This window comes from Sphaerodactylus townsendi, linkage group LG02, assembly GCF_021028975.2.
Source record: "Sphaerodactylus townsendi isolate TG3544 linkage group LG02, MPM_Stown_v2.3, whole genome shotgun sequence".
Lineage (NCBI taxonomy): Eukaryota > Metazoa > Chordata > Lepidosauria > Squamata > Sphaerodactylidae > Sphaerodactylus > Sphaerodactylus townsendi.
The window spans coordinates 8945375-9016576 of record NC_059426.1 but is presented as its reverse complement, the minus strand read 5'-3'; the positions used below and the strand labels follow the sequence as shown (position 1 = coordinate 9016576).

The window sequence follows — 71202 nt, the reverse complement described above, 5'->3', positions numbered from 1 at the left end:
CCCCCCCCCACCCCCCCCCCCCCCCACCCCCCCCCCCCCCCACCCCCCCCCCCCCCCACCCCCCCCCCCCCCCACCCCCCCCCCCCCCCACCCCCCCCCCCCCCCACCCCCCCCCCCCCCCACCCCCCCCCCCCCCCACCCCCCCCCCCCCCCACCCCCCCCCCCCCCCACCCCCCCCCCCCCCCACCCCCCCCCCCCCCCACCCCCCCCCCCCCCCACCCCCCCCCCCCCCCACCCCCCCCCCCCCCCACCCCCCCCCCCCCCCACCCCCCCCCCCCCCCACCCCCCCCCCCCCCCACCCCCCCCCCCCCCCACCCCCCCCCCCCCCCACCCCCCCCCCCCCCCACCCCCCCCCCCCCCCACCCCCCCCCCCCCCCACCCCCCCCCCCCCCCACCCCCCCCCCCCCCCACCCCCCCCCCCCCCCACCCCCCCCCCCCCCCACCCCCCCCCCCCCCCACCCCCCCCCCCCCCCACCCCCCCCCCCCCCCACCCCCCCCCCCCCCCACCCCCCCCCCCCCCCACCCCCCCCCCCCCCCACCCCCCCCCCCCCCCACCCCCCCCCCCCCCCACCCCCCCCCCCCCCCACCCCCCCCCCCCCCCACCCCCCCCCCCCCCCACCCCCCCCCCCCCCCACCCCCCCCCCCCCCCACCCCCCCCCCCCCCCACCCCCCCCCCCCCCCACCCCCCCCCCCCCCCACCCCCCCCCCCCCCCACCCCCCCCCCCCCCCACCCCCCCCCCCCCCCACCCCCCCCCCCCCCCACCCCCCCCCCCCCCCACCCCCCCCCCCCCCCACCCCCCCCCCCCCCCACCCCCCCCCCCCCCCACCCCCCCCCCCCCCCACCCCCCCCCCCCCCCACCCCCCCCCCCCCCCACCCCCCCCCCCCCCCACCCCCCCCCCCCCCCACCCCCCCCCCCCCCCACCCCCCCCCCCCCCCACCCCCCCCCCCCCCCACCCCCCCCCCCCCCCACCCCCCCCCCCCCCCACCCCCCCCCCCCCCCACCCCCCCCCCCCCCCACCCCCCCCCCCCCCCACCCCCCCCCCCCCCCACCCCCCCCCCCCCCCACCCCCCCCCCCCCCCACCCCCCCCCCCCCCCACCCCCCCCCCCCCCCACCCCCCCCCCCCCCCACCCCCCCCCCCCCCCACCCCCCCCCCCCCCCACCCCCCCCCCCCCCCACCCCCCCCCCCCCCCACCCCCCCCCCCCCCCACCCCCCCCCCCCCCCACCCCCCCCCCCCCCCACCCCCCCCCCCCCCCACCCCCCCCCCCCCCCACCCCCCCCCCCCCCCACCCCCCCCCCCCCCCACCCCCCCCCCCCCCCACCCCCCCCCCCCCCCACCCCCCCCCCCCCCCACCCCCCCCCCCCCCCACCCCCCCCCCCCCCCACCCCCCCCCCCCCCCACCCCCCCCCCCCCCCACCCCCCCCCCCCCCCACCCCCCCCCCCCCCCACCCCCCCCCCCCCCCACCCCCCCCCCCCCCCACCCCCCCCCCCCCCCACCCCCCCCCCCCCCCACCCCCCCCCCCCCCCACCCCCCCCCCCCCCCACCCCCCCCCCCCCCCACCCCCCCCCCCCCCCACCCCCCCCCCCCCCCACCCCCCCCCCCCCCCACCCCCCCCCCCCCCCACCCCCCCCCCCCCCCACCCCCCCCCCCCCCCACCCCCCCCCCCCCCCACCCCCCCCCCCCCCCACCCCCCCCCCCCCCCACCCCCCCCCCCCCCCACCCCCCCCCCCCCCCACCCCCCCCCCCCCCCACCCCCCCCCCCCCCCACCCCCCCCCCCCCCCACCCCCCCCCCCCCCCACCCCCCCCCCCCCCCACCCCCCCCCCCCCCCACCCCCCCCCCCCCCCACCCCCCCCCCCCCCCACCCCCCCCCCCCCCCACCCCCCCCCCCCCCCACCCCCCCCCCCCCCCACCCCCCCCCCCCCCCACCCCCCCCCCCCCCCACCCCCCCCCCCCCCCACCCCCCCCCCCCCCCACCCCCCCCCCCCCCCACCCCCCCCCCCCCCCACCCCCCCCCCCCCCCACCCCCCCCCCCCCCCACCCCCCCCCCCCCCCACCCCCCCCCCCCCCCACCCCCCCCCCCCCCCACCCCCCCCCCCCCCCACCCCCCCCCCCCCCCACCCCCCCCCCCCCCCACCCCCCCCCCCCCCCACCCCCCCCCCCCCCCACCCCCCCCCCCCCCCACCCCCCCCCCCCCCCACCCCCCCCCCCCCCCACCCCCCCCCCCCCCCACCCCCCCCCCCCCCCACCCCCCCCCCCCCCCACCCCCCCCCCCCCCCACCCCCCCCCCCCCCCACCCCCCCCCCCCCCCACCCCCCCCCCCCCCCACCCCCCCCCCCCCCCACCCCCCCCCCCCCCCACCCCCCCCCCCCCCCACCCCCCCCCCCCCCCACCCCCCCCCCCCCCCACCCCCCCCCCCCCCCACCCCCCCCCCCCCCCACCCCCCCCCCCCCCCACCCCCCCCCCCCCCCACCCCCCCCCCCCCCCACCCCCCCCCCCCCCCACCCCCCCCCCCCCCCACCCCCCCCCCCCCCCACCCCCCCCCCCCCCCACCCCCCCCCCCCCCCACCCCCCCCCCCCCCCACCCCCCCCCCCCCCCACCCCCCCCCCCCCCCACCCCCCCCCCCCCCCACCCCCCCCCCCCCCCACCCCCCCCCCCCCCCACCCCCCCCCCCCCCCACCCCCCCCCCCCCCCACCCCCCCCCCCCCCCACCCCCCCCCCCCCCCACCCCCCCCCCCCCCCACCCCCCCCCCCCCCCACCCCCCCCCCCCCCCACCCCCCCCCCCCCCCACCCCCCCCCCCCCCCACCCCCCCCCCCCCCCACCCCCCCCCCCCCCCACCCCCCCCCCCCCCCACCCCCCCCCCCCCCCACCCCCCCCCCCCCCCACCCCCCCCCCCCCCCACCCCCCCCCCCCCCCACCCCCCCCCCCCCCCACCCCCCCCCCCCCCCACCCCCCCCCCCCCCCACCCCCCCCCCCCCCCACCCCCCCCCCCCCCCACCCCCCCCCCCCCCCACCCCCCCCCCCCCCCACCCCCCCCCCCCCCCACCCCCCCCCCCCCCCACCCCCCCCCCCCCCCACCCCCCCCCCCCCCCACCCCCCCCCCCCCCCACCCCCCCCCCCCCCCACCCCCCCCCCCCCCCACCCCCCCCCCCCCCCACCCCCCCCCCCCCCCACCCCCCCCCCCCCCCACCCCCCCCCCCCCCCACCCCCCCCCCCCCCCACCCCCCCCCCCCCCCACCCCCCCCCCCCCCCACCCCCCCCCCCCCCCACCCCCCCCCCCCCCCACCCCCCCCCCCCCCCACCCCCCCCCCCCCCCACCCCCCCCCCCCCCCACCCCCCCCCCCCCCCACCCCCCCCCCCCCCCACCCCCCCCCCCCCCCACCCCCCCCCCCCCCCACCCCCCCCCCCCCCCACCCCCCCCCCCCCCCACCCCCCCCCCCCCCCACCCCCCCCCCCCCCCACCCCCCCCCCCCCCCACCCCCCCCCCCCCCCACCCCCCCCCCCCCCCACCCCCCCCCCCCCCCACCCCCCCCCCCCCCCACCCCCCCCCCCCCCCACCCCCCCCCCCCCCCACCCCCCCCCCCCCCCACCCCCCCCCCCCCCCACCCCCCCCCCCCCCCACCCCCCCCCCCCCCCACCCCCCCCCCCCCCCACCCCCCCCCCCCCCCACCCCCCCCCCCCCCCACCCCCCCCCCCCCCCACCCCCCCCCCCCCCCACCCCCCCCCCCCCCCACCCCCCCCCCCCCCCACCCCCCCCCCCCCCCACCCCCCCCCCCCCCCACCCCCCCCCCCCCCCACCCCCCCCCCCCCCCACCCCCCCCCCCCCCCACCCCCCCCCCCCCCCACCCCCCCCCCCCCCCACCCCCCCCCCCCCCCACCCCCCCCCCCCCCCACCCCCCCCCCCCCCCACCCCCCCCCCCCCCCACCCCCCCCCCCCCCCACCCCCCCCCCCCCCCACCCCCCCCCCCCCCCACCCCCCCCCCCCCCCACCCCCCCCCCCCCCCACCCCCCCCCCCCCCCACCCCCCCCCCCCCCCACCCCCCCCCCCCCCCACCCCCCCCCCCCCCCACCCCCCCCCCCCCCCACCCCCCCCCCCCCCCACCCCCCCCCCCCCCCACCCCCCCCCCCCCCCACCCCCCCCCCCCCCCACCCCCCCCCCCCCCCACCCCCCCCCCCCCCCACCCCCCCCCCCCCCCACCCCCCCCCCCCCCCACCCCCCCCCCCCCCCACCCCCCCCCCCCCCCACCCCCCCCCCCCCCCACCCCCCCCCCCCCCCACCCCCCCCCCCCCCCACCCCCCCCCCCCCCCACCCCCCCCCCCCCCCACCCCCCCCCCCCCCCACCCCCCCCCCCCCCCACCCCCCCCCCCCCCCACCCCCCCCCCCCCCCACCCCCCCCCCCCCCCACCCCCCCCCCCCCCCACCCCCCCCCCCCCCCACCCCCCCCCCCCCCCACCCCCCCCCCCCCCCACCCCCCCCCCCCCCCACCCCCCCCCCCCCCCACCCCCCCCCCCCCCCACCCCCCCCCCCCCCCACCCCCCCCCCCCCCCACCCCCCCCCCCCCCCACCCCCCCCCCCCCCCACCCCCCCCCCCCCCCACCCCCCCCCCCCCCCACCCCCCCCCCCCCCCACCCCCCCCCCCCCCCACCCCCCCCCCCCCCCACCCCCCCCCCCCCCCACCCCCCCCCCCCCCCACCCCCCCCCCCCCCCACCCCCCCCCCCCCCCACCCCCCCCCCCCCCCACCCCCCCCCCCCCCCACCCCCCCCCCCCCCCACCCCCCCCCCCCCCCACCCCCCCCCCCCCCCACCCCCCCCCCCCCCCACCCCCCCCCCCCCCCACCCCCCCCCCCCCCCACCCCCCCCCCCCCCCACCCCCCCCCCCCCCCACCCCCCCCCCCCCCCACCCCCCCCCCCCCCCACCCCCCCCCCCCCCCACCCCCCCCCCCCCCCACCCCCCCCCCCCCCCACCCCCCCCCCCCCCCACCCCCCCCCCCCCCCACCCCCCCCCCCCCCCACCCCCCCCCCCCCCCACCCCCCCCCCCCCCCACCCCCCCCCCCCCCCACCCCCCCCCCCCCCCACCCCCCCCCCCCCCCACCCCCCCCCCCCCCCACCCCCCCCCCCCCCCACCCCCCCCCCCCCCCACCCCCCCCCCCCCCCACCCCCCCCCCCCCCCACCCCCCCCCCCCCCCACCCCCCCCCCCCCCCACCCCCCCCCCCCCCCACCCCCCCCCCCCCCCACCCCCCCCCCCCCCCACCCCCCCCCCCCCCCACCCCCCCCCCCCCCCACCCCCCCCCCCCCCCACCCCCCCCCCCCCCCACCCCCCCCCCCCCCCACCCCCCCCCCCCCCCACCCCCCCCCCCCCCCACCCCCCCCCCCCCCCACCCCCCCCCCCCCCCACCCCCCCCCCCCCCCACCCCCCCCCCCCCCCACCCCCCCCCCCCCCCACCCCCCCCCCCCCCCACCCCCCCCCCCCCCCACCCCCCCCCCCCCCCACCCCCCCCCCCCCCCACCCCCCCCCCCCCCCACCCCCCCCCCCCCCCACCCCCCCCCCCCCCCACCCCCCCCCCCCCCCACCCCCCCCCCCCCCCACCCCCCCCCCCCCCCACCCCCCCCCCCCCCCACCCCCCCCCCCCCCCACCCCCCCCCCCCCCCACCCCCCCCCCCCCCCACCCCCCCCCCCCCCCACCCCCCCCCCCCCCCACCCCCCCCCCCCCCCACCCCCCCCCCCCCCCACCCCCCCCCCCCCCCACCCCCCCCCCCCCCCACCCCCCCCCCCCCCCACCCCCCCCCCCCCCCACCCCCCCCCCCCCCCACCCCCCCCCCCCCCCACCCCCCCCCCCCCCCACCCCCCCCCCCCCCCACCCCCCCCCCCCCCCACCCCCCCCCCCCCCCACCCCCCCCCCCCCCCACCCCCCCCCCCCCCCACCCCCCCCCCCCCCCACCCCCCCCCCCCCCCACCCCCCCCCCCCCCCACCCCCCCCCCCCCCCACCCCCCCCCCCCCCCACCCCCCCCCCCCCCCACCCCCCCCCCCCCCCACCCCCCCCCCCCCCCACCCCCCCCCCCCCCCACCCCCCCCCCCCCCCACCCCCCCCCCCCCCCACCCCCCCCCCCCCCCACCCCCCCCCCCCCCCACCCCCCCCCCCCCCCACCCCCCCCCCCCCCCACCCCCCCCCCCCCCCACCCCCCCCCCCCCCCACCCCCCCCCCCCCCCACCCCCCCCCCCCCCCACCCCCCCCCCCCCCCACCCCCCCCCCCCCCCACCCCCCCCCCCCCCCACCCCCCCCCCCCCCCACCCCCCCCCCCCCCCACCCCCCCCCCCCCCCACCCCCCCCCCCCCCCACCCCCCCCCCCCCCCACCCCCCCCCCCCCCCACCCCCCCCCCCCCCCACCCCCCCCCCCCCCCACCCCCCCCCCCCCCCACCCCCCCCCCCCCCCACCCCCCCCCCCCCCCACCCCCCCCCCCCCCCACCCCCCCCCCCCCCCACCCCCCCCCCCCCCCACCCCCCCCCCCCCCCACCCCCCCCCCCCCCCACCCCCCCCCCCCCCCACCCCCCCCCCCCCCCACCCCCCCCCCCCCCCACCCCCCCCCCCCCCCACCCCCCCCCCCCCCCACCCCCCCCCCCCCCCACCCCCCCCCCCCCCCACCCCCCCCCCCCCCCACCCCCCCCCCCCCCCACCCCCCCCCCCCCCCACCCCCCCCCCCCCCCCCCCCCCCTCCCCCCCTCCCCCCCCCCCCCCCACCCCCAGCCCCCCCCCCCCCCCCCCCCCCCCCCCCCCCCCCCCCCCCCCCCCCCCCCCCCCCCCCCCCCCCCCCCCCCCACCACCCCCCCCCCCCCCCCCCCCCCCCCCCCCCCCCCCCCCCCCCCCCCCCCCCCCCCCCACCACCCCCACCCCCCCCCCCACCCCCCCCCCCCCCCACCCCATTCCCCCCCCCCCCCCCCCCCCCCAAGAGAGCGAGAGTGGGAGGGAGGGAGAGAGGGAGTGAGAGAGAGGGAGGAAGGAAGGAAGGAAGGGAGGGAGGGGGAGAGAGAGAGAGAGAGAGTGTTTCTGTACAGCCAATTACAACATTGTGGCGTTGGTGTTATTGGCAACGCTGCAGCAATGGAGCACTCACATGGCCGGCCACTCTGTGGACAGGTAGCACATCAGCTGAATCGTGGCACTTCACATGGCCACACTTCGCAAACGGCATTCTTTTTTCCCCAGGGGTAGATGTCACGGGCGTTCGGTGTTGGGATTCGCCAGTGTGGGCCACCATTGTGGGGGTGGGCTTTGCAGCACCAATTCCTGGCCGGCACTTTACACGATGCTGGCTGTGGAGCGTCGTCATTGAAAAGACTTGCCACTTCAGCGATTTTCGAATACACTGTTGTGGGGCCACTGGAGCGTTGCTGCATCGCTGCGGTGTCATTTCTGTAGTGGCGGCCATGTGAATTCTCCGCCCATAACACTGTTTTTACTGTTGTTTTACTGGCTTTTTTTGCCAGTGCAGAAATGGCCAGAGAGAGAGAGACAGAGAGACAGAGAGACAGAGAGACAGAGAGACAGAGAGACAGGGAGAGAGAGCACAACCTGAGACCAGCAGTTGGCATGCAGCCAAGACACCAGGACTACATTTCTCTAGCACCAACCCAGATACTAGGTAGCCTTTTCCATCTGCTCTAAGTCACTCATGTATCCAGCAATCTGAAACAAAAGAGAGGGAGAGAGAGAGGGGGAGGGAGGGAGGGAGGGAGAGGGGGGAGAGGGAGACAGAGAGAGGGAGGGAGGGAGGGAGGGAGGGAGGGAGAGAGAGAGAGAGACGGAGAGAGAGAGAAGGAGGGAGGGAGGGAGAGAGAGAGGGAGAGAGGGAGGGAGAGAGACGGAGAGAGAGAGGGAGGGAGGGAGAGAGAGAGGGAGGGAGGGAGGGAGGGAGGGGGAGAGAGAGAGGGAGGGAGAGAGGGAGAGAGGGAGGGAGAGAGGGAGGGAGGGAGGGAGAGAGAGAGGGAGGGAGAGAGAGAGGGAGGGAGGGAGAGAGAGAGGGAGGGAGGGAGAGAGAGAGAGAGAGAGAGAGAGCAGCAGACACACTTGGGACCAAACCAGACAAGAGCCAACAAGCCATCTGTCGCAAGAACCTGAGATTTCTCAATCCTTTTCATTGTCCTTGAAAACAGCTACAGGTGTGTCTAAGTCTGGGTCCATCTATGCACTTCTGGCCTGTTTCGCATGGAACATATATTCCCTTCAGGTTGGATTACGTTCTTATGATTCTCTGCAGTGTACATGTTTTTCCCCCTCCCAAACTCACCATGCTGCAAATCTCCACGGTTTCTGAAATCTCTGAAAGTGCAACTTTTTCTCTCCCTTCATAGGGAAAGCAAAGGGAGGCAGCATGATTTGGCTTGCTGAGGGGTTTCTTGCTTCTCCCCACCTTCCCCCACCCACCCAATAGCAGTTCTTCCTGCTCTTCGGGGCAGCAATTCAGAGCAGTCAGAAAACCTTCCTTCCTTCCACTGCTGGTCAATCATTGGAGCAGTAGACGATGATGAAGAAGAGTTGGATTTATATCCCCCCTTTCTCCCCTGCAGGAGACTCAAAGGGGCTGACAATCTCCTTGCCCTTCCCCCCTCCTTGCCATGGATGGGGCTGAGAGAGCTCAGAAGAACTGTGACTAGCCCAAGATCACCCAGCTGGCGTGTGTGTTGAGTGCACAGGCTAATCTGAATTCCCCAAATAAGCCTCTACAGCTCAAGCGTCAGAGCGGGGAATCAAACCCAGTTCCTCCAGATTACAATGCACCTGCTCTTAACCACTATGCCACTGCTGCTCTTATCAATGAAATCTACATGAAATTTACATGACACCCAAGACCACACACACACGCGTGCGCGCGCGTGCACACACACACACACACACACAAAGGCAACTTCCTCAATTGAAGGCTGCATGGAGAGAATGGGTGGGTAAAATGGTGGATCGGATCAGCAGTGTGAGAATCCCACTGTTTAAACAAAAAAAAAAAAACTGGGGAAAACCCACTGTGAAGCTGACAGTTGAGGAGTAAGCACTGCAGACTTAAAGAGCCTGGATTGGGACCACAGTGTTAGGGCAAAAGGGCAGATTCAGCATGTTGTGTTGCCCGAAGGAAGATAGACTCTTCGCCTCCTGGACAAGATTCCGCCCCACCAAGTCCAAAACATGGCTTTGGAGATGACACCTGTCTCTTCCACAAAAGTGTAGTCTCTGGCTCATTCCACACATGCAGAATAATGCACTTTCAAACTGCTTTCAATGCTCTTTGAAGCTGTGCGGAATAGCAAAATTCACTTGCAAACAGTTGTGAAAGTGGTTTGAAAATGCATTATTCTGCGTGTGCAGAAGGGGCCTCTGCCAGTGGTGGTTTGATTTATCATCTATGTCATTTTTTTTCAGAAAACAACCTATGAAGAACTTAACTGTACGTAGGCTTTTATAATCAATACAACAAGCTTAGCTGTTGAATAAATACCTGTTGAATGAACTCACTTTACTATATAAATTATTTTCAAAACCATACAATATACATCCAAGGGGACACAGAAAGCACAGAAAAGTATACAGTGGAACCTCGGTTTTCGTTGGTAATCCGTCCGAAAAGAACCGATGAAAACCGAGGCAAACTTTTCCATAGGAATCAATGTAAATCCAATTAATCTAGGCACTCCCAAAAACATACCAAAAACACACTTTTTGATGAATAATAGTGTTTCATGCTGAAAACAGTAACAAACAATAACACTAGGACCAGCTTCAGAGCCAGTGGACCAATGTCGCCCCAGAAAGCTGTCCCAAGAGGTCTGTTTCTGATGCCTCTTTAAGATTTGTCTGAAATAGGGCAAGACATTGTCATTAAACAAGTTGCAGACGCGGCCTGCAACAGCTTTGTCCGGGGGAGTTTTCTCCACAAACCCCTGCACCTTACTGCAAACCGATGAAAACCGAGACAAATTTTTCGCTCGAAAAATCGATGAAAACCGAAATTGATGAAAACCAAAGTCAACGAAAACCGAGGTTCCACTGCATTCTCAACTTTCAGCAACACACAGGCCCCTTCCGCACATGCAGAATAATGCACTTTCAATCCACTTTCCATGCCCTTTGCAGCTGTGCGGAATAGCAAAATCCACTTGCAAACAATTGTGAAAGTGGATTGAAAGTGCATTATTCAGCCACAGTTCATGAAGCTTGAACAGCTGCAAATACTTCATGGCATTCCAGTCCATTCCGTAGTCATGCAGCAGCGGAGAAGTGGTTGTATTGTAACAACAGCCGCTGGCAACAGAAAAATATTAGCACTGGTGGCAACAGAATAAAGTGTTCAAAAAAGTACTCTGTCTTGCACACACATTTCAGAATATTGTCTATAGTTGTCCTGTGTTTGGGTCTATAGCAAGCAATAGCAAGCAAGGAAACAAACACCAGGATACTTCTATTCAGAGGCATTCACCTATTGACCTTGCTATCTTCATTGTTACTCCCAGGCTACTGTCTTGATTCTAGAGTTTTTCAACACTGGCAGCCAAATTCTGTTCATTTTCCTGGTTTCTTCCTTCCTGTTGAGAAACCATGAAAATGAACAGAATTTGAACAGAATTTGGCTGCCAGTGTTGAAAAACTCTAGAATCAAGACAGTGACCAATCAGCTCCACCCAAACATAGGACAACTATGGACAATAGCAAGCAAGGAAACAAACACCAGGATACTTCTATTCAGAGGCATTCACCTATTGACCTTGCTATCTTCATTGTTACTCCCAGGCTACAGACTTCTTTGTGACTCACATACCAGGCTACTCTATTCAGAGGGCCTCACCTTTTGACCTCACAGTATATATACTCCACTTGCTTTCCATTCCTACTATCAGATCCTCTGAAGATGCCAGCCACAGATGCAGGCGAAACGTCAGGAGAGAATAGAACACGGCCATACAGCCTGGAAACCACACAGCACCCCAGAGACAGAGTTGTTGTGTATACTTTGCGATGGATCCATTTTTGACTCCAGCTTACAGGAGAAGCAGCGGGTTCCGATCAACGTTAGGCCACAATCCCCAAGAAGCTGGTAGATCGGTTGAGTTCAAAGCAATTGACATCAAACTCGTGGGATGATTAAATTCCCAGATTTTTTTTTAAAAAATAACCTGGCCAGCTCTTAATCATTTAATATGCTATTGTGATGCTGCTCCGTGTTCGATGAGGCGCCGTCGAGGGGGCGGCACTGTTTAAATTCACAAAGCGAGAAACCCTCAGGCTGGTTCTGATTAGGGATCCTTCAGTTCACCGTTTTTGACAGTGCTTTAATGATCATCGCGCTCCAAATGACAAAACTTAATGTTCTGGTGCTTCCTGGGAGGGGAAGAGCTTTGCCTGGGGATTTTCAGCCTGAACGCGTGTGTCCCTTCCCACTCTCCTGAAGGGTGGTTCGCATCAGGGATGAAAGCCCCGTGTGCGGATGACTGTAATGATATTTCACAACTATAATTATCATTACTGTTGCGCCTGGGGGTAGGTGCGGAAACATTCCAACTGGGAGGAGAGCAGGCAGGCTTGTGAAGATAGCTGCAGCTTCACAGGGCAGCAAAGCACCACATTTTCTCATGGGAATGGAACACTGTTCTGGGGGGGGGGGATGATTACACTTTCCAGGATGTTTTTTGGATTCCTTAGGAGCAAGACCTGACAAGTGGGATGTTCTGCCCCCCCCCCCCAAGTGAATCTGTTTGAGGCGCCCCGCACTTGGCTAGGACAGAGTGGGGGAGACGCAAGCCAGGTTCAACAGTTCTTTCTTTTTTCCAGGATAACTCTTTTTAAAAAATGCTTTATTTAGATTCCATAAACATATAATAAATATGACATTACAATATTTTTCATTCGTAGATCTTCACTGAAAAAAGAAAAAGAAAGAAAGAGAGAGAGAAAAGAGATAGTAAAAAAAAAGAAATCATCATCATGGAAGAAAAAGAAAAAGAAAAAAAACAAGAATAATATGACAATTTGCCAACTTCTACTTTACATTTTTCAAAAAATCTAATATAATCTTTTACATCTTTATATCTCAGATTCATCAGCTTCCGTCTGTATATACTTTATTGTTTTTCAAATAAAATTATTAAACAAAATGAATGTTTTGGGCCCCTTCCGCACAGGCAAAATAATGCGTTTTCAAACCACTTTCACAACTGTTTGCAAGTGGATTTTGCTATTCCGCACAGCTTCAAAGAGCGCTGAAAGCAGTTTGAAAGTGCATTATTCTGCATGTGCGGAATGAGCCTTGGACAGTATATTTTTGTTCTAGATATTTAATCCATTGATCCCACTGTTTTTTTTGTATTATAAGTATTTTCCAATTCTTCATTCCCCTGTAATTGGGCAATCTTTACTAACTCTAGCATTTTCATATGCCAGTCAAATATAGTTGGAATATTGGAGGTTTTCCAGTTCTTTCAATGGGTTTATTACTGGAGAGAAACAAGACCCTAACTCCTCCCTTGGGTCTATTTAAGTCAGAGTGCTTGCTTGTCTTGACCAGGTTTGAAGCTGTAGACTGTGTCTTCTCTTGGTTGCTTTCAAGAAAGTCCACTGTGTCTTGCTCCCTTTCAGTTCTTGCAGTCTTTTTCTAGTTCTAATTATTGTTAAACTTAACTTGTGCTCTATGGACCACCATATAATAATATGGACATCACGAATATTCCGGTTTCCAACTACCCTTAGCACCTCACTTTGACTGACTGACTAAAACTAAAACAGGGGATTGCTGGGTAAAGAAAGGAAACTGCCTATTGGGAAATGTCTTAAAGGGACCGGGGCTAACTAAAATACCCTCCCTTAGAAGACTTAACAAAGAACTAAAACCATGCTAACTATGGGGAAACTAAAGCTTAATGGGGAAATGACAAAAGCCTCTGTGGGGGGCATGACAGGGCATAATAGCCTACTGCCATATTAAGATTTCCAAACATGGGCCACTGCTGTTTCCATCAGAAATCACTAGTGTCACAATAGCAGGGACAACTGTCATTTTGTGAACAATTTTGTAGAACTGGTGTGTGATCCCTCCGTGGCCTTTGATATAGATTATCATTCTCCGCTGCACACCTCCTGTAACACTGTAGAACTCCAGATTCCCTCTCTTTCTGCTTGCCTCATTCACCTTCAGTGTTTCCACCACAAGAAGAGTTTTCTCTGCTTGCATTCCATTCACTGGCATCTACCAAGAACATGTCCTTGACTCTCTTCGACTCTCTTTGTACAGACTATCCTTGAGTGACCTTGTCAAATCTCATTGTCCCATAAATATTGATGACGTGTCTCCTTACCAAGATGGAGTGGCTGACTATGGTCGATTTATGGAGAAGTCGATTTATGGCTACCAATCTTGATCCTCCTTGATCTGAGATTGCAAATGCCTTAACAGACCAGGTGATCGGGAGCAACAGCCGCAGAAGGCCATTGCTTTCACATCCTACATGTGAGCTCCCAAAGGCACCTGGTGGGCCACTGCGAGTAGCAGAGAGCTGGACTAGATGGACTTTGGTTTGATCCAGCTGGCTTGTTCTTATGGTCCTTTCTACCCAAACCTTTTAAAACGTTTTGAGGCAGGAAATAAAACGTTTCCTCCATGGAGCTCCGCATTGTTTTTACCCCAAAGTGTTTTATTTCCAGCCTCAAAATGTTTTAAATGAATCCCCTTTTAAAACTATTCTCCGGCTGAAACGTTTTGAAAACGCCTCAGGCTACTGTGCGATCTACTGACTACGGCTGTTTTTGCATGGTCGAAAAACAGCGCCCTAGGGATGGTAAAAACACCGTCCCTGGGGTGCTGTTTGCACAGCTGGCACTGCTATGCTTGCACACACACCCCGGCGAAAAACGCCGCTTTTGAAACTCGCTCCCTGAGCGAGTTTTTCAAAAGCGGCATCTTTCCGCCGGCACGGTGTGAAGTGCACCAGCATGGCGCGTTCACCAACCTCTCCTCCCTGCGTAGCTCAGGACGGCTGGAGGGACATGACCACACTGCCCTCCAACCCCCGAAGGTCGGAGGGCAGCATGGGCGTATCCCTCCAATCCAATCCAAAAACCTTTATTAGGCATAAACCAGAAGTACCATACATTCCAAGTACAAAAACAGGATCATTGTTATATATCATGTAGAACATGGATTAAAAATGTAGCAACTGCTTCCGAAATTTCTACATTAGGGCTGTTCAATAGCTTAGACATTTTTAGTTTGTCTGAGAGTGATCCCAAAATATAGAGGGGAACAGGAGCTTTGTGCAGCACTCAGGAGAGATTGGTATTCCTGGTTGTACAGTCTGATCTTTAGATGATGGTAAATTTCCGTGGCGGTCAGCATATGAAGAGACTCCCATGAGAAACCCAAGGAGAAGATTTTTTTTTTCCCCAATATGGAGCCACCACTTCGAAAGCTGAAGCTCCCTCATTTCTAGCAAAGATAAACTTTTCGGATCTGTGCAGAAGCAGAGACGCAGCCCAAACTTAAATGTTATAGCCCATGCCCTAGTTTCGAATAAATGTTGCCCTGATTCCAGACAGAGCACACTGTAAGGGACACAATGTGAGGTGCCAAATATCTCACATAGGAAGTTTGATTGGATACGCCCCAGGTTCTTGTGCCAAGCTTGGATCCAGACAGGGATACCATACAATAGGTACGGGACCACCTTGGCATTAAACACCTTCAGTGCTGCTGAAATAAACTTTCCACCATGGATGTTAAAAATTTTCAGAACTGCAGTGGACAGATTCTTGCAACCTTTAATAGTATTGTTCCTATGAGTGGCCCAGAGCTGCGCAGGGAGGAGAGGCAGGTGAGCAGGATGACCCGCAGGTGGGACACAGCAGCCTCGGCACTGCCCGCACGAGACCGTGTGAACGGTCTTGTCAGTCTATCGGCATTAATTATGCCGGTGGAGAGCTGTCTCTGCCGCTGTGCAGAAACGGCCTACGTAGAGAACATAAGAACATAAGAACTAGCCTGCTGGATCAGACCAGAGTCCATCTAGTCCAGCATTCTGCTACTCGCAGTGGCCCACCAGGTGCCTTTGGGAGCTCACATGCAGGAGGTGAAAGCAAGGGCCTTCTGCTGCTGCTGCTGCTCCTGAGCACCTGGTCTGCTAAGGCATTTGCAATCTGAGATCAAGGAGGATCAAGATTGGTAGCCATAGATTGACTTCTCCTCCATAAATCTGTCCAAGCCCTTTTTAAAGCTATCCAGGTTAGTGGCCATCACCACCTCCTGTGGCAGCATATTCCAAACACCAATCACACGTTGCGTGAAGAAGTGTTTCCTTTTATTAGTCCTAATTCTCCCCCCCCCCCAACATTTTCAATGAATGCCCCCTGGTTCTGGTATTGTGAGAAAGAGAGAAACATTTCTCTCTGTCAACATTTTCTACCCCATGCATAATTTTATAGACTTCAATCATATCCCCCCTCAGACGTCTCCTCTCCAAACTAAAGAGCCCCAAACGCAGTAGCTCTCCTCATAGGGAAGGTGCTCCAGTCCCTCAATCATCCTCGTTGCCCTTCTCTGCACTTTTTCTATCTCTTCGATATCCTTTTTGAGATGTGGCGACCAGAACTGAACACAATAGTCCAAGTGCGGTCACACCACTGCTTTATATAAGGGCATGACAATCCTTGCAGTTTTATTATCAACTCCTTTCCTAATGATCCCCAGCATAGAGTTTGCCTTTTTCACAGCTGCCATGCATTGAGTTGACATTCCCATGGAACTACAAACTAAGACGCCCAAATCGCTTTCCTGGTCTGTGACTGATAGCACTGAGAAAGCAGAATGAAACATTGAAGCATCGATTCAAGACAGAACTAAAAAAGGCGGGGAGGGAATTGTGTAATGCCAGTCAGGAATCATTTCAAAGGGGTGAGTGCAGACATAATTGTAAAGGGGGGGGGGGTGTTGAAATGTTTTAGAAACGTTTTAGAGGATTTGTGCGAAAAGGCCCTACTGTGGACAGTGCCTTTTCAGTCGTGCTGTGTAACATTTGAAATGCTCCCCCCCTTCCCATGCTTGCTTGGTACCTTTACCCCTTAAGTGCCAAACATCGCCTTACACAAATAAAAAGAGGGGGGAACAAACCTAACCCTACAAACTAGAATTAAGTACCTGAAAGGCCAAGAAGTAATTAAAAGGGCCACTAAATAGAAAACTGCTAAGCATAAAAAAATGCATGTATTTATTATAAATTAAAATCATCAAAATATTATAGAAGGCCCATAGTAGCCTGCCTTACATACACAATACCACAATGGTAATACATATTAGTGTGTGCCGAGAGGGGGTTACTCATTGGTGATTTTGCCGCGTGATTTTTGCCTTAGTTACGCCCCTCCTCTCAGCAGTAGCGCGCAGAACTTGAAGCAGGAGGTGCACCGGCGTGCGTGGCAGCCTGCGCCCGCGTGGATTCGTTTCCTGCCCAAGGACCGGCGCAGCGGCTGCATCCTTGCCACAGCCCCACCCAGGAATGCCCCGCCCCCAGAATGCCAGGCCACACCCCCGTTGTGCCCCGCCCACGCCACAGTTTGAATCCCACCACCATGGGAACCTGTTACTAAATGTTTTGGATCCCACCACTGACTGTCAATGTTCCTCCCCATCCATGTAATGTGGCAAAGGAAGGTGTGGGAAACAGCTTATAAAAGACCAAGCTGTTCTGTAACCAGTTGACACTCAGGGAACCTGGGACTGTCTGCGTTGAGGCACAAGCCGGAGCCACAGCACAGATGCCAGCACAGATGTGAGTTTTGCAGTGAGTTTTGCCGAGCTGCAGCTTCGGGGGTTGGATTTAAGAAACAGCACGCCATGGGCCTGGGTGGAACGACAGCCATCTGCGTGGAAACCCTACAAAGGAAACAGACGGTGGGAATTTATTTTTTCAAAAATCAGGGGTTTCCTATTCAGTCCCAAGAATAATACCAGCCCTTTAGACAAAAGAAATCAAAGCAGCGCAGGAGGAAGAAACACGACCGTTGTGACGTTATGTGTGTTACATTCCATCAAATAGCTTCTGAGCTACAGTGACCCTATAAATTCACAACTTTCAGAACATCCTACCCTGAACATCCTTGCTCAGATATTGCACACGGAGAGTCACGGCTTCCTTGACTGAGGCAATCCATCACTTATTGGCTCTTCCTCTTTTTCTGCTGCCTTCAGCTATTCCAAGCATTATTGTTTTTTTCCAGAGAGTCTTGCCTTCTTATAATGCAACCAAAGTATGGGGCCAGAAACAGCATCCTTGCACCGATTCCTCACTCTCGCTTGTAACAGGGATGCTAAGAACATTGACAGGGATTAAATTGTCATTTAAACTGTGAGGCCAGAACTCAAGTCCGGCCTGCTCAGCTGTTTTGAGAAAGATAGGTTAGAAATAAAAGCATCAGACATCCGACATCAGAAACAAACAGACAGTTTTTACTTAACAGAATATAGAAAGTTACAGAAGGCGAATCCCTCTGGGTGCTCTCGAAAGAGAGGCACCCCCCTTCTGGGTGTTCTTGAAAGAGAGACACACCCACCATACAAAAGACCTTAGTCTTTATAGATACAAAGAATACATACGTCACAGTTCATCCCCATAACCACGTACATGATCAATAACTTTCACGTGCTATAAGCATGAACCTTAAAAATCCCATTGGATAGTTTCTGTCTCCTTGTCACATTAAGACAGCCTCTATTCTACGTGTCACATTCCTTCTGTTATTCAAACGCTGCATGCTGTTTCTCACGTCCCTCTGCTCATATGCAAACGGCTGCAATAAAACTAACCTGTTGTCTTGCTTTTCCGGTTTTTCTAAGTTTGCTCCTTCAGAGAGATATTTCCTCAGGGTATGCAGGTTTGACATTCTTTAAGATCATAAAACTTCCCTTTTCCCAGTTTGAAATGATTTTAACTTTTAACAGATTATACAAACATGATTCTAACAATTATTCCCTTCGATTCCAATACAATAGAATTATAGTAAAATACCCATAAATATGAATCTCTCATTATCATTTCTGTGTTCCTTTAACAATATATAGAAAAACACTTTTTCCTATTTAACTAATCACATTCATTTCTAACCTCTGATTTGTTTTATGATTTTGTTATTCAAATAGCTAGTTCTAACCCAAAGTTATAAATGTATATTTCTGCTGTCACGTTGGCCTTTAGTGACAAGATCTTAAAGATGTTTATCTTTGCTTGCCTGCATAATCACTGACAAGCTTCTAACATGCCTTTTGACCTGCTGCTAACAAGCAGTCCTGCTGGTCACTTATACAGAAACCCCATTTTGATTCTTAGCAATCTTTGGTTCATACAACTTAATCAAATACAAATTTATAGACATTCTGGTCCATCTCCACAGAACTTTCTGTGATCTGTTTTCTACCTCCGGTGCAGGATAAAGCTGACAGGGGATTTGTGAATCCATCCGCCATTTTCTGGACCATCTTTGTTCTAGAATGCTTCATTTGGCTCCTGATGCCTACCTAGTTCTGGCCAACCAGGCACTAGAACCCAAGCCGACCATCCTAGAACAGTGACGGTCCAGGCAATGGTGGATGAATTCTCCAATCTCCTGTCAGTTTTATCCTGAACAGGGTATAACATTAGTCAAACCCGTCGTGGATCGCCTGGAGGTTTTTCTTCGAGGTTCCACTCAAAATTCAGGCCAGGGAGCACTGGGCACGGGCAGTTGGTCTGGTTGAGCTCCAAGATTATGGCTGAGTTCCAGCTCTATGATTCTATGAATAGGGATGGGTAAAGGTCAATTTGAAATCTTGTTAGCTGAAGCTGTTATATTATTTGACGTGTGTGTGAAGTGCCATCATGGTGACTCTACAAATGAATGACCTTCAAAACATCCTATTGTGGCGCAGGCCTTGCAAACTTGTTCCATGGTTTCCTTGATTGAGTCAGTTCATCTTCTGTTTAGTCCTCCTCTCTGCCTGCTGCCTTCACCTTTCCCTATTGCTTTTGCCAGTGACTCTGAGGCCCCTTCCGCACACGCAAAATAATACGTTTTCAAACCACTTTCACAACTGTTTGCAAGTGGATTTTGCTATTCTGCACAGCTTCAAAGAGCACTGAAAGCAGTTTGAAAGTGCATTATTCTGCATGTGCGGAATGAGCCTTATTTTCTTGTACTGTGCCTGAAGCATTATAGTTTCAGTTTAGCATCTAGGGAGAGTTCAGATTTGATTTGATTTAGAACCCACTGATTCGTCTTTTTGGCAATCCATGGTATGTATGTATGTCAGGGGTGGGCAATTATTTTTTCCATGGGGCCGCATAAGAAACAGAAAATATTGTGGAGGGCCGGGCCAAAAGGCAGGGGGGCGAGGCGCTTTTGAAAGCCCCTCAGAAGCCGGCAGCCAAGGCAACCTGCTTCTGCGGGGCTGTCAAAGGCGCCTCGCTCCCCAGCATGGCAGGGGGGCCAGTCAGGGTCATCCGGCAGGCCGGATGTGGCCCGCGGGCCATATAATGCCCAGGTCTGATGTACGTGGCTGCTATGTTGTTGTATTTTGACGTACCACCAAAAAGGGTTCTTGGCCCTCTCCTTTTATTGCTAATTTTTATTAGATTTTTATTAGATTTTTGATTGTCTAAAATGTTCAAAATGTTGTTAGGTGCCCCCACTGGGGCAACCCAGCTGGGTGGAAAGGCAGCCTAAAAATATTGTAAATAAAAATAATTAAGAAATAATGATGAAAATATGGCTAGTTTTACATAAATATTGATTGAGGGGGAGGGGGGAATCATACATTGGTTCCAGGCAGGTTAGAAAATATGTGTGAAATTGACTTCCAGGATCATTTCAATTCCTTTGGGGTTTATTGGCCACAGCAAGTAGTGACGGAGCATGTACTGCTGGCCTCTGCAATTGATTTGCTGCTACTGTTCCTTTCCCATTTCACCACAATAAGCCACAGCAACGCGTGGCCGGGCCACGCTAGTATATATATAAATCTATCAGTGCATTTTTCTGCTGACAGGTAATCTCCCAAACTACTGGACCGATTGCTTTGAAATTTTCACACAACGTCACATTCACGTGCGGCCAGGTTTCCATACTGTTTCCACACCTCCTGTTGTGTACATGTCACAACTGTGCCAGTTATTGTGTACATGCCACACCTGTGACAGTTGGAACCACAGTTCTGTTCCGCAACAGTGCCATCTGCTGGCCGTCAAAGCACCCTCTGATACAAGGGAACCAACCATGCCTTCCTTGAAAACTGCTGCCATCTGGAGTGAAAGGGATGGGGTCCGCCATCTGGACATGGCCCACCCACCCTAGCGAAGCAAGGGGAAGGTGAGGGAGGGACAGGGCGGGGGTTTGTTTTAAGCTAGGTAATTTGCCTACAAGGGAAGGGAGTGAAAGAAACAGGGTCCGCCACCTGGACATGGCCCACCCACCCTAGCAGAGGAAGGGGAACATTAGGGAGGGACAGGGTGGGGTGTCATGCAAGGGAATGGGAGAGAGGGAGGGGAGCGAGGGGCCCCTTGCCCCTCCCTTGCAAGCATTGTGCAATGACACATGTTCGAACCGTTCGCTTCCCCTTTTCTTTCTTTTCCACTTCACCAGACTGAGCCACAGCAATGCGTGGCCGGGCCCACTAGTGGTATAATAACCAGGGCAGGGTTCCCCAACATGGTCCCTGTGTGTTAGGTCTCAGACCTTACGCCAATAAGCAGACTCTGGATTCTTGATCAGTAGTGCTTATTGAAAGGCAGCAAGTACCTAGCTTGAGAAAGCCAGTTCTGTTTGACGTGCCTTTCCTGGATCTCTTTATCTTAGCCCAGGGGTCTGCAACCTGTGGCTCTTTCGTCCTTGTACTGCGGCTCCGCGTGGCTTGGGTCCTCTCAGCCTCCTTTGGGGAGTTGCCCTAAGGGTTAATGGGAAAGAGTCCCCGTTCCTAGACAGGCACAGTCCAAGACAGCTATCCCAAGCCACTTCCAGCTCCCTGTCCCAGCTGTCTGATTGGCTGATGCCGGTGATGCCGGTGCGGGTTGGGGGCGGAGCCCCGCTGGTGGATCCTCTTGGACAGGTGAGCGACGAAGGGCAGGAAACGGGAGGGAGTTGCAGGAGTGCAGATTTTCAGCGCAATCCTAACCTCAGTCCACCCCCCTTGAATGGGGGGTCAGGGGTCAACCCTGCTTTGGGTGGCCTCATTTCCCCCTCCCCCAGGTCCTTCTTAGGGGCGGGACCACATGGGGGACCCCAGCAGCGGCACCTTGGGTTGCAGACCCCCCCAGCAGCCCTGCTGAGCTCCAGGGGCTTTCCTGGCGGATGGCAGCCTGGCTGAGTCCTGGCTGAGAAAGACGATGTCAGGTTTTAAAGGAGTTATTACCTGCAGCCCTGCAAGGTTGCACTCGTCAGGGCTGTTTGGTGGGGAGGCGGGGGTGGGTGGGAATTGTTTGCTTCTGCATTGCCAAGGAGGGTAGGAGCGCATGGGGAAAGCCTTATACGTGGATCTTGGAAGGTTTACTTCAGAGTAAGCCAGTGGAGGGTAAGCTTGTGGATCGTGGACAGGAGGAAGGCCGGGATCATCCTCAGCCATGGTTGTCGTGGGTTGCCAACTCCCGGCGGGCAAATCCCAGGACATTTGGGGGATACATATAATTATATATTAAATATAGATATAATTGTTTATACAAAGCGTAAAGGTAAATATATATATATACCCTGTTTCCCCGAATATAAGACATCCCCTAAAAATAAGACGTAGTAGAGGTTTTGCTGAAGTGCGAAATATAAGGCATCCCCCGAAAGTAAGACGTAGCAAAGTTTTTGTTTGGAAACATGCCCGACGAACAGAACACAGAAAAATAAGACATCCCCTGAAAATAAGACATAGGGCATCTTTGGGAGCAAAAATTAATATAAGACACTGTCTTATATTCGGGGAAACACGGTATATATATACACAGTGTTATCTTCATTTTAAATGTCAAAAAGTATTTGCGGCTCCAAGTGTATTCTTTTCCGTGGAAAACGGGTCCAAATGGCTCTTTGGGTATTAAAGGTTGCCAACCCCTGTCTTAGCCCAATTCCCCTCCTGCTTTTACCAGAGAAAGTGTGAAAAGAGTTGTTTGGCTAGGCACCTCAAGGTCGCAATAGGGATAGATGCAACCACCCCCCCCCCCCCCCGCCTCAGGCCAACAGGCACATCCTGTTTCTCTGAAGATGAGACTCCTCAGCACAGTAGAGTAGCGCCGAGGAGGGGGGTGCGCACGACACACCGGGCACGCACCTCTGCGGGGGCGGGACGGGGGCACATGCGTACCCTGGGTGCAGTTCCCCCTTGCTCCCCCCCTGCCTCAGGGTCACTAGTCTAGTTATCTACAATCGGTTTCAAAGCTATAAACATCAGAGGAGGAAAGGAGGGAAGAGAAAGGCCCTGTACATATCAATCAGGTTGATTATCAAGCAGGTTACATCAGAGTGTCCTTTGATCACCATGCTTCATTCCTGCCACCGTGGGTGCCATGGCACCTGCCAACACCTTTTTGGCACCCACAAGTGTTTCAAGAAATGGGAAGGGCTAAATAGGGCTCCTGCCCGCTTGGCTATTGGAGATCTGTCTGCATAGATTAAAATAATCACACTGTTGGTTGTGTTCTCTCACTGTTTCCCAGGGTATTTTTTCAAATCTGTTTTCTTATTCTGGCACATGGGTTTGCTCTATGCCTTTGTGCGTATGTGTGAATGGGTGCACCTCCAGTCGTGGCAATTTTGTGGTTACACCCAGTGGTGGGATCCAAACATTTTAGTAACAGGTTCCCATGGTGGTGGGATTCAAACTGTGGCGTACCGTCAATAGGGCTGGGCGGGGCACAACGGGGACGTGGCCGGGCATTCCGGGGGCGGGGCATTCCTGGGCGGGAAATGAATGCACGCAGGCGCAGGCTGCCACGCACGCCGGTGCACCTCCTGCTAGACTGCTTCAAGTTCTGCGCGCTACTGCTGAGAGGAGGGGCGTAACTAAGGCAAAAATCACGTGGCAAAATCACCAATTAGTAACCCCCTCTCGGCACACACAAATAATTAGTAACCGACTCTCGGGAACCTGTGAGAACCTGCTGGATCCCACCTCTGGTTACACCTACCAGCCTGTCTCAGAATTCCAAAGGGGCCCACAGGATTAAAAAAGGTTGGAGGCGCTTGGGGTACGGTGTCAGATTAGGGTCTTGAGAGACCTGGGTTCAAATTCCATCATCACCTTGAAACTGTCCTCGGATTACCTCAGATGACCAGATTCTCTCTACCTAACCAACCTTGAAAGGTTGTCTGGAGGTAGGGAGGACTATGTATGCCACGCCAAGAGGCGGGATAAAACGTGCTCCACACAGAGAAAGGTGTGTGGTATCAGTTTCAAGCGAACAAGTGTATCTCTAGTATCCAGAAGAATCCTTTCGTCCTTCAAAATAAGCGGTCTTCGCCTGAAGTTATCAACCTTTGAAAAAAAGTTCTCCAGTGATGCGTGGTGTGAGTGTGTGTGTTCAATCACACAATCACAATAGACCTTTATTGGCATAAGGTATACAAGCGTGAATATAGACCGTCATTAAATTTAAAAGAGTTGTCTATGAGTAATTTTACATTCTAAGATCACACTTCATTTATAAAAATATAATATAGATTAAAAAATTTTTGACCATTCCGTTGTACACGGAATTGTGACCAGATATAGTACAACTACACTTAAAAGGCAGGATTAAGATATTTCTAGCCATTCGTTATTCACAGCCTATATACTAAAAAGGTATAACCTTCCCCAGGATCTATAAATGGTATATACTAATTAATGCTATAAATTAATTAAATTTCCATTAAAATGCAATAAATAGCAATGAGCTCCTTGTATACACCTTCTATAATAACCCCGGAGTACCAGAGGTATAGAGTATTTCACATTTAAATATAATTTTATACTTGCGTATTTTACATACCTCTTAAGGACATGACTTGCAGCAAATCATTGGCTATTCTCCCAAGTGTAAAAGGATCATTACTGTGTAGCAATTTTGGGATTGATATTTTGGAAGGCACATTTCCCATTATCGGCAGTAATCAAGCTTCCCTCTGTGGGTTATATTTTGGGCAATAACATAAAATGTGTGTGTTCAAATACAGATTTGGGGAATTATTTGATACGGGGTTCTTTTCCCATCAGGAGAAAAAGAGATAAGAGGGCAATCTAAACAGAACAACAAGAGGAAAGAGGGTGTTACAAATCCTCTGTCTGTCCCAGTAGTAAAAATCCTGAAATCATTTTTATTGGGTGCTGTGTGGTTTCCGGGCTGTATGGCCGTGTTCTAGCAGCATTCTCTCCTGACGTTTCGCCTGCATCTGTGGCTGGCATCTTCAGAGGATTTGATGTTGGAAAAGCAAGTGGAGTATATATCTGTCCAGGGTGTGTGGGGAGTGTCCAGGGTGGGTGGGGAAACCTTGTCTACTTAGCGGGCTGACAACCAGGTCAATAGTTGAGGGCATCTGAATAGAAGTATGAGTAAAGGTCACTGGTGGGGAAGCATCTGAATAGAGAGGTTCCTGAGCCTTTGTTTTTTTGTTCATGGTTCATCCTACAGGAGTTGAGCCAGTCTTTAGTATTTTTTCAACACTGGCAGCCAAATGAACAGAACTTGGCTGCCAGTGTTGAAAAATACTAGGAGTCAAGACTGTGTCAAACCAGCTCCAATAATAAACACAGGATGACCACAGACAAAAGAGAACAAAGGCCAGGATATACTTCAAGTTCAGGATGCCCCACCAGTGACCCTATATTCCATTGACACTCCTAGGCTATAGTCTTCATTGTTACTCATAATTTCTATTCAGATGCCCTCAACTGGACCTGGTTGCCTTTGTTACCACAGACAAGGCCTCACCCACCCTGACACTCCAACAGATATACTCACTTGCTTTCCCAACATCAGATCCTCTGAAGATGCCAGCCGCAGATGCAGGCTTAAATGTCAGAGAGAATTGCCAGAACAACCATGCAGCCCTCGAAACCACACAGCACCCCAGTGATTCCGGCCGTGAAAGCCTGCGACAATCATTTTTATTGTTTATTTGTGTATGGGTACACGCTGTCAAATCACAGCTGACAGATGGCCATCTTGTAGGATTTTCTAGGCAACAGATGTTAGTGGGTAATTTCCCATTGACTGCCTCCGCGTCACAACACTGATCATTCCTGCAGGTCGCCCCTCCAAACTCTGACCAGGGCTACCAGTCAGGGGGCACCCCGTTTTAGGGATTTCTCCTGCCCTTCCCTCAAGGGATCCAGAGACGATCTACCTCATTAAAATGCATTAAATTAATGCGTTAAAATGCATTGATGCATTAAAATGCATTAAAATTAGAAGAATGTGTTATTAAAGAGAATTATTGAGCATGTTGAGGACGGAGGACGGAGCAAAGCCTGCTGAGGGAAAATCAGCATGGCTTTTGCAAAAAGTAGTCCTACCCTAATAAAAGGAAACACTTCTTCACGCCACGTGGGATTGGTGTTTGGAATCTGCTGCCACAGGAGGTGGTGAGGGCCACTCACCTGGATAGCTTTAAAAGGGGCTTGGGCAGATTGAGGGAGGAGAAGTCGATTTATGGCTACCAATCTTGATCCTCTTTGATCTGAGATTGCAAATGCCTTAGCAGACCAGGGGCTCAGGAGCAGCAGCCGCAGAAGGCCGTTGCTTTCACCTCCTGCATGTGAGCTCCCAAAGGCACCTGGTGGGCCACTGCGAGTAGCAGAGAGCTGGACTAGATGGACTCTGGTCTGATCCAGCAGGCTAGTTCTTATGTTCTTAAGGCCATTGCTTTCACCTCCTGCAGGTGAGCTCCCAAGGGCACCTGGTGGGCCACTGCGAGTAGCAGAGAGCTGGACTAGATGGACTCTGGTCTGATCCAGCAGGCTAGTTCTTATGTTCTTAAGGCCATTGCTTTCACCTCCTGCATGTGAGCTCCCAAAGGCACCTGGTGGGCCACTGCGAGTAGCAGAGAGCTGGACTAGATGGACTCTGGTCTGATCCAGCAGGCTAGTTCTTATGTTCTTAAGGCCATTGCTTTCACCTCCTGCAGGTGAGCTCCCAAGGGCACCTGGTGGGCCACTGCGAGTAGCAGAGAGCTGGACTAGATGGACTCTGGTCTGATCCAGCTGGCTTGTTCTTATGTTCTTATGTTCTCATCTTGCGCTCCCCCGTTTTCTCCTCACAACAACCCCCTGAAGTAGTTCAAGCAGAGAAAGAACAACCGCTGAAAGCTACGTGGTAGAACAGATGTTTGAATGTGAGACTCCCAGGTCTTAGTTGGACACACCATGCTGGTTTAATTAATTAATAATATTAAATTATGGGGAGAGGTGTGGCATGGTGGAGCCCAGTGGTGGCGAACCTATGGCACGGGTGCCAGAGGTGGCACTCAGAGCCCTCTCTGTGGGCACACGTACACAGAGTTCGTCATGTGATAATAATGTTATTATTTCAGAGAGATTATTAGCATTAAACCTAAGACCTAGCTTTGGGGTAGCAGTGTAGGTAACCCTCTTAAGCGCTACTAAACCCTACTGATTTTCATGGGAAGAACGAAAGCGTGATCCTTTACCTGGGAGTAAGCTCGGTTGCTGGCAATAGGGTTTGCTTCTGAGTGAACCCTCCTAGGGTCGTGATTCACCCGTTTGAAGCATTGCATAGTTGCTTCAAAGGCTTTTCAACACTACCACCAAACTTACTCCCTTGTGCAATGCACTCAGCTGCCAACCATTTTTCTAAACTAAAACCTCAGTATTCAGGTTAAATTGCCATGTTGGCACTTTGCAGTAAACAAGTGGGTTTGGGGTTGCAGTTTGGGCACTCGGTCTCAAAAGGGTTCACCATCACTGGTGTAGCCTGATCTTGTCAGATCTTAAAAGCTAAGCAGAGTTAGAGGGACCAGGAAAAAATGACCACACGGAAAAATGCCCACACAGTTGCGAGAAAGCTTGTATGACTGCAGTTAAGATTGCTTTTCCACACGCAGAGGTCAAAGGGTGTTATTTTCATCTGGGCCAGAGTCTCATCAGGAAAATCAAACATCTTGGCTTGGGGACTGAAAATGAAACCAATACCCTGCTGGTAGGGGCTGATGGGAATTGTAGTTCATGAACATCTGGAGAGCCGCAGGTGGCAGGCCAGATGCTTGCCAGGGAACCATGGACCAGACACACACTCTCCCAATTGGCCATGCTGGCAGGGGCTGATGGGAATTGTAGTCCATAACATCTGGAGTGCCAAAGGTTCGCCACCACTGGTGTAGCCTACCCCACAGTCGTTGTGAAGATAAAACGAAGGGGAGGAGAATGACGCACGGCGCTCTGGGTCCCCAAAAAGGCAGGGTATAAAATTAAGCAAACAAAATAGGTAATCAGGTCTGTTATTCTCACTCGGAAGTATAACACATTTCAATTAACTCTCACGGCTGAGCATGCAGGTCGGAGCCTGCACCAGAAGCTATCTCGTGCCAGCATGTGCGCCTCACGGCTACTGTCCAATACACACCTCTCTGGGAGAAAGGCACAGTGAACCGGGGGGATGCCATGACGTCTGAGCAGCTGTCTCAGCATAACACCGGAGCCTACAAGGGATAAGTCGGTTTACATGCAAGTCGAGCAGCTTTACGGCATGGCGAAACACAGCGGGTCGCATCGTTCCTTGGGGAGGAAACAGCCCTACCTTGGGCAGGATTTTTAAAAATGCATTATTCACATGAAGTAGGCTGCCCAGCGCACATGTTACTCATTCAAAAAAATCAACACTTTCTTTTGTATTTACTTGGGGAGGGGCTACCGGAGTCTGCTTAACTGAGCGGGACAGCATCTCCTCTGCAGCCTTTCCTAGATCCGCGTTTGCTTTTGCCGGGGGAAAAAGAAACTTTCCCAGATCTGTGTCTGCTCTCGTTGCAGAAACTTTCTCAGCAGGGGTCCAAAAGGGAAGGGATTCAGGAATCGGGCCCAAGAGGGACGCTGGCGAGAAAGCCCACCTGCAAAAAGAGAAAGGGGGCTGGGAAGACAAATGAACCAGACAACCCGCAAAAGTCAACTCCCGCTGTTAGCCAAAGTATCCCGGCTGGCGCTTCTGGGATGTTTTACGCACGGCCCTAAACACTCGAGGTCTCATGTTGGCACATGTTGCGATGTTTGTAGATCTCGATGCATGTTTCCTGTGGAGGTTTTCAAAAAACGTACAGGGTGTTTTGTTTTGGGTTTTTTTTTTTTTGCAATGGGCAAGAGTTAAGCACAGGGTGACAAAACGTCTTCCAACTTACTCCAGCTACTTTTTTAATATAATTTTTTACTGTCTCATTTGAATATGACATTATATATCAATGCTTTTCCTCATTCGTTTTCAAACAATACATTTCCCCCCCCCTTCCCCCTCCCCCCTATATTTTTTTTCATAGTTTTATCAAACAGCAGTAAGTTCATTCTTTGTCATCTTAAAGGGCCCCTTCCGCACCGGCAAAAGAATGCGTTTTCAAACCACTTTCACAACTGTTTGCAAGTGGATTTTGCCATTCCGCACAGCTTCAAAGAGCACTGAAGGCAGTTTGAAAGTGCATTATTCTGCATGTGCGGAATGAGCCCTTTTTCTCCCCTAGCTCCTCATTGACTCCAGCTTCTTTCATCCAGTCCGCGTACATTTACTCCAGCTACTGCGTTCGGCGAAGGGGGGGGGGGGGGCAGAGGCCCTCTCGGTGCGCTTCCTCGGGAGTAAGCGAGGAGGGAAGCGCGGTGCAAGGAAACGCTGGGCCAGATTCCAGGTTCGTTTGACCAGGTACGCGGCGGCACCTGGCGGAGCTCTCGGCCTCCGGAGGGCTGGGCTCCGCCAGGGCTCCTCGGGAGCCGGGCGGGGGCGGGCGGGCGGGAGGGCAGCGGGCCAAGCCGCAGCGGCCTCCGGCCTGAGCCACCCCCGCCAGGCTGTGCGTCACGCGGGCTCGGGATCTCCCCATGTGACGGCGCGGGAGGAGGCCCTGGATGTGCGGCGGAGGAGCGGGGAGGAGAGGGGAAGGGAAAGGAAGGAGGCGGCGGCGGCGGAGGAGGAGGAGGAGGAGGAAGAAGAAGAAGCGCCCGCCCCCCCGCCCCCTGCTGCTGCTGCCGCCGCTGCCGCTGCCCAGTGGCGCCCTCGGGGGCGGACGGGCCACGGAGAGGTGCAGCCCGGCCGGCAGCCGCCGCGCCAAAGCCGCGCAAGTAAGTCAGGCGCCCCCCCCCCCCATCTCCCTCCCTCCCGCGCCGGCCCTGCTCCGTCGTCACTTGGGGGCTCCTCCGGAGGAAGCCAGCCCCGGCCGGAGGGGCTGGACCCGGGGGTGGGGCGCGCTCCGGACAAGCTCTCCGCGCGCGCCCCGGGGGGGGCTTCCTCTCGAGGAAGCCCCCGACTGCTCGGTTGCCGGGGGCGTGCAGAAGGGCGGCGCGGAGTCCGGAGCCGGAAAGTTTGCTCCTCTCCCGAGGGCTCCGCGGCGCGCCCCCTTGGGGGGAGCGGGGTCGCTCCAGCGGGGCTTTGGAACCCACTGGCGGGGTTTTTTTGGGGGGGTGGGGGCGCATTCCGACGTGCGGCGGCTGCGGAGGACCCGTGTCGAGAGAAACTCGTGCGACGCTTGGAGCGGCGGGGGGGTGGGCAGTGCAGCGCGTGGGGAAAGGGCGAGGCGCGCGCCCGTGCGCCCCCCCCCCCACCCCCTGCCCGGTTTGGAGAGGGGCTCGCCGGCTGGGCTCGGAGCGCGCCGCGGGTCGAGGGCCGGGAGGGGCGGCTGCTGGGAGCGGAGATCGCCGGAAGGCGCGGGCGGGCGGCTGCGGGGGTGTGCCCCGGAGGGATCCGGCGCGCAAAAACAGGGGTTGGGAAGCGCGCGGGAGGCGAGGATCGCGGCTCCCTTGCATGGGGTGGGGCCAGAGGGGTTGGGGTGTTGGGATGCCAGCCTCCAGGTGGGACCTGGGGAGCCGCAGCTCACCCCCAGACTGCACAGAGCAGTTTCCCTGGAGGAAATGGATGCTTTTGGAGGAAGGGGGGGGGGCACTGTGCCATTGCCCCCCCCCCCCAGGCGCCATCCCCAAATCTCCAGGAGTTTCGAAAGCTGGATCTGTCAATCCTACCCCACCCCCACCCACCTGCCACACCCACGTCTATTGATAGGAATAGAATCAAAGCTTTCCTGAGGTTTGAATTAATTTATCAGTTTTCACCAGCATGGCCAATTGGCCATGCTGACAGAGGCTGATGGGAATTGTAGTTCCTGAACATCTGGAGAGCCGCAGGTTCCCTACCCCTGACATAGAACCATAGAGCCTATGCAAGAAATTCTGGGGAGGACATGAGTTCGAATCTTCCAAGAAGGACAGATATGGGCTGCAGCTGCTCTGGTTTGACTCTCTCAAGGCAGCCCACCAACTTCTCTAAGTTATAGCACAGCGGTGGCGAACCTATGGCACGGGTGCCAGAGGTGACACTCAGAGCCCTTTCTGTGGGCACGCGTGCACAGAGTTCATCATGTGGGTGGGGGGTGGAAAATCACCCCCCACACACACATATAGGCTAGCCTGGGTACGATCCTTTACCTGGGAGTAAGCTCGGTTGCTGGCAATGGGGCTTGCTTCTGAGTAAACCCTTCTAGGGTCATGATTCACCTATTGGAAGCATTGCACGGTCGCTTCACCAAGCTTACTCCTGAGTAACGTGGACCTCGGAGCCAACTGTTTTTTCTAAACGAAAACCTCAGTATTCAGGTTCAATGGCCATGTTGGCACTTTGCGATAAATAAGTGGGTTTGGGGTTGCAGTTTGGGCACTTGGCCTCGAAAAGGTTCGCCATCACTGTTATAGCATCCTAGAGTTGGAAAAGGCCATACAGGCCATCAAGTCCGTCCAACCTCCCGGGCTAAGCCCCACCTGGCTGTGGAAGCGTGCTGGGCCGGTTGTGTGTTTTTAGCCTAAACTACCTCGCTGGGTCATTGTGGAGAGGAAAGTGAAACCACGTCAGTCGCTTTGGTTCCAACTGTGGAGGAGGGCTGGGTGGGAATAAAGTATCCGCACGAGAAATGTAGCTGAAGATGGCGGGCAGATGAAAGCTTGGGCAGTAGCTGGCTCGGAAGGAGAGAATGAAGCAGGGGAAAGGGAGATGGTATGGGGACTGTCAGGAGAAAGGAAAGAGGAAATAGTGTGGGAAGGGGAACGGGAGGGGCCCTCCCCCATGAGTCCTTCCCCTCGAGTGGGCTGCGATTTCCATGCAGTCGCTGATCTACTGGATCCACCAGTGAGAGCTGCTGATCTCTAAAAAAAAAAAGATGTTGGGGAGCTGAACTTGATTTATTGGTATTAATTCATTTGCACCCTGCCTTTTCCCCTCAGCAGCAGTGGCGTAGGAGGTTAAGAGCTTGTGTATCTAATCTGGAGGAACTGGGTTTGATTCCCAGCTCTGCCTCCTGAGCTGTGGAGGCTTCTCTGGGGAATTCAGATTAGCCTGTGCACTCCCACACACGCCAGCTGGGTGACCTTGGGCTAGTCACAGCTTCTTGGAGCTTCCCCTTCAGCCCCACCTACCTCACAGGGTGTTTGTTGTGAGGGAGGAAGGGAAAGGAGATTGTAAGCCCTTTTGAGTCTCCTACAGGAGAGAAAGGGGGGATATAAATCCAAACTCCTCTTCCTCTTCTTCTTCTTCTTCTTCTTCTTCTTCATGGGGACCCAGTGTTTGCCTCCTGTTATCCTCACAACAGCCGTGTGGGGTAGGTCGAGCTGAGAGACTGTGCCCGTCTCGCCAAGCGAGCTTCTGTGGCACACTGAGGATTCGAATCCAGGTCTCTCAGACAGTAGCGTGACATTCGGAACCACTACACCACACTGGATAACCCATGTTTCTTGAGAGTGGTGTGCACGGCCACAATTATGTTGTTTGAACAAATTGAAAGATGGTTTTTAAAGACTTTTGGGGGCTTTATTTCCAGCATATACGGTTGTGTGCGGCAGAGTATGCTCTGCATACTTTGAAGTCACGCCCTTACTGGAACCGTAGCTGGCTCAATATTTTGGGAGGACACCCCCCCCCCCCCAGTTAAAAAACCGGCGATGGTGGTTTTCGGATTGTAAAAGGGAAAGAGTTCTTATTTATAAGATTGCACCGCAACCGTGGTGGCGCTTTCCTTACCCATTTCAGCCGGCCGGAAGAGGAGGAATTCTCCGGAAGAGGAGGAAGGAGAGGCCAGTGCCTGTCATTAGACAGTAGCTGATCAGTCAGCTGCCCTAAATATTTTTTAAATGTCAAGAGGAGAATCTTTACTTAGATCGGATCGTAGCGCATGATAGCGCAGATAGCATCAAAAGGTGGTTCCTCCTCTGCCAGGTGCTCAAGGGGCGCTATCAAAATATAAAGTGTGTCGGAGGAAGGCACGGAGCCGTACCTGCTGGCAGCAGAGGAGGGGATTCTCAGTAATGGGCTGAAATTACGGCTGGAGAAGTTCAGCAGAGGCGTATTGGGGGTGGGGGAATGGTGTCCCAGCCCCAAGCGCCCGTGCCCCATTCTGCTGTAGACCCGGCTCCTGCTGTCCCCAGGGCCTGGGGAGGGCAAAAGCCGGCCTGCACGGAGGCCGGGGGCACTCGGGGGGGCAGGGCTCAGTGGCCGTGGTTGACCTAGGCGGGCACCACGGCCACCTGCCACCGAACCTTGCCCCTGCCTCCCTGCAGGTTGGCTCCTGAGCTGGCCTGCAGGGAGGCGGTGGATTGCAATAGCTCATGGGCGGCTGCAGAATAATGTGCTGTCACCCCACGTAACTTTAACCTAGTATGTATACTGAGGGACATGGGTTACCCCATGTCCCTATAGCCGTGGTGGCGAACCTTTGGCACTCCAGATGTTATGGACTACAATTCCCATCAGCCCCTGCCAGCATGGCCAATTGACCATGCTGGCAGGGGCTGATGGGAATTGTAGTCCATAACATCTGGAGTGCCAAAGGTTCGTGAGCTCCCCTTTACTGGCAGTCTTTAAGCCGGGTCTAGACAAACACTTCCCTGGGATGCTCTAGGCTGCTTCTGCATTGAGCAGGGGGTTGGACTAGATGACCTTGACGGCCCCTTCCAACTCTGTGATGCCATAATTTAGAGGAGTTGGCGGGTTGCCTTGATAAATTCGAATTGGAGCATCTGCAATCCATACCTGTCATTCTTTGAAGATCCAAACTCATTTCCTCCCCGGAATTTATTTCGCAGTTTGCAAAAAAAATAAATTAAAAATTGCTGCATCTTGCTCTGCAAACCTTTTAGAAAACAGACCTGCTTTTGTGTGTGTGTGTGTGTGTGTGTGTGTGTGTGTGTGTGTGTGTGTGTGTGTGTGAGTGGTTGTTGTTGTTGTTGTTGTGTTTTGGCTCAGAAGGGAAATGGTTTGCTTGCCCCCCTCCCCCTGGATCCTAAATTTGGAAATAACCCGATCCGTTTTAACAGTTCTTGCTGAACAGTAAGTGTGCCTTCAATTTACATGGACATAATTTCTGTTAAAGTGGTTGCTGAGCCAAGGAATTTGATGAAGAGGAATCTGATGTATGTTTGGGAGCCAATTTAGGTCCTTTTACTATGATGTTTTTATTTTATTTTGAATAAACGCATTTGTATTTTTGCTACATAGCAGTGTCCATTTTAAAAGGCCCGGTTTTATCTTAACCTTTTGGTTCTTTTCCTCTGGTACTGAGGTTAAGTTTTTGACCCTTTTTCCTGTTGGCAAAGGAATTGGGCACTGTGCTGCTGACAATTTATTTGCTAGATTCAACACGTACTATCCAGCTTGATCCAAAGCAATCCTATATTGTGATATCTAATACTGGAATATTAAAGAACGTAAAGGCTTCTTTTCAATAATATCGGGGCGAATGTTAGCTGGTGAACAGCGCGACTGTAAGAAGAGTTACTCCGTTCTAAGCTCATTGATTTCGGTGGGGTTAGGCTGGATTAACTCTGCGTCGAATTGCGTTGTGCCTCTGCATAACTAGCACTGTTGAAATAATCTTTTAAAAACCTTGAAGCTGTTAGAAAAGTTGCTGGCTTGATTTCGGAGCGGAGGTTTCTTTTTGAGAAAACAGCAGTTAGGTAAACATGCTCAAAGACAATATTAAAGGGCAGTGCAGATAGTAATAATAATAGGTTTTGATTCCTATCCCTGCCTTTCCCCCTTCACTAAATATTTAAAAGTGTGCTCTGTGGAGGACTTGGCTATATAAAGTCCCATTAGTGTAAAAATGATCTCTGCGTAATAATGCTTGTAATTAAAAGCTTTTGATCGCCGTTCTCGTGCTGTTACGGTACCAGGAAGCAGGCACCGATTCTCAAAGCCCACGGTTGCCCTAAATTTCTCTTGCAGTTAACTTAACTTCCTGTCGCAGGTATATAGGAGAAAGTTTGTGTAGGTAGGGCGTTTGCGTTCCTGCCCTCCAATCATGCCTTTGGAGCTTGCTGCCCTCACCCAAGTTTTCCTGCAAGCGTGCGTGTTGAGCTCTGAATAGAAAGGGGAACGAAAAGCGTGGCCAAATTAAAAATGGAACTAGGGCTGGGGGGCCGGCAAGCCGACGGACATCCTTGCGAACACGGGAAGACCTCTAAAATCAATTCTTTGTCTTCTGTCCTTTCTCCCACCGTGGAAATCCATATTACAGCCCGATTCGGGAAAAGCTAAATGCTGACTTGTATGTGTGGAAACGTCCCACTTGCAGCGATGCAAAAGTATTTATCCTAAGCCACAGCAAGGTGGGCATTTCATCTTAGCCTCCAAGGGGAGGGAGAGATGCGAAGTGCCGGCCGGTAGAGATTTATTGCAGAATTGAGATGGTAAAGAATGGCACACGCCGTGCCTTTCGAGAGGACCATATTTCACTTATAATACCCTTGTCCTCCGCCCAGAATCCAGGGAAGAACTGGTTAACACTTTTCCATCCCACCCCTGCCGCCCACGCCGAGATTTCTCTCTAGTTCTTCGCCCACATGGAAGCCACATCACAACAGCCAAACCCCCTCCCTGTAACCTTCACTCCACAGCCTTCGGTTTCCCTTCATCCCAGACGGATAGGAATGGACGCCTTCAAGATTTCTCACCTCCCTTCTGACCCGGCGAAAGGATGTAAAGCAAAACAAAGAACGCCAGCTTCGCCGCGATGAGAATAGTTCTCTGAGTCCAGCCAAGTTCCTCTCGTTCTTGCAGGTCTCAGAGCCGTCGGGTAAGTTAGGCTCGGAACAAATTGCTTTTGTGAGGGCCAAGTAATTATGCGCCCCTCTTTCTGTGCATGCGAGGATGACGGACCCCTTCCAAGAGGTGACGTTCCTTCCTTCTCGGGACAGGAAAAAAAAATATTCCTTAGCTGTCATCTTCAAAATAGGGAGGGGTCTGGAATTTCTCTAGCTCCACTTGTCAAACTTGAGCAATCTACCAACTGAAATCAATTTCAGGATTGTTTTCCCTCCAACTCGGTTCCCGCCCCAACAATTATTATTATTTTTTAGTACGACTTTGTATGTTAGCTGGGACTAAGATCCAGATGGGTAGCAGAAAACCCCAAACCCTTCCAGCCCCCCAAACTCTTCTTCCCTATCCTGGCTGTGGTTTTTTTTTAAAAAAAAATATTCTTCCTTCCCCTTTATTAAGATAAATTTAGATTGGGCGAGAGAGATTAGGAATTGGGAAATCGTCTTGTCTGGGAGTTTCATGCATTGGCTTAGCGAATTAGGTATGAGTGAACATAACACGTTTTGAAAGAGATACCAGAAGTTTCCCTAATATAAAGATACAGTGTCTTATATTTTAAGACAGTGTCTTATATTAATTTTTGCTCCCAAAGATGTGCTATGTCTTATTTTCAGGGGATGTCTTATATTTCTGTATTCTGTTTGTCAGGCATGCTTCCAAACAAAAACTTTGCTACGTCTTACTTTGGGGGGATGCCTTATATTTCGCACTTCAGCAAAACCTCTACCACGTCTTATTTTCCGGGGATGTCTTATATTCGGGGAAACAGGGTAGCATGGACTGATTTTATTGTTGTGAAACTTGTACCGAAATTATTTTAATGGTTGACCACCCTGAGCCCAGCTTTGTGCCGGGGTAAAGTGCTTGGATCACATTTAATAAAACAAGCAAATAAAGAAAATGTTTTGAGTCCAGGGCACCTTTAAGACGGACAGAGTTTTATTCTGGGTGTAGGCGTGCACACGAACACTGACACCAAGAATAAAACTCGGTTGGTCTTGAAGAGGTTATTTTTTCCCCAGGCACCGGTTGGGATTCCGCACATCTCTTATTCAAATGGTCCTTCCTACACGGTTTCAATTTTGTATGAACGAAGGCTTGATTCCCCCCCTCCCAAGAGTGTGATCCCCCCCCCCCAAGCTTTTGGGAGAGTTTAAAAAGCAGTTTAAGGACTGGTTGTGCGTGTGGGGGGAGGAGCTACTGAGAAGGATCATAGTGCTTTGCTGAGTTAATTTACAGAGTTTCTCCTCTCCATTATTCCCAACTTGGATGGCTCCCCGCCGCATGGCTGAACCGCTTCCCTTCCTGAGCATTTTGCTAGAGGTGATTAAAAAGAAACTGTCCCTGGGCCCTGATCAATTTTGCTGGATCCATTCGGCAAAACGGTCTCTCCGTTCCAAATGTTTCCCTCTTCTCCCCTTCCCAGGAAATGCCCTGCTGTCAATAAATTACTAAAACAACCTTACACATTTGCGAACCGTCCCTTGGCACACGGACCTGCATCTTGTGCGGTTATTCATTCATTCATTCATTCATTCATTCATTCATTCATTCATTCATTCATTCATTCATTCATTCATTCATTCATTCGATTTGATAAACCGCCCTACCCCCGGAGGGCTCAGGGCGGTGTACACAACAGATAACGATACAATAAAACAAATCGAATAGCCCCAATTAAAATATACAAACCCTTAAAACTTATAGCGGTTATAGAGGCTGCTCTGCCAATAGGAAGCTGTTTGCAGGTTGTCGCGTGGAGCGCTTGCTTTTGGCCCACCAGTCCAGGCGTCACGTGGAAAAGCTGACGTTCCCTTTTTGGTTTGCCACTCCACAGCTTGGCGTTTCTGACCGTCGTGTTGTGGCCTCTGGGTTATTTGAACAAAGTCGTTCTAATGTCTGAGGTGGATGCGGCAGGTGGTCTTTGCTCCATCCTTTGGAAGTTTGATTCATCAAGTTGTGACTCTCTCCCTCTTGAGGAGTCCTACTGGCACTCTGCCATATTAGCTGGTTGTTTATTAGCTGGTTATTTAGAAGAAGAAGAAGAGTTTGGATCTATATCCCCCCCTTTCTCTCCTATAAGAGACTCAAAGGGGCTTACAATCTCCTTGCCCTTCCCCCCTCACAACAAACACCCTGTGAGGTAGTTGGGGCTGAGAGAGCTCCGAGAAGCTGTGACTAGCCCAGGGGTCTGCAACCTGCGGCTCTCCAGATGTTCATGAACTACAAATCCCATCAGCCCCTGCCAGCACGGCCAATTGGACTACAATGTACTACAATTCAGCCCCTGCCAGCACGGCCAATTGGACTACAATGCACTACAATTCCCATCAGCCCCTGCCAGCATGGCCAATTGGCCATGCTAGCAGGGTCTGATGGGAATTGTAGTCCATGAACATCCGGAGAGCCCCAGGTTGCAGACCCCTGGTATAGCCCAAGGTCACCCAGCTGGCGTGTGTGGGAGTGTACAGGCTAATCTGAATTCCCCAGATAAGCCTCCACAGCTCAGGCGGCAGAGCGGGGAATCAAACCCGGTTCCTCCAGATTAGAATGCACCTGCTCTCAACCACTACCCCACTGCTGCTCTCCTATTAGCTGGTTATTTACCTCATACTTCGAGTGTTGTTCAGCTGGTTCTCCTCCATCCTCTCCTATCCAGTTGCCTTCTCCTTGTTTCGGTGGGAGGGGGTTGGACTCAACGTCCCTTGTGGTCTCTTCCAACTCTATGGTTCTTTCTGCTTTGAGTAAAAGGTCAGCAGCTAGCCTTGAAGGGGAGCATCTGGTTTTGAAGGGGTGAGGGTGGTCCAAAACCCACAAAATCTTGGAGGGCGATTGCACATTAAAATGTTTTGCACCGTTGGGCTGGTGCCCGGAAACTTGACAGCTCTTCGTTAATCGTGTTCTCTCGGACACAAGTCTTGCGACTGTAACTGGTGTCAATTTGGAAAGATGTTTTTAAGATGGCAGATGAAGGAGAAAGGCGTAAAGCCGAAAGTGAACCCATGGATTTGTCTTGGTCCATCAAAGTCAGTATTGCCGACTCTGACTGGAAGCAGCTGTCCAGCACATACATCTCCAGTTCAGAAGCTGTTGACGGTTCTGTTTAATTTTAATTTGTAAATAGAAATTTTAACTGATGAGCTCTGAATTTATTCTGGGCTATTGCATCTTTTTAAAATTACAATATTTCAACTTTTGCCCCCCCCCCCCCCTTTTGTTACTGGGATGTGAGATTAGATGTGATCTTGGAGACATTCATGTTCAATCTCACAGAATGTCTTCTGTACATCGTCAGGTGCGACACTTACAATTGTACACATTAACACATAGGGCTTGATTTAACTCGCTCCTATCTTTCTAATTACATGTATTGGCATATCTAGACTTTGTAGGATTTCGGGGATAGGGGAGGGAGAGATTGCAGCTTGTTTTTAAAACACTTTCCTGAAGTTTAGTTTGATCCGCTTGTGGCTGTACATCTATTGTAAAATATTTCTCAGTTTGACGGTTTAATAACTGCAAGATGTAACTGTCACAGAAGAAGAGTTTGAAGAAGAGTTTGGACTTCTATCCCCCCCTTTCTCTCCTGCAGGAGACTCAAAGGGGCTTACAATCTCCTTGCCTTCCCCCCTCACAACAAACACCCTGTGAGGTAGGTGGGGCTCAGAGAGGCCCGAAGCTGTGACTAGCCCAAGGTCACCCAGCTGGCGGTGGGAGTGTACAGGCTAATCTGAATTCCCCAGATAAGCCTCCACAGCTCAGGCGGCAGAGCTGGGAATCAAACCCGGTTCCTCCAGATTAGATACACGAGCTCTTAACCTCCTACGCCACTGCTGCTCCTTAAAGATGCTGCTGCTGCTGCTGCTTAAAGATTCTGCTTAAAGATTCTGTTAAGTGTTAAAAGATCATCGGGACCCAAAACTTCATTTCTGGAATTAAGCCCCCATTCTGTAATTTAAAATTGTTGAACCCAAAAGTGTTGGTTAATTGTTTGAGTGAACTTGAGCTGGTACCGAAGTAATTGATAGGTTAGCTGTTATCTCACAGGATCCGATTTAAGCAGCAGATCGAACATTGGAAGCATATTATTCGCAGCAAGCTGTCTTGGAAAAGCTAGCAATATGCTTTGAACAGTTTTCTCTCTCTTTGCGGGTACAAAATTGGAATATGGAGGCCATTGGGATGGTTATTTTGTAATTTTGCAGGTGCCCCATCTTTGAGTGACTATATCAAAGGGCTTTCAAGGCAAATGAGAATCAGAGTGGATTGGTTGTGGCCTTCCTCTTTAGATCCTCCCTTCCGAGCATTGACCCTGCTTGGCTTCCACGATCTCATGAGGTCAGGATGTATTATGCTGCCTCCCATCCTGAGAGCCAGCGTGGTATAGTGGTTAAGAGCAGGTGAGCTCTTATCTGGACAACTGGGTTTGATTCCTCACTCCTCCACATGCGCTGAGGACTCTTATCTGGTGAACCAGATTTGTTTTATTGCTCCTACATTTCTATTGGGTGACCTTGGGCCAGTCAACAGTTCCCTCAGAATTCTCTCGGCCCCACCTACCTCACAAGGTGCCTGTTGTGGGGAGAGGAAGGGGAGGGGTTTGTAAACCACTTTGAGACTCCTTACTGGGGAGAAAGGCATGGTATAAATCCGAACTCCACCTCCTCCAAGCTTTGATCCTGAAGGCAGATACCTCTGTCAAAGGGCTTATCTAAGACACGTAGTAAATAGGGTTCAATTCCAGTTCCCTGAGAAGGGTACTCGCTGACCTAGGTCGGCCATTGTTGTTCCCACTGCAACCAGCGCTTGATCCCAGCTTGAGGGCTGGAATCATCCTGTGCCTCTTCACCGCCTGCCTGACATACTGTTCTATGCCATGTTCCGCTCTATCCCCATATCATCGCTATAAAAAAACTGCCACAGGAAATGGAGGCATGGCATGCTTTTTGATTGGCCAGCTGTACGCATGCCTGAAACACTCAGCTGTGATTGGCTGAATGGGGGACTCCTGGCACCAGAGATTCCGCACTTTACTGGAATCGAGCTGAGTTCTGTTGGTTCCTGAAAAGTAGTAGTTCCCAACTGGAGTCGGAAATTGGACCGTTACACAGGGCGAAGCTGGTACAAAACCACGTCGATCCCCGTGGTTGTGCGGAGCACTTAGGTCGAACGCAGCTCGAACTTAGGTCGATAACCCAAGTGTGGAATCGACCAAAGTCTCCGAATATGAGAGAAACAACTTCTCACTCAGTGGTGCTCATGATTGTGGGTGCTTGGAAATATAAAGTTGAGCCATGTACATGACAGTTCATTGGATATGGTATTTGCCTAAAGGGAAGATGACCCTCAATGTAAGATAGCCTGTTCACAAAGCTTTTTATTACTGCACATACCTGTCATTAAATACACATGTGTTCAATGGGACCCGCCTCTTTTTCTTGAAGGCACGTTGGGGAAAGTGGTGGAATGACCCACTGTTCCTTTTGGGGCTCAGAGAATTCCATTTGAGCAAAGGTTCAGAGGGAGTTACGTAGAGAGTGGTCGTGTCAAGATAGGACAATAGTGTCTGAACTGCCATTGATACTTCTGTTGATACAGCGATTCAGCTAGCGATGTCTGATTGGGTTGGTAGATGAGGGAAGGTTGCTTCAGAGAGGTAAAGGCTGTATGAAAATTTCGTCTTCCTTTCATAGTATTTGTCGGCATGTTTTTTTCCATGAAGTCAAAAACTTTGGAGAGAAGGGGATGACTGATCTTATGTTCTTATGTTCTTTTTTATGATCTGCTTGGGAAAAGATCTTCAGATCTCAGGCTAAATGTTGTCCTCCCTCCAGAAACAATGGTCATTGTATAACCACCTCACAACATTGGTATGCCTTCCTTTTAAAGCACATCTACCAATTTGGTAAGGCAGAGCTATGTCGAGATGACTGGAATTCACCCGGTGGGTTAATGTGTTAACGGGTTTTGAACCTCGGTCACTGTGAACCTGGCTATACAGTATACAGTACATGCTTCCATAAATGATTAAAATCGCCCACCAAGACCTCTCTGTAAATACCAAGGATCGGCTTGCCGTGACACTGTGAAATTTCATCACGGTTCCAGTGTTTCCAACATGATTTTGTTTTGATGTGTCATAGATGTATTAAGCTTATGGATTGTTTTATGCTTAATGAGTTGGGCATTTCCTTGGAGGACCTGCTAATGCTAACAGAGCAGGAGGTCTGTGGGGCTATCAAGAAGAGACTTTTTGACAGAGAGTTTCAACAGATGCTAGAGGAAGCTAATAAAACCTGTTCCCCGATCTCTCTGGGAATACCTATGGATAGACTAATTGCAGCCCAGTACCTTTATCTCCTGGTTGAGGCCCGGTGAAGTATGAGCAATCACTCTAGCTTGTAGGTGTAATGCCCTGCCTTCTTCCTTTAGCCTTAGGGCACGCCACCTTGGAATCCCACATAAAAGAAAAGGAAATGCCCGTGTGGCATGGGTTCCCTGTGGAAACAGTGATATCTCATATGCTGTTGGATTGTCCCTTTTATGAGATAGGTAGGAAGAAGCACATAATCCCCCCCTTCCCTGCATGGAAGTGAAGGCATTACAGATAAACAGAAGGTTATATATCTTTTAAACAGCCACAACTACGAGCTGTTGGAAGCGGTGGCTAAATTTTTAAATGGTGTTATTTTAACTCGTCAGAAATTGTAAAGTTGTAAAGGCTGTTATTATCTTGCTAAGCTAATCTTAAACAATCTATATGCCATTAAAGGTATTCGAAATCGATCGATCGATTGTTTTATGTCATGGTATGTGTTGTGGCCTGCTGTGAAAATAAATGTGTATGAAGTGTGTGTCATTGCTTGTTGGCATGTTGGCTTTCATTGTATGCCGTTCAGTGGTGGCGGACATTCACTTCTTTAAGCAGCAGTGGCGTAGGAGGTTAAGAGCTCGTGTATCTAATCTGGAGGAACCGGGTTTGATTCCCAGCTCTGCCGCCTGAGCTGTGGAGGCTTATCTGGGGAATTCAGATTAGCCTGTGCACTCCCACACACGCCAGCTGGGTGACCTTGGGCTAGTCACAGCTCCTCGGAGCTCTCTCAGCCCCACCCACCTCACAGGGTGTTTGTTGTGAGGGGGGAAGGGCAAGGAGATTGTAAGCCCCTTTGAGCCTCCTGCAGGAGAGAAGGGGGGGCGGATATAAATCCAAACTCTTCTTCTTCTTAACCAGTTGCTCTATTGGAGGGAATTCTATAGTTTTTTAAAAAATGAAAATGAGAATTTGGGGTTGAGAAGCTAAGTTAAGTTTAGGGATTGTTGTCTTTTTGGTGTGTTGATTTATAAAAAAAACATTTTTGTCATCCAATTAAAAAAATAGGTGAAAGAGGTGAAAAGAGGACAGGGGTAGGTTTTGTGGGTCGCAATTATTTTTTAAACTGTAGTCTTTACAATGCAGAACCCGGAAGACTGGCAAAGGAGTTTTGGGGATGGCTTCCTAATCCAAAGAAAAGTTTCCCTGCTCATGAATAAGTCTCCCTCTCCATCAAACCCCAACAAACTTTGGAACAAATAGAGGCGTCGGAACCCCCCCCCCCCCCCCGAAAATTGATACTGATTTTGTTGCTCTCTTTCTGCTTTCTCAGGGTGTTCCGTCCACAATGGCCGCAGCATTACCTAGAACCCTTGGAGAGTTGCAACTCTACCGCATCCTGCAGAAAGCCAATCTCTTGTTCTACTTCGATGCCTTTATACAGCAGGGAGGGGATGACGTTCAGCAGTTATGCGAGGCGGGGGAAGAGGAGTTTCTCGAAATCATGGCCCTTGTCGGCATGGCTAGCAAACCCCTTCACGTCCGGAGACTTCAGAAAGCTTTGAGAGACTGGGTCACAAATCCAGGCCTTTTTAACCAGCCCCTTACTTCTTTACCGGTCAGTAGCATTCCAATATATAAGTTACCGGAAGGCTCTCCTGCTTGGTTGGGAATATCATGCAATAGTTACGAAAGGAATAGTAATACCCGCGACCCTCACTTGAAGATTCCAAAATGTGCTGCGACCTCGTGCATTCAGAGCACGGGCAAGTCTGACGGGGTGGGAACGTTGCCGCTGCAGAGCGGCAGCGAACAGAGACTGTGGCCTGGCCACCACGCCACCGAGAGCGAACAGAGTCTCTCCCCAATCTCTCCATCCTCACCAAAGGAAACCCCAGAAACCTTGGACATGGCGGCAGCTCTGTCGGTCACCGAGTGCGTTGAGCGGCTGGTCCACACCCTCCCCACGAGCGACTTGAACGAAGTCAAAGAGCTGCTGAAAATAAATAAGAAACTGGCCAAGATGGTGGGGCACATTTTTGAGATGAGCGACGAGGACCCTCGCAAAGAGGAGGAGATCAGGAAGTACAGTGCCATCTACGGCCGGTTTGACTCGAAAAGGAAAGACGGCAAACATCTCACCCTTCACGAGGTAAAAAAAACAAACAAATGATGCAGGCGAGAATCAGTTTTCTCCATCTGTGTTTGGTTGTCAGAGGTCCCCCCCTCACCGCTCCCAACAGATCGCAGGTTTTCTAGGTGCGAAGTTAGCACTGCCCAAAGTTGTCAGGACAATAAACGTCGTCCGGTCAGGGAGTCTTAACAGCTTATTTGTTCTTGTTCTGTTTTCAGAAATGTGTCATCTGAATGTGAATCACCGAGTATCTTTTTTTCTGGAGAACAGGTTCCATAAATAATATGGCACTTAAATAACTTCTCTGGGATCTTTTCGGTTCTTTCTCGGCAACCCTCCCCTCTCCCGATTTTTTCCTGATGTTCATAATGTTCAACTCGGTAATTGCCAATATGTTTCATGGCAACAGTTTATTAAGTGAAGGCTTTTGAACCTGCTTAATTGATTTTTTTGTGGTTTGTGGTTTGGCCAAAGGTCTCCTGGGATTTTGTAATTAATCGCGACCTCAGCCCAGACAGAAAACTCCTGTTTTTTAGGGAAGGGAACATGTCAGAGGTTCTAGATCCTGGGCCTGTGAGTGTAGCTACCATTGAATGTGGGTGGCCATTCTTCTTTGGAACATAAGAACATAAGAACTAGCCTGCTGGATCAGACCAGAGTCCATCTAGTCCAGCTCTCTGCTACTCGCAGTAGCCCACCATGTGCCTTTGGGAGCTCACATGCAGGATGTGAACGCAATGGCCTTCTGCGGCTGTTGCTCCCGAGCACCTGGACTGTTAAGGCATTTACAACCTCAGATCAAAGAGGATCCAGATTGGTAGCCGTAGATTGACTTCTCCTCCATAAATCTGTCCAAGCCCCTTTTAAAGCTATCCAGGTTAGTGGCCATCACCACCTCCTGTGGCAGCATATTCCAAACACCAATTACACGTTGCGTGAAGAAGAAGTGTTTCCTTTTATTAGTCTTAATTCTTCCCCCCAGCATTTTCAATGTATGCCCCCTGGTTCTAGTATTGTGAGAAAGAGAGAAAAATGTCTCTCTGTCAACATTTTCTACCCCATGCAGAATTTTATAGACTTCAATCACATCCCCCCTCAGACGTCTCCTCTCCAAACTCAAGAGTCCCAAACGCTGCAGCCTCCTCATAAGGAAGGTGCTCCAGTCCCTCAATCATCCTCGTTGCCCTTCTCTGCACTTTTTCTATCTCCTCAATATCCTTTTTGAGATGTGGCGACCAGAACTGAACACAGTGCTCCAAGTGCAAAGGGTCACGCATCTGCGGCTTTATATAAGGGCATGACAATCTTTGCAGTTTTATTATCAATTCCTTTCCTAATTATCCCCAGCATAGAGTTTGCCTTTTTCACAGCTGCCATGCATTGAATTGACATTCCCATGGAAGGCCTTGCTGTGTGGAAATATTGTATGTGGTAGCTTTCAAATCCAGACTAAAGATGGCCATACAGGAATTAGTCTTAGCTTTGTTTACCTTGTGAAAACATCGTTTCCAGACAACGACATCGGGTTGGATGCAGTCATCTTTTAGTTTCACCCAATTTCCCCCTGTGTTACAACCACAATCCCGTGTGGCTTTTGCGCATGTAGATCCCTTGATTCTCAGAACAGCCTTTTTGGGAGGTGGTCAAAGAGGATTCTTCCTTCCCTTTTCACTGGTGGAAAAGCTATTGGGATCCAGCCAACCCTGTGGATCCTTTGGCAATTTTACAAGATTTTATTTCATCGTGTAGCTTGGAGCACCCTAGTTTGAGGCTTCTTTTGGGGAAATGTAAGAGGAATGTGGGAAACCTACAGCAATGGTTGTAACACGCTTAAACCTGTCAAAGGTGCTGGACGACTGGGTCAAATCTGTTTGTGAAGTTGTGCAGTAGTAGAAAATTTTATTGCATTGGCCGTTGACCCCCGTAATCTACAAACAACAAACCTAAACCTACACAAAATATATTTACGTTTAATTATAACTATAGGTTAAAACTAAGATTACAGTCTCAGAACTAAAGTCAAATCCACCCATCCATCCATCCATCCATCCATCCATCCATCCATCCATCCATCCATCCATCCATCCATCCATCCATCCATCCATCCATCCATCCATCCATCCATCCATCCATCCATCCATCCATCCATCCATCCATCCATCCATCCATCCATCCATCCATTCCCCCCCCCCTCTCTCTCTCATCTATATATGGGTCAGTGTCAGACAACAAAAAATGTAGTTTTAGTGTGGAATTGTGGCCCAATTTGGTTGTAAACTAGTATGTTTGGGTTAATTTGAAATGGAAAAGCCTGTTCTCAAGTCACACTTGAGGGCTTTAAAAGATCTCTTTAGACGTGCATTTCCAGAGAAATTACTGCCTTTGCATTATAGACTAATCTAGATTAGGTTCATAAGCATCTAGATACTTGAAAGCTGGAACCACTGAGTAATTAAGGATTCTTGTGTTCCTACTGTCTCTTCACATCCGTGGATTTTTCAGTGGCTGAGTAGTTACCATTTCAGGGATGGCAATTCCTGCAGAGTTTGTTTCATTGAGACCAAAGATTAAGTTATATGTTTGGGGGGAGGGGGGGTATTTGTTTCCCATGGAAATAAGGTTTTGAATTTAGACTGAGAGCTGTGTTTGTCTGTGGATATTTAATTTCCTTACAATTAAAGTAGTCTCTGTTTTTGAAACAGCATCATAGTTTTTCGATGATCATGTACTTCGTCAGATGTTCCTGTGGAACAAAGTTTTGTGAGGTCCTGGGTCAAACCTTGAAGTGATAACTTTTTGTAAACTTTCATGAAGACAGAATTCCTAGCTCTTGACTGAGATCTTAGTCCAGTGAAATTTTGGAATTGGTGTTTGTTCTTCCATCTCACAATCTGCTCTTCGAACTCCAGTAACTGTTGACCAGGAGCAGCAGTGGCGTAGGAGGTATACATAGATCATGTATCTAATCTGGAGGAACCGGGTTTGAATCCCAGCTCTGCCGCCTGAGCTGTGGAGGCTTATCTGGGGAATTCAGATTAGCCTGTACACGCCAGCTGGGTGACCTTGGGCTAGTCACAGCTTCTCGGAGCTCACTCTCAGCCCCACCTACCTCACAGGGTGTTTGTTGTGAGGGGGGGGGAAGGGCAAGGAGATTGTCAGCCCCTTTGAGTCTGCTGCAGGAGAGAAAGGGGGGATATAAATCCAAACTCTTCTTCTTCTTCTTCTTCTTCTTCTTCTTCTTCTTCTTCTTCTTCTTCTTCTTCTTCTTCTTCTTCTTCTTCTTCAGGGAAGGGTGCGTTCAGGTGGTGGGTGCGAGAAGGCACCCTTGTTGTAACAAAACGTTAATACAATACAAATAGTAAAGAATTTCCATTGAAACCAAACACATTTCAGCCAGTAGGTGTTCCTCGAGGGTACAATTTGTTAAAATACCCCAAAGCGAAATTTTTCAAAAGACGGAATTTTACACCACACACAAGAAGTGGAAACAGTTCATCAAGTAGAAAATCCCCCTTCATTACTGGAATAAATTAGGACCATCGAGAATAATTTTTCAGGTTTTTGTTATGTCTGACCTAAATATCTCAGCCAACGAGGTCAAAATGAATTGTAGCTCTGTGGTGTGTATGTCCACATTCCAGAAGCAACACACAACTACAACATTCCTTCTGGTAATAAGCTTTTTGGTCAACCCTTTTGGGTACTACCTGGTCTTTCCGAGTTGGAATTTTTTCCTTCCCCCTTCTGTTTTGGTTTTGACCCTTGCCATGGTGGCAGAGACAAGTGGCAGAGAAAGAACAACTTATGTGCTCGTCCTTTCATAGAATGATAAGAGTTGGAAGAAACCGCCAGGGCCATCCAGTCCAACCCCTGCCATGCAGGAAGAAGAAGAAGAATTTGGATTTATATCCCCCCTTTCTCTCCTGCAGGAGACTCAAAGGGGCTTACAATCTCCTTGCCCTTCCCCCCTCACAACAAACACCCTATGAGGTAGGTGGGGCTGAGAGAGCTCTGAGAAGCTGTGACTAGCCCAAGGGCACCCAGCTGGCGTGTGTGGGAGTGTACAGGCTAATCTGAATTCCCCAGAGAAGCCTCCACAGCTCAGGCGGCAGAGCTGGGATTCAAACCCGGTTCCTCCAGATTAGATACACGAGCTCTTAACCTCCTACGCCACTGCTGTGACACAATCAAATCACCCTTGACAGATGGCCATCCAGCCTCTCTTTAAAAACCTCCTGAGAAGGAGACTCCATCACACTCTGAGGCACCGTCGAACATCCCTTACCATCAGGAAGTTCTTCCTAATGTTTAGGTGGAATTTCTTTTCGTACAGTTTGAATCCACTACTCCTTGTCTTATTCTCTGGAGCAGCAGATAACAAGCTTGCTTTCTCTTCAACATGACATAACCCTTCAAATACTTAAACGTGGCTATCGTGTCACCCCTTCGCCTTCTCTTTTCCAGACTAAATCTAACTAGCTCTTTAAGCCGCTCTTCATAGGGCACGGAATCCAAACTTTTTACCATTTTGGTCACCCTCCTCTGGACCCGTTTCAGCTTGTCAATATCCTTCTTGAATTGTGGTGCCCAGAACGGGACACAGTATTCTAGGTGAGGTCTGACCAGTGTAGAACAGAGAGGCACTATCACGTCCCTCGATCTAAGCACTATACTCCTATTCAGTGGTGGGATCCAAAGATTTTAGTAACAGGTTCCCTCGCCAGCTCCCCCTCAGCAAAGGGGGCAGAGGCGTACCTAGGCAAACCTGAGCCCTGGGCAAAACCTGAGTTGGATGCCCCCTCCCATGGGCAGCCACCCCACCACGACCCTCCCAATTTTTTTTTGCACCAGGTCATTTCTAAATCATCATCACATTATAGAAAATGCCCCAACTCACAAATCTGAACACAGGGGTGAAACACACAGGTTCTTTGATAGAGACTGGTGAGATAAAAGGTACGAAAGGCTGAGAATCAATGAATTGCAGTACCTGAAGGGGATTAACCCAGTTCAGGGAGTGACATTATTAGTCGCAACTGCTATACGGAACCTTCACGTTCAAAGGCAGTATGCCTCACGGGGAGGCGAGGGCGTGGAGGTGGAAAAGCGGACCCAATTAGTAACCCCCTCTCGGCACACACAAATAATTAGTAACCCACTCTCGGGAACTGGTGAGAACCTACTGGATCCCACCTCTGCTCCTATTGATGCAGCTTTCCCATCATGCCACTCTCTGCTGCCACCACCTTTTCTCTTCCCCTCCTCGCTGTGCTTACGTGGGTGTCGTGGCCATTGCATCAGGACCCCACACTTATTTATTTATTTAAAGCAGTGTATTAACTGTCTTTCTTTTGTTTTTTAAAAAATATCATCAGCTGAAGAAATACAGAAACAAAGAAGTGAAAGATAAAAAATGAGCAAACATATAATAATCTTCACAATTGAAACAGGAATGGAAATAAACACATATTGACTTATATAATCAAAATAAAGTATAATCTATATCAGAATTAAATATAAAATGGATCTGCATTTATAATCTTATTGAAAAAGATAAACTAACATTAATGGATGTACTGAAAAAAACAACAACTCTGATCATTAGTAATTTGGGCATTAGCTGCTTTTCTTCCTTACGGAGCTCAGGGTGGTTTTTTTGACATCAGATAGAATTCATAAAATCAAAAACATAAAAAAGGAGAATTTAAAATCGTAATTCAGGACTGCTGGTGAATTTAACCATAGGAGGAAGATTTCTTTAACTGAATATTTCTCCAACTGCTTCCACAAGGTAGAAAGTGAGGGGGCCAGGCACACCTACCTGGGGAAGTTGTTCCATTATTTTGGGGCTGCCACCGAAAAGGCCCTCTCTCGTGTACCCACCCAAAGAGCTTCTGTGATTGATGGGGAAGTTGAGAGGGGCTCTCCCAGCAAGCGTAATTCCCAGGCAGGAGTGTATGGGAGAAAGTGGTCCTTGAAATACCCTGTTCCCAAGCCATGTACAGCCTTGACCTCCCCTCCCCCTCACTTTTCCTTTCCCTACCAACTGTGTTCTAACACTGTGACTCGAGATAGCAGGAGAAAGGGGGGGAGCCCTTTAATGGGTTCATAACAGTGGGAAAGGGCACCTTGTGGCAAGCTGCTCTCTGCCATTTTGGAGGTGGCGCTTAACCCTGCCCCTTCTCCACAGTGTTGATGGAGGGAGTGCTGTTGTGGACTCTTTTCCCACAACCACTCTGGGGATTGACCTTTGAGCCAGATTAAAACAAGTTTGTTTTTTCCCATCTGGGTTTAAAGGCCTGGGAAAATGGCTATTCCCCCTCTAATGTGAGGGCTTCATAGCTATTCCCCCTCTAATGTGAGGGCTTCATAGCTATTCCCCCTCTAATGTGAGGGCTTCATGGCTATTCCCCCTCTAATGTGAGGGCTTCATAGCTATTCCCCCTCTAATGTGAGGGCTTCATGGCTATTCCCCCTCTAATGTGAGGGCTTCATGGCTATTTCCCCTCTAATGTGAGGGCTTCATGGCTATTCCCCCTCTAATGTGAGGGCTTCATGGCTATTCCCCCTCTAATGTGAGGGCTTCATGGCTATTCCCCCTCTAATGTGAGGGCTTCATGGCTATTTCCCCTCTAATGTGAGGGCTTCATGGCTATTCCCCCTCTAATGTGAGGGCTTCATGGCTATTTCCCCTCTAATGTGAGGGCTTCATGGCTATTCCCCCTCTAATGTGAGGGTTTCGTGGCTATTCCCCCTCTAATGTGAGGGTTTCGTGGCTATTCCCCCTCTAATGTGAGGGTTTCGTGGCTATTCCCCCTCTAATGTGAGGGTTTCATGGCTATTCCCCCTCTGATGTGAGGGCTTCATGCTTTCTGTTTGTTTATGTATGTCCCACTTTTCTTCCCTGGGGGACCCAAAGCAAAATAAAATAATTGTTAAAAAGCCAAAGAGAAAAGAGAGAGGGCAGCATTTGAGTACAGAATCTTCCTCTCTGTGTGTCTCCTCTGGGTGATCTTCCTGCCAACTGGAGTCTGAGATCCTGGGCAAGAACCTAAGTGATTCACCCTTGGCTCCTTGCCAAAGCACTTGAGCAGGCCTGGAACTCTGGTTCTGGGGAGAGCACCGTCAACTCAATGTTATGCGGTAGATCAGTGGCGTAGCACCCGGGGGATCTTTTTAGAGACATTTCTAGGAATAAATTCTCTGGATTTCAGCTTTTCTGGGGATCTATCTGTACCCCTGCTCTGACCCAGATGGCGCAGGCTAACCTGATCTTATCGGACCTTGTCTTCCAAGTAGGGTTGACCCCAGTTAGTATTCGGATGTAGGACCACCAAGGAAGTCCTGGTCTCTCTACGGAAGGAGGCAATGGTTATCTCTTGCCTTGAAAACCCTATGATTTGACAGCTTTTTCTGCCACTGGCATCTATATACCTACAATGTATAACACAGGAAATGGATATTTTGAATTTTGTAGGTGCTGTGTGACTTTCTGAAGGTGATTCCTTCTTTGTAGCACTTCTCTGTAGTGCCCTTGTTGTTAACCTTAAAAACCTGAAATGGTTTGGGACCATCGTACCTGCGGGACCACTTCTCCCAGTATTACCCATGAAGAACGTTTCCCTGTATTAGAAGCAGAGGTGGGATCCAGTATTAGAAGCAGAGGTGGGATCCAGCAGGTTCTTACAGGTTCCCGAGAGTAGGTTACTAATTATTTGTTTGTGCTGAGAGGGGGTTACTAATTGGTGATTTTCCCACGTGATTTTTGCCTTAGTTACGCCCCTCCTCTCAGCAGTAGCATGCAGAACTTGAAGAAGTCTAGCAGGAGGTGCACCGGCGTGCGTGGCAGCCTGTGCCTGCGTGCGTTCGTTTCCCGCCCAAGGACCGGCGCAGCGGCTGCGTCCTTGCCACAGCCCCGCCCAGGAATGCCCTGCCCCGGAATGCCCCGCCCCGCCCCCGTCGTGCCCCGCCCAGCCCCATTGGCGCTGTGCCAGTTTGAATCCCACCACCATGGGAACCTGTTACTAAAATTTTTGGATCCCACCACTGATTAGAAGCCATCTGCAGGTGGTCTCTGTCCTCAACCAGAGCCAGAACGTTTTCGTTTTTCATTTCGGCCTGGTGAAACCAGAGCCGTAGCGAGGGGGAACTGCGCCCAGGTCACGTGTGTGCCCTGCACCCCTGCTACACCTCCACCATGCCCTGGAACGCCCCTGCCACGCCCCAGCACTGGCGTGCGCCTGGACAGCATGCCCTACCCTGTCCCCTGGCAGCTACGCGTCTGAGCGGAACTCTCTGTCAGCTAAGCCCAAGCCCTTTTTGATGTGGCTCAGTTTCTCAGGGCCTGTTAGGCAGAGATGTTCAATGAGGCCTACAGCTGAGGAAGCGAAGGTTACACAATTGCATGCCTCCATACCTTTCCCTACCCTTCCCTATGTACTGTTATTTTCTTATTCAGTTTGTTATGGGTTTTTAGTTGGGTTGGGTTTGGTCTTTGTTGTTCCTTCTAGGTTCCCTCCTCCTGGGTCAGTGAACCGAGACTGTAATAATAAGATGTCGAGGCCATTTAATGGGTGGGACTCCTAACTGGCGTATATGAAGTGATGTGTATTTTTGTATATTTTAATGTTAACCTCCCTTTGCCCATCTTTGGATGGGAAAGGGCAGGATATAAATTCAATACAGTGGAACCTCGGTTTTCGTTGGTAATCCGTCCGAAAAGAATAGATGGAAACCGAAACCGATGAAAACCGAGGCAAACGTTTCCGTAGGAATCAATGTAAATCCAGTTAATCCATTCTAGGCACTCCAAAAAACCTTCCAAAAACACATGATTTGGTGAATAAACGTAGTGTTTCATGCTGAAAACAGTAACAAACAATAACACTAGGACCAGCTTCAGAGCCGGTGGACCAATGTAGTACCAGAAAACTGTCCAAAGAGGTCTGATTCTGATGCCTCTTTAAGATTTGTCTGAAATGGGGCAAGACATTGTCATTAAACAAGTTGCAGACACGGCCCGCAACAGCTTTGTCCGGGTGATTTTTCTCCCCAAACCCCTGCACCTTACTGCAAATCAATGAAAACCAAGGCAAATCAATGAAAACCGAGACAAATTTTTCACTGAAAAAGTCGATGAAAACCGAAACCGATGAAAACCGAGGTTCCACTGTAAAATAATTAAATCCGGGGGGGGGGGGGGGGACTTTTTAAATTGTGTTCTCTTGTTTGCTTCACTTTTTCATGAGGTGAAAATATAAAGCAATATAAATATAATTTTTTAAAATATAAAGCAAGGCAGTAGTTAACTGAGACTATCTTGGGATGATAACGGGGGAGAGAACTGTGTGGTATCCAATTACGTTTATGAATTATTTTGAACTGAACATTTATTGATGTATATACACGACTTCGTATTTATCGGATACTTACCCGTATGGAAGTTTGAACTTATGAGAGAGTGTGAACTAAATACTTACCTGGTTCAACATTGATGATCCTGGATTTACCTGTGATGATTTTGGACTTACCTTTTGGATGCTATTTGAAAATATGTGATTGCGATTATAACTAATGAAATATAAAAGATGAACAAGGATATATAAGTTTATGTACACATATATGCATCTGAGAGATTAGTTAAGCCAGAGTGCAACAGTCGTTGTAGTTCATTTACCAATAATTACTTCTGCACCCCTTCTGTTTATACCTGGACTATTGCCAGCGGGCTAGCTCTTCCCCCCTGCATATTTTCTATATTATAAATAGATCCAGTTTGCCTCTTGCAACAATTGAATTATTGATAACAGGATTATACTTGCTCATCTGACATGGTCTGTCTCTTCGATGGTTATTGAAGTTTCATATTTTGTCGTCTTTGCCAGTTCAGAGGCACAACTCAGTCAGCCAAGAACAGGTTCATATAACCTCGGCATTTTTATACCATGCATTTATCTCTCAAAAATGGGGGAACTGAACCCTATAATTTACTCCATTGTACAATCTGATGCTAGCTCGTGTTCTAGTCCCGCCTTTGAATGTCGTGGCTCGGGAAATCTGTGACATGAATGAATTATCATCGGTGTCGTACTAGTTAGGGGCTGTTTTGGCAGCAGGGAAAGGCCTGCTTTCTGTCCTGTAGAAACATGAAATGTAAAGCGCAGGAAGCAGGATTAGTGTAGTGTACTATCTGCTTTTTTCTGAGTTCAAACTCTGGGGAAAAAAACAACGTTTGAAAAAGAACAAGAAGGAAATGTAAACAGTCTGCATATTGGGGAGAAAGACATGTTTTTCAAAAACCACGCTTCACATTTTTGTATTTGAGATTAGAGATATTAACAACCGGTATTATGAGCCTTCTCATACTCAGTTGACCCGGGGAAAAGCAGATATGTGACTTGATATTTTTTTTTAAAAAGAATCCTTCCTGCAGCCTACCTTGTGAACTGCGGCTGGACTTTTCCTCTGCCCACCGTAACAAATAATACAGCTTGATTCCAGTCTATACTCTGTTTCACATAAAGATGTTAGTCAGTTGCAAATTCCTCCCCTACAGAGCTCAACATGCTGGATCTTCTTTGTTGTAGAATGCTCCGCCTGGTTCCTAGTGCCTACGTAGCCCTGCTCCCCCGCATCCATTTGAAAGTAAAAATACATTTTGGCATAAATGCTCTTGTATCAAAATACCATGTTCAACAGTGCAGTAATACACACAATAATGGTTTTGACAAAGGCAGCACGTAAAAATGAATGATAATTCTCACATTCTTTCGGGACTATATTCTAATGCTGAAGCATACAATTTTCTCAGCTGCTACACTTCAGCTGACCAAACTAACATCTTTATGTGAAACAGAGAATAGTACACCCTCATAGAGACCAATAAGATTGTTGAGGTATGAAAGTTCCCAAGCTCCCTTTGTCAGCTTGTATCTTAACAATCTTGTGGATCTCTATGAGGCTACTGAACTCGAATCGATCTGTTCTATTGCAAACCTACCAGGCAACCCTCCTAAATAATTCAACAAATGCCTTATCTATGCAGTTGTTTTACGTCACAGGTGTCAAACTCGCGGCCCTCCAGATGTTATGGACTACAGTTCCCATCATCCCCTGCCAGCATGATGCTGGCAGGGGATGATGGGAACTGTAGTCCATAACATCTGGAGGGGTCACGCTCTGACACCTTTCTAATAATGGATTACCGCGTGGACGCTTAGCTCATGAGGATCACACATGGATCGTACAAGCCCCCGGGGAATCTAAAGGAAAACATAAAAGTGCGTTTAGGTCCTGAGTTTCCGGAAAGGGGGAGATCCTTGCCAAAGGGGATGCTCCAAGGGGTTGCTTCATATCTGCCTTCTTATATCCGACAATCTGATTTAAACTGTATCCACTGGCTCGGGCTTGTCTGATTTCCCCACAACTCAGAAGCTAAGTCAGGTTGGCCCTGGCTAGTACTTGGATGGGAGACCACCAAGGAAATCTAGAGCCGCTATTCAGAGGCAGGCAATGGCAAACGATCTCTGTCCTTGAAAACCCTACAGAGTCACCCCTTCCCCCCCAAAAAACCCCCCTGAGGTAAGAGAATGACCCGCCCTCCCCAAAGTCGGCTCTGTTCTTTCCTTGGCAGCTTTTAGGAAGGAAGTCAAAACGTATTTGTTTTGCCTTTGCCTTTTCTGCACAAGAAGAAGAAGAGTTTGGATTTATATCCCCCCTTTCTCTCCTGTAGGAGACTCAAAGGGGCTTACAATCTCCTTTCCCTTCCCCCCTCACAACAAACACCCTGGGAGGTAGGTGGGGCTGAGAGAGCTCCGAAGAACTGTGACTAGCCCAAGGTCACCCAGCTGGCGTGTGTGGGAGTGTACAGGCTAATCTGAATTCCCCAGATAAGCCTCCACAACTCAAGCGGCAGAGCTGGGAATCAAACCCGGTTCCTCCAGATCAGAGTGTGCCTGCTCTTAGCCACTGCGCCACTGCTACTCCACCGCACAAGCCGTTTACATCGCTTTTAGCTCACTAATGAAATGTTTCCACCATGGAGTTCTGCACATTTCCCCCCTCTGTTAGGTTCTGAAAACGTTTCCAAATTCCTTTTGGCACATTGTTTCGGAAAACGCTTTTACCGCATTGTTTTTCACTGAAATGTTTCCAAGCCGGCTTCCCTCACAGTGTGGTCATATTTGAAACATTTTTATCTTTTCTGCAGAAAAGTTCGACTTTTCCGCCAATGTGTTGTCTCCCCAACTTCCCCTCGTGCGGTCCACCGTTTTCGTATGTGCCTCTATCTCTACCTTCTTTCCCCTTGCCCTTTTCACTTCCTTCCGCCTTCCTTCCTTCCTTCCTTCCTTCCTTCCTTCCTTCCTTCCTTCCTTCCTTCCTTCCTTCCTTCCCTCCTCCTCCTCCTCCCCTTCCTTCCTTCCTTCCTTCCTTCCTTCCTTCCCTCCTCCTCCTCCTCCCCTTCCTTCCTTCCTTCCTTCCTCCCTCCCTTCCTTCCTTCCTTCCCTTCCTTCCTTCCTTCCTTCCCTTCCTTCCTTCCCTTCCTTCCTTCCTCCCTTCCTTCCCTTCCTTCCTTCCTTCCCTTCCTTCCTTCCTTCCCTTCCTTCCTTCCCTCCCTCCCTCCCTCCTTCCTTCCTTCCCTCCCTCCCTCCTTCCTTCCTTCCCTTCCTTCCTTCCTTCCTTCCTTCCTTCCTTCCCTTCCTTCCCTTTGCTTCCCTTCCTTCCTTCCTTCCTTCCTTCCTTCCTTCCTTCCTTTTTTGCTGTTTTGGGTGAAATAAAGCATCAATTGAATGGATCAATGGAGCATTGAATCAACACAGCATTGTTTCTACGATTTTTATATGCCTTATAAGCTTCCTGAGGATATCTTTGTTCTGAAAGGTGGGGTAGGATTTTGAAATATATATACTGTATATACTTGTGTATAAGCCAACCTGTGTATAAGCCGAGGCACCTTATTTTACTGCCCAAACCTGGGAAAACTTATTGACTCATATAAGCCCGGGGTTGGAAGCCGGGGAGGCAGAGGGGAGTTTTCCTATTTGGGCAGTGACATCAGGGGGAGTCACTGCCTCAAAGCAGCTCCTCTGCCTACTGGGGCTTGAGGAAGCCCAGCCCAGGAGGTTGTCCCTGCTGGCTGTGGGGGGTTCCCCCTTCACCCTCCGGGAGGGCAGCAACAAGCGGCTTCCCAGCTGCAGGAGGTTGTCCCGCCCCCGCCCCCAGCTCCTCATTAAGGCTGCAGGCTCGCGGCTTGTGATTGCTAGAAAATGGTGACTCCATATAAGCTGAGGGGGCTTTTCTTAGCCTTTAAACAGGGGTGAAAATCTTGGCTTATACACGAGTATATACAGTACATATATAGTGAATTTTTGTTGCAAAGCTCTGTAGAGGTAGTTTGCTATTTCCTGGTGGTCTCCCATCCAAGTACAGACCCTGCATAGCTTCCGAGATATACCCTTATTTAAACTCTTTTGCTTTTCATGAGTTTCCTTGCTTCATAGAGATGAAAACATGAAATGAAAATATTTTTCCCTTGGGTTTTTAAAAGTATTTCCCCCCCAGTTTTTCCAAACTGGTAAAGTTGGAGAACACTGTAAAACACCCTTGTGAAATATTTTTCTCTTTTAGAATTGCAGTGCTTTTTAAGGTAATGTAGCATGGAAATATTTGTGTAAGACATTATCCTACAACATCAGATATGTATAGCACAGACATATGTGCCATATTTTCAGAGTTTGTTTCAATGTGGATAGTTTGGGCAGCGATTAATGTTCTATAATGTGTTTGATAATACATTATTAAAGAGTGGAGTGTTTTCAATGTTACACAGTTGTTAGGAGCGAAGCCTGGCATACGTAACCTGATTGCAACTTTCACGTAATCTGATCAATGTATACTCTGATTGATATATAAAGGGCCTTTCTCTCTTCCTTTCCTTTCCGTTCCGTTCCGTTCCTTTCCGTTCCTTTCCGTTCCTTTCCTTTCCTTGTTCATTGATTTGTCACCAATCCTAGATAACCCTGGATCCTAGGGGCTTTTTCGCACACACGGTTTGATCTTGAATTAAGGCAATCCGCATCGACCTCCTGACCTTTTTTTTTGAGGTTGCTGTTTCGTCATTTCGAGATCATTCACACACATCACCAGGTTGTTGTGGATGTTCTTGTTGCTTCAAGAAACCCCTTTAGTTTTGCATTGCCTCTGGAATGCAGTACAAACGAGAGTTCCGATTGGCTGTTATTGTATTGCCATCCAAGGGCATGTTCGATTAATGACTCTTGGTCTCCCGTCATCACGAAGCTTCGAAATGAGTCGTGAACTGCACTATCTCGAGTAAAATACCACTCCCGGCAGTTGAGAACTGGCTATCTTGCCCGAGATATCGGGCGGCGTTGGAAACAATGCACTGCATGAAGGCGGCCATGTAGGAAGGGCGGAGGAGAGTGGGGCCGGAAGCCGAAACAGTGAAATGTCTTGTGGCGCGAACTGGCAAAGCTCTACGCATCCTGATTGGTTGAGGGAAATCGCATCACACAGTGAAGCGTGGATCCTGCCAGTCGCTTTTGTTCCAGTTGCATTTTGCACCTAGGGCAAATTCAGATTGTGGGGAATCCGTTTTATCCAAGAAAGTTGCACAGTTATCGAGCGACAGGAAAAATGTGAGACAAAGGCTGAAATGAGCGACAGATCAGGGGTCGGGCCACGTTACGGCTCAAGTGTGTGCGAAAAAAAGGCAGAAACCATGACGACCTCATATATTAAATCAAGAACAAACCGTGTGTGCGAAAAAGCCCTAGACTGAATGACCCTGACGAGTCTGTCTCAGGGAAACAGGATGTGCCTGTTGGCCCAAGGTCGGGAGGCAAGGCAGGTGGCTTCATCTATCTCTATTGCGGCCTTGGAGGCACCTCAGCCTCAAACAACTATTTTCACACCTTCTCTGGGAAATTGGGAGGGGGGGGGACTGGGCAGGTTAAAAGAGCCCAGGAAAGCCAGGTTGAGCAGGGTTCTCAAGCAAGGTACTTGCTGCCTTTCAATGAATGTACTGATCAAGAACCCAGAGTCCGTTTAATGGCTTCAGATCCAAGACCTAACAGCAATTTTATTTAAAATCCATATGCGCTGCTAGGCCCATGGAGACTGTGAAACTTGTTCCAAATAGTCTTTCTTTTGTTTAGTACAAACTTTGTTTTCAGAGTTCAATTTTTATTTTTTCTGCCTCTCAGTTGGCACAAATTAAGAGGCAGGCTGAAGTAGCTTAGAGTGCCACAGTTTGAAACTCACTCTCTCAAATATTTGGTACATTTGCAGTTTTTAAACGCGTCGAAAGTTCACAAGATGCCAAACAGTACAATTTTATATGCAAACTAAGGGATAGATGGTGCATGTTGAGATGTTCAATGAATAAGATAAAACTAGGAAAGTATATGTTATATATAAAATTTCCTCCAAATTTATGTGTGTGTGTGGGGGGGGGGTGTTTAAAGGGGGGAGCCGCTACTTTCAAAATCTCTGGAAATTTTAACCTTTTTGTTGTTTTGTCTGTGAAAGTCTGTTCATTGCCAAGTTAGAGATGTGTTGAAGCACGCTGCAGCACGCTGAGGAATTTGGGGAGTGTGGGAAGACGTGATTATTTTGATTTCCTTCGAATTCCTTGGATGCATTCCTTTGAAGCCATGACCTGGATGGCCCAGGCTAGCCAAGTCTCACCAGATCTCCGAAGTTAAGCAGGGTCCTTTCCTGGTTAGTGCTTGGATGGGAGACCTCCAAGGAATCCCAGGGTTGCTGTGCAGAGGAAGGTAGTAGCAAATCTCTGTTAGTCTCTTGCCTTGAAAACTCTATGGCAGTGGTGGTGAACCTTTGGCACTCCAGATGTTATGGACTACAATTCCCATCAGCCCCTGCCAGCATGGCCAATTGGCAGGGGCTGATGGGAATTGTAGTCCATAACATCTGGAGTGCCAAAGGTTCGCCACCACTGCTCTATGGGGTTGCTGTAAGCCAGCTGTGACTTAATAACACTTTCTAGCGCTATGGGTGAAATGTTGGTGAAGGTTCTAACTGTGGCAGATTCTCTTGCACTCATTCTAAAAACACTTGGTGGGCACCAGAGTTGGTGTTTGTGAGTATATGGCGCCCACTGGCGCCATATCGGGGACCCCTGCCCTAGTGAATAAAAGCAGCAGTAGTGGTGTAGAGCAGATGTACTCTAATCTGGAGGAACCGGGTTTGATTCTCTGCTCTGCCACTTGAGCTGTGGAGGCTTATCTGGGAAATTCAGATTAGCCTGTGCACTACAACACACGCCAGGTGGGTGACCTTGGGCTAGTTGCAGTTCTTCTGAGCTCTCTCGGCCCCACTTACCTCACAGGGTGTTTGTTGTGAGGGGGGAAGGGAAAGGAGTTTGTAAGCCCCTTGGAGTCTCCTTATAGGAGTGAAAGGGGGATATAAATCCAAACTACTATTACTACTACTACTACTACTCCCCCTTCTTCTTCTTCTTCTTCTTCTTCTTCTTCTTCTTCTTCTTCTTCTTCTTCTTCTTCTTCTTCTTCTTCTTCTTCTTCTTCTTCTTCTTCTTCTTCTTCTTCTTCTTCTTCTTCTTCTTCTCCTCCTTCTCCTTCTCCTCCTCCTCCTTCTCCTTCTCCTTCTCCTTCTCCTTCTCCTTCTCCTTCTCCTTCTCCTTCTTCTTCTTCTTCTTCTTCTTCTTCTTCTTCTTCACTTTTGTAACTAGTGATTCAGGCATACATTCCCCTTATCTCCCATTTCCTGGGACAAGGAGGGAGTCTTTCTCGCAGGCTACAATCCCATCACAATGCTTTCTCTCATTATCCCTTGTCTTGTGCAAATTGTTTTGGGAACGAACGGGAGGGGGGATGACCGAATGAGTAAAAACTTTCTGATATATACTGGGAACAGCAGACAGAGCCCCCAGCTCTGGGGTCCTGACACGGTTCAATAAAAGCTCTTGACACCTTCATGAGTCTTAATTATTGACTGGAGTAACAGACCCTTACATTAATATATCAGCAGCAGAAGAAGAAGAGTTTGAATTTATATCCCCCCTTTCTCTCCTGCAGGAGACTCAAAGGGGCTTACAATCTCCTTGCCCTTCCCCCCTCACAACAAACACCCTGTGAGACAGGTGGGGCTGAGAGAGCTCCGAGAAGCTGTGACTAGCCCAAGGTCACCCAGCTGGCGTGTGTGGGAGTGCACAGGCTAATCTGAACTCCCCAGATAAGCCTCCACAGCTCAAGTGGCAGAGTGGAGAATCAAACCTGGTTCCTCCAGATTAGAATGCACCTGCTCTTAACCACTGCGCCACTGCAGCAACCTGTGTTGGCATATCAACAAGAAGTTAAAAAATAAACATGGCATTCTTAATAAAATATGGACAGGAATAGCAATTAAATAAGGAACAATAGAATAATGGTGCTAAAATATACCACAATGTGTATTCATACATATGTATGTAAATGTTTGTGATGGTAATTCTGAGCATAAGGAAAATTCTTTTTAGGTGTTTCCGCCCATTCTCTATATTTTGCCCCCTGAGAGTGATAACAATAAAGGCAACAGATCCTTTTTTTGTGTCTTCTGTTTCTAGCTTACTGTTAATGAAGCGGCTGCCCAGTTGTGTGTGAAGGACAACGCCTTGCTGACCCGGAGGGATGAGTTGTTCGCGCTGGCGCGGCAAATCTCTCGAGAAGTGACGTACAAGTACACTTATCGGACCACCAAGTAAGCTCTATAATTCCAGCAACCCAAATTTTTCATTTTGGAGTAATAGAAATCTCTCTGGATAAAGACAAAGGAGGATTCGGATATGTCGTTTCTGTTAGAATATTTGGCATCTGTTGTGTTTAAGTTATTGCAGGAGCAAGATACCGTGTTTCCCTGAAAATAAGACAGTGTCTTATTTTAATTTTTGCTCCCAAAGATGCGCTATGTCATTTCCAGGGGATGTCTTATTTTTCTGTGTTCTGTTCGTCAGGCATGCTTCCAAACAAAAACTTTGCTACGTCTAACTTTCGGGGGATGCCTTATATTTTGCACTTCAGCAAAACCTCTACTACGTCTTATTTTCAGGGGATGTCTTATATTTGGGAAGACAGGGTAATTGCACCATTTGGTTGCTGTGTACTGATGCAGGGCAGCTGGGCAGTTAATTGAGTTGATTGAGGTTGACCTTTAATGTTGTAAATTATGGTGTAGCTTCCATGCTCCTTATCTCCCCTCTCCAACTCCACCTTTTACTCCTTGCCCTTATGCTGCATGATTGTATGCTGTGATGTATTGTTGTATATTTTTCCTTATTTATTGTGTAAGCTTGCTTGCTTGCCAGTGCTTTTTAGCACAGGACTATTTTGTCTTCCTCCTTGTGTGTGTGTGTGTGTGTATTTGTAGCCTGACTTTTATATTTGGAACTCTATTAAGGAATAATTTCTTTTTACCACTCTGCTGCGTTTCAGTCTGCTGGGAACTGGATAGTTTTCAGTTCTTCGATCAGTTTCATCTGTTGGGTTGGTACAGTTCAGAGCCTTTTTCTTTTTGTAGACTGCGATTTGGCTTGCAAGAGATTCCTTTGTGAAACGATGCTAAAACCACGACTTGAACTGGGAATTTGGTTTATTGAACTTCTTCCATAGAAGCAAGGATCTTTCAAAATAATTTTTCTGAATGGCGGTTGAAATGAATTAAACATGCGTATTTTTTCATCTCCCAGGTCTAAATGCGGAGAAAGGGACGAACTGTCTCCAAAGAGAATAAAGCTGGAGGTATTGTATTTTAACTTCTTTTTTTTTGTTCAAATGCAGTTGCAAAAAAAATGACTGCCATAATATCTATTGAAGCACCGTTTGAAGAATGGTTGACACCTACACATACGCACACTCCACAGAGACGCACTTGCACGGACAAAGATGCACACGCACACAGAGAGACACATACAACCTTAAACTATCATGCCTTTGGAATTAAAAATTATTCTGAGAATCTAACACTTAGATCAGCCATTCTCAACCAGGCTATCATGGTACCCTGGGGTGCCGTGAGCATGTCCCAGGGGTACCGCGGCGACACTACCCCCCCCCCCCTCATTTTTGTGGTGTCTCCCACCGGCTCCAGCAAGGACATGGAGCTGGCCCATGGGGCAGGGCCTGCCACAAGGTCAGCAGCCACCACCACCCCCAGTGCTTCCCTTCACCCTGGGAGGGGAAGGTGGGGGGTGTGGCAAGCAGGAGCAATGGGAGGGGAAGGTGGAGGGTGGCGGCAGGGATACCGTGAGATATGAAGAGTGAGGTCAAGGGTACCCTGACCTCGAAAAGGTTGGGAAACATTGACTTAGATCATTAGAAGAGCAGTGAAAAGAGGGTTGTGGATTCAAAAGTTTGTTGTACTAAAATCTGGGAAGCCCAAATTCACACTTGAGGGAATGTATAACTAGCCCAGGGTCACCCAACAAGGTTCCATGGCACAGGGGGGGATTACAACCTATCATTAAACTCCCAATGGAAAAGACTCTTCTCAGCTATACTCTGTGCCACATAAAGATGATAGTAGATTGTATCATTATTCTGTGAAACAGAGTATGATCCTGGCTAAGGAGTTCCTGTTCATCCAATCAAAAACATGTTCCATTCTGACTGGCATTTGTTAGCCAATAGAAGGGGAATTCTTTTTTAAACCTTTCCATTATATTGTTCTAAAGAACATTGTTGTTGCTGTATGTGTGTGTGTAGGAGTGTGTATGATGCACACGCCTTCTGTCAGATTATGTTGTATCATCCTATTATTGAGATATCAAGACAATCATGGTCAAAGTACAAGGTTTGGAAAGAAATGGTAGCTTGACTCCGAAGTTTCACTTTGTACTGGGCTGTTTGTTGGACACTTAAAGACAAATGAAGTGTATCCTGGTATCAGGCTTCACAAGACAGTCAGTTATTTTGGCTGTAGGAGATTTAACATGCTATTTGGGAATTGAAGTTAGTAAAGTGGTTGTTATATCTGATATCTTTGTCATTAGGATTTGATCAAGTGTCTGTTTATAAGCATAAGCATTTTATTGTCATTGTGCACACACAATGAAATTTACAGCAGCATTCCTCGATGCACACAATTTCAGACTCATACCCCATCCTCACTTTCCCCTTCCTCCACCCATCCCTACACAGCCCCAAACACATCAACACGAAGCCGCGGAGTTCAGCGTAGCCACAGCTCTAGAGTAGAAGCTGTCTCTAAGCCTCTTTGTCCTAGTTTTGATAGACCTGTATCGTCTGCCGGATGGTAACAGTTCAAAAAGAGAGTGTGCTGGATGAGCCCGGGTCTCTCCGGTCGTTTGGGCTTTTTTTAGACTTCGGGGAATTACGATTTCTTCCAAGGAGGGGAGAGGGCAGCCGATAATCCCTCTGTGCAATAGTGATCACCGCTGGAGAAACCTATCTGCCACTGTGCAACTGGAGAACCATACACAGATGCAGTAGGTTAAGACTGGAGGACACATCAGCCTTCGATCCCTTCCAGTCCAGCTTCCGTGCTGGGCATGGGGCGGAGACTGTTCACCGTATATCAGAGACACGCTCCATATGCAGCTTCGACCAAAGCCGGATCGGCTGCACAGGTATTATTGGATCTTACCGCATGGCGTTTGATGTGAGTGCGATCCGCGATCTTTTGACCCACCGCCTGTAGCGCTTCCGGGGTCGCGGGGCACTGTCCTTCAATGGATTGCCTCGTTTCTCCGGGACCGGAGTCAGTAAGTGTGGTGAGGGGACATAGCCTCCCGAGGGTGCCGGCTGTTCGCGATTACATTGTACCTCAGGGAGTACATGCTGTCCCCACTGTTATTTAACATCTATATGCGACCCCTTGCTCAGCTGAATTACTGCGGGCTTTACAGGCATGTCATCAGTATGCCGATGACACCCAGCTCATTCTGTCGATGGAGGGGAGAGCGGTCACCGCCCCTGCAGCTCTACAGCATTGTTTGGAGGCTGGTCGCTGGTTAGTTGAAACAAGAGCAGGTTAAAGCTGAATCAAGCGAAGCCCGGAGATCCTTTGGCTGGGCATTGGGGGGGGAGGTGGGGGGATTTTCAGCCGCGCCCGGTGTGGGAGGGGGTCTCGGTAAGCACCGACCCCCTCAGGGTGCCGCAGCCTGGGGGTCCACCTGGATTCTGTCTCTTTCAATAAGAACCAGTTGGCCCATGTAACCCGGGTTGCGTTTTTCCATCTTCAGCCAGGCCCGGCGACTGGCCCCCTTCCTCTCCAAGGCGGATCTGGCCACAGTGGTCCACGCGCGGTCACCTCCAGACTGGTGTACCTTGCAACTCGCTCTGGCAGACTTCCCTTCGCGGCTGATCCGAGGAAATTAAAACTGGTCCAGCATGCGGCGGCCGCGTTTACTCCTGGCGAGGCGGTGCCTTTAGAGATCACATCATGCCGGTATTCACGTCGCCTGCACTGGCTCCCCAGTTGAGTTCCGGATGCGTCTTCAATTATTGGTTTTAACCTTTAAAGACGCTAGCAGCGACCTGGGACCCTCGTACCCTCTACGAAGACCCTCTGGCCCCATCTGTCCCACGTTGGTCCCTGCGGTCAGCAGAGGCCAACTTGCTGGTAACTCCCGCCCCCTCTATGATCGCGGCTGGCCTCTACCAGGGGCCAGGGCTTTTCACGACCCCTGGCCCCGGCCTGGTGGAATGCCCTTCCTCAAGCTATCCGGGCCTCTTGGGATCTCAATGAGTTCCGCAGGGCCTGTAAAGACCGAGCTATTCAACCGGACCTTTGGTGAGACCAGCAGCTGATATGGGTGCCAGAAGCAACTTAAGAAATATTCACAGTACCCACTGTCCCCCCCCCCTTTTTAAGAGGAGTTTTAAATAGCTGGATGCCATCTATTTTAAATATTTAAACCTACTTGGATTTGGAAATTGTATGCTGCATTTTAAATTTTTAAACTTTTTGTTTTATTTGTCTGTTGATGTTGTGCACCGCCCTGAGCCCTCCGGGGGAGGGCGGTATAAAAACGAAATAATAAATAAATAAATAAATAAATAAGACACTCTCTATAGCACAGCGGTAAAAGGACACCAGGAGTTTTCCATTCAGTTGTTGTTTCCTTAAAAGTCTCAGATAGTACAGTCTTTGCTGGGCCTTCTTAACCACCGCGGCAGTCTGTGCGCCCCAAGTCAAGTCCTCTTGAAAAGTAAATTAAATGAAAAGTAAATTAATGAAAAGTAAATTAATACCATGTATTGTCAGTGGGTTTCACAGCTGGAATCAGTTGGCTGTTGTGAATTTTTCAGGCTGTGTGGCCACGGTCTGGTAGCTTTTTGCTCCTGACTATTTGCCCACATCTATGACCGGCATCTTCAGATACATGTCATGGTAAGACACGTTTCAATTTGTGGCACCACGGGTTTACCGTGACATGCCTCTGATCACGCCGGCCATCAGTGCAGACGAAATGTTTGGAGCAAAAACTGCCAGACCACAGCCACACAACCCAGAAAACCCACAATTGGCAAATTAACACCATGCTACTGAACATTGATCCCAGTATGGTTTTCCGGTCTTTCGGCTGTTTTGCTTTGAGGAATCTACCTCGTCGCTTCTTGCACGCCTTGTCAAATTAAATGGTTGTTTGAGTGGAAGCCTTGTTCCTCACAAAGCAGCATGGGACCTGACGAACTATTTTATTTGCTGTGTGGGCGAAACAAGCTCAGTCATTTCAAACAACCCCGTGGACTGTGTTTCTTTGTTCCCATCTTCCTAAGCATATGCAAAAACATACAGAAAGTACATTGGGGAGAGTTCTTTCCTGTCTAATGGGCCATGAAACCATTAAGAAATAATGTTCTGGTATTCAGACAAAAAAAATTGTCTTGACTTCAGAGAGGATGAGTAAAAGCAGAGAGCTCTTCTGTAGTCCTTAATATTTTGTAGCCCAGAGGTTTTTGGTGGCCATGTTTAAACATCTGGAATGTGGAATTTGGGGTCTAGGGAGTATTTGGGCTTAGGAATCTTTTCTTGTGCATTTAGCCAGATGACGAACCGGTTTACACAAATCTTTGAAGAGCATTCTGAGGGTAGAGTGGGATTAAATACATCCGTTAGACAAGCCAGCTGTTCATCAATGAGAGATCCTGTATGGAAAGCATTACTGCACTCTGTCTCAGAAAAAGATGTTAGTGTGGTCAGTTGAGGCACAGCAGTCGAGAACATTGTATGCTTCCGCATTAGAATATAGTCCCGAACGAATATGAGAATTATTCATTTTTACAAGCTGCCTTTGTCAAAGCCGGGTTTTTTTGGTGTGCATTGTTGACCATGGCACTTTGATACAAGAATATTTATAGTTCATTGAATGACTATCACCAATACTTTCAAATGGATGGGGTGGAGTAGGGCTAGGTAGGCACTAAGAACCAGGTGGAGCAGTCTACAACAACAAAAGTCTCGCATGTAGAGGTTTGTGGCAGAGGAATATACAAACCCATTCACTTTTTTTTGGAGACAGACTACAGTAGCCTTTTTTGGGACAGTCTACAGTAGACATATTTTTCTCTCTTTCTCACAATACTAGAACCAGGGGGCATTCATTGAAAATGCTGGGGGGAAGAATTAGGACTAATAAAAGGAAACACTTCTTCACGCAACGTGTGATGGGTGTTTGGAATATGCTGCCACAGGAGGTGGTGGTGGCCACTAACCTGGATAGCTTTAAAAGGGGCTTGGACAGCTTTAAGGAGGAGAAGTCGATCTACGGCTACCAATCTTGATCCTCCTTGATCTCAGATTGCAAATTGCAACTTAGCAGACCAGGTGCTCAGGGCTAAGCTTAGCAGCAGCAGCAGAAGGCCATTGCTTTCAATTCCTCCTGCACGTGAAGCTCCCCAAAGGCACCCTGAGTGGAGCCCACTCTGCGAGTAGCAGAGTGCTGGACTAGATGGACTCTGGTCTGATCCAGCAGGCTAGTTCTTATGTTCTTATGACAGTATTCAAGGAAAGGGATAACCCAGTCTCCTGGGCATTTGGGTTTTTGTCCAGCATCTCTTAATATCTGAGATCTGGAGAGCTCCTTTGGGACTATCCAACAGCCTGCTTGCATCCAGTGAAATCATCGTAGCTCAAGCGAAAGAGAGGCTCGGGAGGCCTGCCCTTATAAGTCCAGGGCCCCGCCCCCTCCACCTACATCACGTGCTTGCGCCTGCAGCAGAATAGCCCCTCCTGCTGGACTGGACTCCACTGCTGAGCCGGCCCCTCTCCCTGCCCGCTCTGAGGCAGCAACGGCAGCCAAGGTAATTCTCAGCCGCGCTGTCCAGTTAAAAGGGATATTTCATCATAGAGCTGGAAGTGATGACCAGGGCCATCCAGTCCAAACCCCCTGCCATACGGGAAAACACAATGAAAGTACCCTTGACAGATGGCCATCCAGCCTCTGTTTAAAAACCTCCATTGAAGGAAACTCCACCACCCTCCGAGGCAGCATATTCCACTGTTGAACAGCCCTGACTGTCAGGAATTTCTTCCTAATGTTTAGGTGGAATCTCTTTTCCTGTACCTGGAATCCATTAGCCTTGTCCTAGTCTCTGGACCAGCAGAAAACAAGTTGGCTGCCTCTTGGAGCAGCAGTGGCGTAGGAGGTTAAGAGCTCGTGTATCTAATCTGGAGGAACCGGGTTTGATTCCCAGCTCTGCCGCCTGAGCTGTGGAGGCTTATCTGGGGAATTCAGGTTAGCCTGTGCACTCCCACACACTGGGTGACCTTGGGCTAGACACGGCTTCTCGGAGCTCTCTCAGCCCCACCTACCTCACAGGGTGTTTGTTGTGAGGGGGGAAGGGCAAGGAGATTGTAAGCCCCTTTGAGTCTCCTGCAGGAGAGAAAGGGGGGATATAAATCCAAACTCTTCTTCTTCTCCTCCTCCTTCTTCCTCTTCTCCTTCTTCTTCTTCTCCTTCTTCCTCTTCCTCTTCTCCTTCTTCTTGTTCCTCTTCTTCTCCTCCTCCTTCTTCTTCTCCTTCTCCTTCTTCTCCTCCTCCTCCTCCTTCTTCTTCCTCCTCCTCCTCTTCTTCTTCTCCTTCTTCTCCTTCTCCTTCTTCTCCTTCTTCCTCTTCCTCCTCTTCTCCTTCTCCTTCTTCTTCTTCTTCTTCTTCTTCTTCTTCTTCTTCTTCTTCTTCTTCTTCTTCTTCTTCTTCTTCTTCTTCTTCTTCTTCTTCTTCTTCTTCTTCTTCTTCTTCTTCTGTGAGGTAGATTCGCTGAGGATGTGAGGCTGGTCCAGGGGTAACCACAAGCATCCATCGAAGAGTGGCGATTCAGACGCAGATCTCCCAAATTCTAGTCTGCAGAGGCAGATTTGCTGGTGGTCCCCGGCCCCACAGTGATGCGGCTGACCTCTACCCGGGCCAGAGCCTTTACGGCACTGGCCCCTGCCTGGTGAAACACTCTTCCTCCAGCTGTTAGGGCCCTGCGGGACCTCCAGCTGTTAGGGCCCTGCGGGACCTCTTCCTCCAGCTGTTCCATCGGGCCTTTAGAGAGGCTGGCCGCTGACTGTCCGCCCCCTTTTTCAATGCCCCAGTGTACCATCTATTTGTACCATCTGCTCCACAAACTTCCGGTCCCTTCCCGGGGGGTGGGGCATGGGAATCTCAGACACCATCTATAATTGGGTTATGTTGCTACTGGATTTTAATGTATTTATTGTATTTATTCTGATTTGCATTATGTTTATTGGTTTGTTTTGTACTGTTTGATGGTTTTATTGTACACCACTTTGAGCTCTTCAGGGGTGGGCGGTATACTAAATTTAATAAATAATAATCATAACAATAATTATGGGAAACCTCTTTTCTCAGCTTTGTAGACCAGTTGGAATTTTTTTTTAATTCATAGTGTAGACCCCCCTCCCTTCCTCTTCTACTGGATTTTTACTCTTTCAATTTTTTTTAAGTGTTTTTAAAGCGTGCCAGTACAGCAGTGTGCCATTCTGGAATAAAATAATAGTTCGTAATTGGTGACGTAGTTTTGAGTAGTGCAGATTGGACGTGGGTAGGCAGTTGCCAATTTTACCATATTTTTTTCCCCTCTGTGTTGGGGGAGCCCGATACGTGACGCAGCCGGGCGGTCATTATTTTGCTGCAGAGATTAATTCTCTGTGCTGGCATCTTGTTTAGTGGTCTGCTCTGCTGCAATAATTCTCTTTCACAGAGCAACTTAATTTTCTTAGGGCAGGTACACTTTTACATGATCACACCTGCCTTGAGATCTTTTGCAAGGGCAAGGAGGAGAATGGTGAGCGAAAAATGTATTTAAATAAAGTAAGGCTCAGGAAATATTCAGTCTGTTGTCGAAGGCTTTCACGGCCGGAATCACTGGGGTGCTGTGTGGTTTCCGGGCTGTATGGCCGTGTTCTAGCAGCATTCTCTCCTGACGTTTCGCCTGCATCTGTGGCTGGCATCTTCAGAGGATCTGATAGTAGGAATGGAAAGCAAGTGGAGTATGCAGCTCCACACAAACACAGGACAACTGTAGACAATATCAATCAAAGGAAACAAAGACCAGGATTCTTCTATTCAGATCCATTCACCTATTGATCTTGCTATCTTCATTGTTACTCCCAGGCTACAGACTTCTTTGTGACTCACATACCAGGCTACTCTATTCAGAGGGCCTCACCTTTTGACCTCACAGTATATATACTCCACTTGCTTTCCATTCCTACTATCAGATCCTCTGAAGATGCCAGCCACAGATGCAGGCGAAATGTCAGGAGAGAATGCTGCCAGAACATGGCCATACAGCCCGGAAACCACACAGCACCCCAATATTCAGTCTGTTAAAATCATGTTTTGGGGGGCTTTTTGAATGTTTGGTAGCTTTATACTCTTACAGAAAGAGTGCAATCCTATTAAACCGTAATAGTTCTAGTGGGTTAGCATTTTTCCACTGAAAAAGTTAAGTTATAAAATACCAGAAAAATAAATAAAATAAGTAAAAATATTCATAAAATAGTCAGATCTCCGTGAACATTTTAAAAAATAGTCTCAGGTTTGTTTTTGGGACCCTCAGTTTGCAACCTGAAGGTTCTCTGTTCTTGGGTGGAACGGAGTGGGAGAGTCACAAGCAAGGTTTAACAGTTCAATGTTTAATGCTTAGAAGAATGGAGACCCTCCCAGGGTCGGTCTAAAACAGGGACCTTTGGTGAAAAAAGGAATGCTCGTAAAAGGGCTTGGGAGATTTAGGTGTGTGTCTGGAAGGAAAACTGAAAATAGTAGCTGGTTATATGAGATATTGCTGGGAGCGGGTCAGTTCTGAGATGTTTGTATATAAAGGAGGTCCTTTTTTGAGAAAGGGGTACCATAAATGAAGAAGAGAAGAAGTGTTTGGATTTATATCCCCCCTTTCTCTCCTGCAGGAGACTCAAAGGGGCTTACAATCTCCTTGCCCTTCCCCCCT

General features: G+C 51.5%; 1 protein-coding gene across 1 annotated transcript; it reads left to right on the top strand.

Moving 5' to 3' along the window:
- The first annotated feature begins 28942 nt into the window (after positions 1-28942).
- On the top strand, positions 28943-62577 carry NAB1 (NGFI-A binding protein 1). The gene is made up of 4 exons (XM_048483697.1): positions 28943-29287; positions 42947-43765; positions 61353-61486; positions 62472-62577. The coding sequence occupies exons 1-4, from the start codon at positions 29075-29077 to the stop codon at positions 62575-62577; spliced, it is 1272 nt and encodes a 423-aa protein (XP_048339654.1). The 5' UTR covers positions 28943-29074.
- The last annotated feature ends 8625 nt before the right edge of the window (positions 62578-71202 follow it).

Bases quoted from the DNA above. Each gene is read 5' to 3' on its own strand.
- NAB1 (XM_048483697.1), top strand. From the start codon at position 29,075: ATGTGCGGCGGAGGAGCGGGGAGGAGAGGGGAAGGGAAAGGAAGGAGG. The intron at 29,288-42,946 runs GTAAGTCAGGCG...CTGCTTTCTCAG, and splicing joins GCCGCGCCAAAGCCGCGCAA to GGTGTTCCGTCCACAATGGC. The intron at 61,487-62,471 runs GTAAGCTCTATA...TTCATCTCCCAG, and splicing joins TACACTTATCGGACCACCAA to GTCTAAATGCGGAGAAAGGG.